The sequence below is a fragment of the Amblyomma americanum genome, chromosome 1 (assembly GCF_052857255.1).
Source record: "Amblyomma americanum isolate KBUSLIRL-KWMA chromosome 1, ASM5285725v1, whole genome shotgun sequence".
Classification (NCBI taxonomy): domain Eukaryota; kingdom Metazoa; phylum Arthropoda; class Arachnida; order Ixodida; family Ixodidae; genus Amblyomma; species Amblyomma americanum.
In genome coordinates, this window is record NC_135497.1 from 102,516,540 (window position 1) to 102,577,487 (window position 60,948).

Consider the following 60,948-nt stretch of genomic DNA (forward strand, 5'->3'; position numbering starts at 1 on the left):
AGTGAATGATTGCACGATAGCCCACAGAAAGAGGCTCACAGATTGCGACACATGTGTTGTGTATCGCGTTCCACTTTCATGTGGTAAGAATTACATCGGCCAGACTGGTCGATGTATCAATGAGCGTCTAGCGGAACACCGCAGATCTCTAAAAGGTGCTGTGTCCTCCAACCTCGCTTTGCACTGCAGGGATTGCAAAGATTGCTTTCCTCACCTTGACAGGATAAGTATCTTGTTCAGGCACAGGGATAGGGTATGCCGGGAGCTGATAGAAGCTTACTTGATTAAGAAAGAGAGAGAAGCGTGTGCCGCATCACAGTCGGTCAGCCTGCAGGATCTGCCACTCTTGCAGGATAAGGAAGTTCCTTTCCTGCGCAGTTTCTTGGGGGCAAGTAGACAGTACGGGGAGTTGGCCTAATGAGATTGAATTTGGCTTTCCTGTTGATGTTGTGTTCCTTATCACGCAGGAATGAAATGTCATTGATTTCTTTGTACATCGGTTGTGGCGGTTCCTTTTGTTTTTTTTTGTGTTTTATCACGCCTATAAAGCTTCCTTTCAGTGAATAAAAGTTCAGTTGATAGTCTGCGCTTGTATTGTGTCTCTTCGTTCGCTTTTGTCCTCGTTTTTTGTGCTGCCAAGTATGAATCCCCCTTGCATGTGGCAAGGTGTACGTTGGCCAGACTGGACGCCGCGTAAACAGCGTGCAGGGGAACGTAAAAGGTCGTTAGGGAACGCATCAGATTCGTCCGAAAGCATACCCGCCCATTGCCGCTCCTGCATTGATAAAAAAAAAACTGTTAACCACGACTTGGCGAGATTAAAATTCTAGCTAGAAGCAAAGATAGATTAGCTTGGGAACTGGCAGAAGCCTTTTTTTATCAAAGAGAGAGGTGGCATGTGCGTCAGCACCACTTCCACCTCCCTACGAGGAAATAAGCATAGATTGCTAAATGATACGCAATGATGAGTAGCTTTTGTGTGAGTGTGCTTTATGTTGTTGGTTTTTTCTCCTTTTTTTCCTTTTTTACCATGTAAGAAATGCGCATGCGTTCACCTTCTTCGGGCTATATATATATGCAACATGTGGCTTTCAATAAACATAGTTGGAGTCAGCGCCCGTCCTGTCTGGTCTTTCTGTGTGGGTTGTGTAAAAATTAGCGCTGTTTTTACTTTTGTTACACACTGCAGACTAGGTCACGCAACTCTAAGCAGCCCTCAGCTGGTTTCACTTGTTTAGGACACTAGTCTTTTTTAAAGGCTTGGTTATATTTCAGTGAGGCGCCCAGACTAGAATGCATTGTTTTGCTTTATATTACACACTCATATGTTCCAATCAGGAGCAGGTCATGTTCTTCGTTCACGTGCAAGACACACATTTAATGTAAATGTGTCGTGTGCGCCACGAAATCTGTATGCATACAAATCCTGTTTTTGGGCCCAGGTTGCCTAGGCACGGGTTACATAGGAATTAAGCATCCGCAGAGTTAAGGGAATTAAACATTATTAAAATTTATAAGATTTGGCAACTTTGCTAGCATTATACTGACAGCAGATGTAGCACACAACCAGCTAGCAGTAATACTAATACCAGTTGCCATCAGAGGTATTGCAGTGAAATCGAGAACAAATTACAGGATGAGACTTGAGTCTCCCCAAGCATGATGTTCTTATGGCCCAGATTATCCAACTGTAAATTTACATAGCTCTCGTAGGTTCTTACACTTAGCAATCAGCGCATAAAAACTGCCTTTTGCACAGAATGCCCACAAAGACCAAAGATCTTTAGAGGAAAACTGTGGTGTTTTCTGTGCAATGCACTTTGTTGTCCGAATTACATAAAGAAAATGGTAAAGGAAGTAATGTGGGCATCTAATGAAATATAAAACAAGCCCTAATCATCATCATCATCATTAGCCTGACTATGCCCACTGCATAAAAATGGCACTTTGAAAATAAGCTAATAGAGTGGTAGATGTGTAGCAGTTTGCTAGGCGATATCTAATAACTATTGCATTGAAATGAAATGTTCTCAAAAAGCTTTAATTAGATAAAAATGATACAAGTAGTATACAGAAGTTATACAGACAATTAGCCATATAAAAACACAAACATATTTGTATTAGCAGCAGAGTTATTGTGTAAAATGAAACTAAATCTCAGCTGCACATTCTTGCCACTTTATCTTGAACTTCTCGAGCTGGTAAAGGACACTGCACACTTTCGGCTCCACCGACAGGATGTTCAGAGACAAATGCTGGCCGCCTCCGGGTTGATGCCACGAGCTGCAGAAAAAGAAGCCATATTTAGAAGCTATACCGTTCCACATGGATAAGCAGAATTCCAGGGCTAGCTGCATGGCTAGTACCCATATAGGAATAAGTTGAATTCTTTGCATTCGAACATTATTGGAGCCAAATTTCCTATGGAAATAAGAGCTTATAACACCATTCACATAATGGTTATACCAAATTTTTATGTAAAACAAAGTGCCTCAAAGCCTTACAAGCACGCACAGCAAGACACATTGTGCAGGTATGACACATTGTGCTTTACCTATAGCCAGCTATCAGAAAGTTGCTTCATAAATTGCAATTACTCGCTGCATTAGGATGTTGGAATGCTTTACATGGCTAATTTGGCATCAGAAATCTGCATGGTACATAACCCGTCATTTTTTACTGCAGCATCACCAATTATTTCTCAACCAGACACATAAACACTTGCTCACAGGACTCGGAATGCATTTATAATGCATCAAACTACTTGAAGGTTGACTGGAGAATCTTTACAATAAAAAAAAAGTTATGTGGATTAGCTCAGCTAATCCAGGATATACAACGCGAAAGACGTCGGCGTTCACTGTGTTCATTGGCGTTGACAATATTCTATAGATGGCGATGGATTTGAGCAAAGGAAGGGTGCATAACTGGCTCCCTGGATATGCGGACGCCTCATTTGTGCTTTGATACATGTGGCGTTGGTGAGAGAGATGTGGCCTGAATGCATTAGCGCTGACAGCGTTCTGGCTGACATGCGGCACTGCAGCAATAGCTAGGCCGCAGCGTTCATTCGGTGATCTATCTCTCGCGATCAACCATTACCTGCATGCCACCTCCCAGGGTGGCAGGGAGGGCGCGCTGTTTATAGAGTGTGCGGAACACAATCAAAGCAGGCTTTTGCAGTTGGGCACGAACGCCACGTACATGAAAGCGAGATTGAGGTATCCACTTACCCGCGGAGCCGATTGTGCGCCTTTCCTTTCGTGAAAATGAACGGCCTTTGCAAAGTTGTCAACGCCGATGAATTCTATGAACGCCGTCGGCTCACTTGTTTGGTTTTTGAGGAAAGGAAATGGCACAGTAACCGTCTCACATGTCTCGGTGGACGCCCGAACCGCCCCGTAAAGGAAGGGATAAAGGAGGGAGGGCAAGAAGAAAGAGAAAACTGATAATTGAAAGCAGGATTTTGAGGAAAGGCGCGGCGCTGCGCAGCGGCGGTACACATGTGGCTCGGTACTACTAGTGGCGCATGCGCGGTAGTAACTAGGAAGCAAGAGAGAGAGAAACGCGGCAGCGGCGAAAGGTCAGGTGACGGAGTCGGCGGCGGCCACCTGCACCGTGCATGACGTCACTCGTGCTCCGACATTAAGCCTGCTCGCGCGAAGCGCGGTGTTGACTAGCGTAGCGAAGCTTTTCGCTTCAAAAATTGTAATTCATTGTTTGATGCCTAGTTACCACTGAAATGTGTAGCCCCACCTAAACATATATATGAAATAATTCTGATGACATCTTTTCGACATCTTTTTAAGACCAGAAATAAAATTTCAGCCCCCTTCAAAATACACATGTTGCAACAAAACATAGTTCAATGCATTTCAGCATCATCATCATCAGCCTGACTACACCCACTGCAGGGCAAAAGCCTCTTCTATGTCTCTCCAATTAACCCTGTCCCTTGTCAACTGTGCCCATCCTATGCCCGCAAACTTCTTAATCGCATCCGCCCACCTTTCTGCCACCCCTGCTACACTTGCCTTTCTTGGAACCCACACTGCTACCCTCAAAGACCAGCAGTTATCTTGCCTTCACATTACAGGCCCTGCCCAAGTTCATTTGTTCCTCTTGATTTCGACTAAGATGTCATTAGCCTGCGTTTGTTCCCTCATCCACTTTGCCAACTTCTGGTCTTAATGTTAAATCTATCATTTTTCTTTCCATACCTAGCTGTGTTGTCCTTAACTTAAGCTGAACTCTTTTCGCTAGCCTTCGAATTTCTGCCCCATAGGCGAGTGCTGGTGAGATATGTGCAACTGTTGTATACTTTTCGTTTGAGGGATATTGGTAAACTGCTACTCAAAATCCAAGACAAATGTCTTGTGGGGAGTGGGATAGTTTGGATGAACGTACCATCCCGTGTGGGTTAGCTTTCTGCATACCGAGAACCGCAAGCCTTTGTCCTGCCTTGTGAGTGGATCTGTCAAGAAAAGACTGCCCTGCTGCCCTGGCAGAGGAAGCTAAGGTACCCACACGGGGCGGTACCTCCATTTCAACTCGAACCATCCCACTCCCCACAAGGCATCTGTCATTACATTTTATTGAAGAGAGCTGACACCATATGTTCCTCACATGAAAAAAAGAAATGAGAAGAACCGAGTCGTCTCCGATCTCCAAAAAATGGGAAACCCAGTTCATTCATCCGATGCATTAGCCAAAAACAAAAGACAAAACAAAAATTGGCGGTGGTTTAGCTTTGGTTAAACTTGGAGTGACGCGATAGCTACAGCTGGCTGAGTGAAACTTGGTTACGTGACCAACCACGGGATAAGCCCCGGCGCCGCGCCGCTGGCAGCTGCTTCGCGCCACGTGACAGCGTGGCGGCGCAGCCACAGGGTGGCGGCGCCGCCACCGGCACGCTGAGGGCTCGAAATGCTACCGTAACGTAGCTATCGCTACAAAACAGCTCCATTCCTTCCCCAAGCACGTGCAAGAAGCAAAAAAGTGTTTGTATCCCATACGTGAAAGGCGTGAGCGAGACGCTGGCTCACATTCTCGGTAAAGAAGGGGTGCTAACAACGCACAAACTGACTGCCACCATTGGACGCCTCCCCCGCTCAAAATACCACCACCCTAAAGAAAGGGCCCAAGGCATTGTATACAAAATCCTATGCTCGGTCTGCCCGGCCTCGTACGTAGGGGAAACGAAGAACTTCGAGGAAAGAATGAGTCAACACAAAGCGGACGTCCGACAAATGAACCGTCAGTGCAGCGTTGTGGCCGAACACTGCGATACATGCGACCACCGAATTGACTTTGACGGTACTATTGTACTGGAAACCGAAGCTAACCCACGCAGGAGGCTTCTACTCAAGTCGTGGCACATCCAACAGACACGGAAGAATGTTAATCGCTCCCTGGGGGCACTTCCTTCTTGTTATATCCATGGTTTCCAGCCACTGACCCGGAAGTCTTCCACACGAGGGCTTAAGAAGCCAAGCTGCGCCTCACCCGTAGTCACACCATGAAGAAGGGACCGAGTCGGTCCCGAAACATCGTGTTTTTTTCCAAAAATTAACTTGTTTGGTGTCAGTCATCTTTCTCCTAAAATGAGATCAGGAAGTTCACGAAAATTAAATGGCAGTAGCTGGCACAGAGCATGACAATTGGAGCAATATGGGAGAGGCCTTTGTCCCACAATGTGACAGTAAGGCTGACACTGATGGTAGCTAAAAATGTGTGTTATGTTGTATGGCACATAGGCAGCTAAGGCCATCATGCGCCAAGCTCAAGGTATAGAATTGGTTTCCTGTAGAATGTTTAGGAATATGAAACATTGTCGATGGTGTAGATGGCCTAAAATGATTGTACTGCTTAGTAATAACAGAGGAGAAGAAATTTCCTAGGAAATGACTAATGGTAAAAGCGTTAAGGAAGGTCAGGCAGCCTTAGCGGCTATCCTTGGCTGGGCAAGGATCCTGAGGCGCCCAACCAATCAAATAAAAAGCCTCAGCCTGGCTACTTCTCAGGAATGAGAGCGGTTGAGGTGTATCATGTAATTAAAGCGAACCAATGGCTCAAAAATTATACTTTCAATTACGCCTGCTTCTTTTAAAAAGCTAAAAACGGAAGGTATGTTAACAATGGCATTATCTTCTAAGAGCAATGTTGAGAGGAAAGGAATGCATTCATGATAAAATTGAGTGAAGTACGTTTCTTTAGTTTTTCTAGTTTCACGCATGTCAATAAAATATGGTTAACCGTAAGTTCATCTCCACATTCTTTGCAAACAGGTTTATTTTATTTTGTTAGCAGGAAGTTGTGCGTAAGGTGCGAGTGGCCTATTTGGAGACGGCATAGAATCACTTCCTTAAAACGTTCCTAGTGCACACATGACTTAAATTCACCTAAAACCGGCTTTATTAAGTGTAGTTTATTATTCACTTCACTGTTCCAAGCCGGCTGCCATTTTTTCTTTAATTTCTGTTGTACTAATTTCATGCAGTCATTAAAGGGTATATTTACCTTTTTTATTTCCTTGCCACGAGCTTGAGCAGTACACAAATCTGCTCTCTCATTGCCTTTTATTCCGACGTGACTCGGGATCCAGCAGAGTTTAATGCTTTGTCCTCGAGCTGTGGCTGTTACTGTGTTGTGTATGATGTCATCAAGTATAGGAGTGATTGCGTTTCTAGAGTGGAGGGCTGTAAGTACACTTAAGAAGTCTGTGTAAATATTAGTGTTTTTGAGGTTCTCGCTTAGTATTTTTTCTATAGCCACACATACTGCGTAACATTCTGTAGTGAAGATGGATGAGCCTTGTGGAAGTCGTATTGTTTTCTTCGAATTCCCTCGTCCCACTGCGCTTCCTACGTAAACACTCGTTTTTGAACTGTCAGTGTAAAAGTCCGTAAAGCTACTGTATTTTTCTTCGAGTGCAAAGAATTACTGTACTATATGTTGTTGTGGAGTTTGTTTTTTTACAGAACTGCATAAGAGTGAAATCGCAGATTGCCGGAAAATTGTGCCATGGAGGCAGTGGACCTCGTCTTCGAGCGATGGCAGGTAATGTGTCCAGTACCCCGAGGTTTTGGCACATCTCTTCGAAACGCAGGAGGAGTGGCCTAATAGCTTGCGCTTTGTTGTTAAACAGTGTTCTTGACGGGCACTTTGTGACTATGGGGTAAAATAGGTGCTTGGGAAGCGAACGGATTTTCAAAATGTACGAGCATGTGAGCATGGTTCTTCGGTCTGTAAGTGATGGTTCGTTGGTTTATACATAAAGACTGTTTATGGGTGATGTCCTGTGTGCACCAGTGGAAAGACGCAAACCTAAGTTATGTAGTGGATCCAGTCGTTTAAGGTATGATGGTCTCGCTGACCCATACACTATACATCCATAGTAAAGGGTAGAGCGTACTACAGAGTAGTAAATTTTTAGGACATGTCCTGTCGGCGCCCCAATGTTTTCGTGACAGTTCTTTGAGTATGTTAAGGGATCGGGATGCTTTCTTTTTCAGCGCATTTATATGAGGCAGGAAAGTGAGTTTTTTGTCAAAGGTTACGCCTAGTAATTTGTGTTCATTTTTACGCTTGTAGGCCTCGTTTGAGCGAGAAAAGACTGGGCACTTTTTTCTGTGTGGAAAACTGGAATCCATTCCCGTCTGCCCATGTCACTAGTTTATTAATTGTTAACTGTATTTGTATCTCGCATGTTACCAGGTATGAAGATGTGTAGGCTATTTGCAGATCGTCAACGTAAACTGAATACATAATCGACTTCGGGAATACTTTGGCTATGTAACTCACTTTTATAACAATGTCGTGCTTAAAATACACCCCTGAGGAACCCCGTTCTCTGAACGAAGCTCCTAGACAGGGTTGATCCTAGGCGTACTTGAAATGAGCGGTCGGAAAGGAAGTCATTCAGGCAGTTCAACATCCTGCCACGGATGCCAAGCTCTGCTAGGTCACGAAGGATGCCGAACCTCCGGGTGGTGTCGTATGCTTTCTCGAGGTCAAAAAAGACGGCAAGACCGTGCTGTTTGTGTATAAGAGCTTCTCGTATTTTCCAGGCGAGCTAAATGGTCTGTTGAGCATGCTTTCTTAAAACCTCACTGATGGATGTCAATAAGTTCGCGAGATTCAAGCAGTAAAGTTAGTCTTATATTGAGCACACTTTCGAACGTATTCGCAAGGCAGCTGGTAAGGGCTATTGGCCTGTAACTACTCGGGGATGTTGGTTGCTTTCCAGGTTTCAGGAATGGTACAATAACTGCTTTCTTCCAGGCTTTCGGTAGTTTTCCGAGTACCCATATTTTGTTAAAAAATTTCAAAAGTGCTTCCACAGACGGTTGGGAAAGATGTGCCAGCATTTTGTAATGTATATTATCAGGGCTAGGTGCTGCCTTTTTTCCGGCAGAGAGAACTTTGCATATTTCTTGGATTGTTATTAAACCATTGTACAGTTCGTTCGTGCAACCAGTTGTTGGAAGTCTATGTTTCTCCGCTGCATGTTTATACTTTAAAAATAATTCTGTGTAGTGTGAACAACTATAAATGTTTGAAAAATGTTCGCCCAAGATGTTTGCCTGTTCTTTCATACTTGTTTGTGTGTCCGGACCTGTTAATTGTGTAAGGATAAAAGCTTCCGTTAAGCTTGCGGACTTGTTCCCGCATTTGTTTGGATGTAACTGAACTATTTATGGACGATACGTGGTATCTCCATGATGTTTTTTCAGCATTACAGCGGATGTACCGTGCTTTTGCTCTCGTGTTTTTTAAGAGTTGGGTATCTTCGGGAAACTCCCCAGGCTTTATTTTGTTTCTTTTTTGCTTCTCGCATTCTTGTGTGTACCAGGCCTTGTTGTTTTGTCGTACTATTCCTGACGATTGAGGAATAGCTTGACGCGCAGCATCAATAATGCAAGTTGTAAAAATTTCATTGAGTTCATCAACATTAAGATTGTTTGAAAATAATTTCTCCAGACTGGCCTTTTCTCTAAACAGTTGCCAGTCTGCTAGGTGTAGCTTCCAGCGGCGTGATTTACTTGGGATGACTGATGGTGGTGATGAAAAGTTAATCACCACAGGAAGGTGATCGCTTCCGCACGGGTTATGAAGAACATCCCACTTTAAATCGGTAAAAACAGATGAAGAGCTAAAAGACAAGTCTATGCCACTCATTTTTCCTGAGGCTGGAGAGCAATATGTGGGTTTGCCTGTATTGAGTAGGCAAACACAGAATAAAATCTTCTATTATACGGCCCCTAGTGTCTGTCTGTTCGCTCCCCCAAAACGGGGAGTGTGCATTAACATCCCCAACTACCAGATACGGCTCTGGCAGCTGATTAAAAAGTGATTCTAGGCAATGGAGTGTTATTGTGAGGTGTGGTTGAAGATATACAGAGCAGTCGGTTATATTTAAACAAAGTAAAACCGGCCTAAATAAGCAAGCAAGCAGAATGACGAACACTAACACTGACGAAGAGAAATCTCGATTACACCCGCAGTACTGCAGACAATGTGCTAGCGCGCTGGCCACGTTTCGATGGAGGCTAAACGCAACAGGTGACCGTAAGCTGAGTGACGTGAGTGCAGCAGGTGGCAGAAATTATTGCGCAGCTTTCCACCACGGCGCCTCTTTCCATCCTTCGTTCATTTCCTTTGTCATTCCTTCACTCACGGAGTGATAATAATAATAATTGGTTTTGGGGGAAAGGAAATGGCGCAGTATCTGTCTCATATATCGTTCGACACCTCAACTGCGTCGTAAGGGAAGGGATAAAGGAGGGAGCGAAAGAAGAGAGGAAGAAAGAGGTGCCGTAGTGGAGGGCTCCGGAATAATTTCGACCACCTGGGGATCTTTAACGTGCACTGACATCGCACAGCACACGGGCGCCTTAGCGTTTTTCCTCCATAAAAACGCAGCCGCCGTGGTCGGGTTCCTCACGGAGTTGTGGAGGCATCAGCTGAGAGGCGAGAAAGATACGGGACTTAAGGATATAAGTCGAAATTAAGAACAAATGGGTGACGCATTTAATGCGAAAGCAAGATAACCGATGTTCCATTGAAGTAACGGAGTGGATTCCAAGACTAGGCGAACGTAGTAGGGGGCGTTAGGGAGTAAGGTGGGTGACAGGTTAGGAAGTTTTTGGTGATAAGGTGGCCGTAGCTGGCACAGGAAAGGGTTAATTCGTTGAATGTGAGGTAGGTATTTGCCCTGAAGTGAACGCATTTAGCCAATGGGGATGAAGGTGATCATGAAAATTGATTTTAAGGAAAGGAAAGGTACAGTATCTTTCCTTTCCTTAAAATCAATTTTCATGATCACCTTCATCTCACTGGGAGGTCCTGCTCATGTCTGCAGAACCGACATAGCAGCTTGCTGCGGTGACTCGGGCTGCCGACGTCATGTCCCGGCATGGCGTACTTGATGCAGTGTGGGACCGCGCAGTGGCCCAGGGACCCAGCTAGGTCTAAAAATCACTTGCTCAATAAAGTCTGTCTGTCCGTCCGTCCGTCCGTCCGTCCGTCCGTCCGTCCGTCCGTCCGTCCGTCCGTCCGTCCGTCCGTCCGTCCGTCCGTCCGTCCGTCCGTCCGTCTGTCTGTCTGTCTGTCTGTCTGTCTGTCTGTCTGTCTGTCTGTCTGTCTGTCTGTCTGTCTGTCTGTCTGTCCCCATGGGCTAAATGCGTTCACTGCAGGGCAAAGACCTACCTCACATTCCACGAATTAACCCTTTCCTGTGCCAGCTACGGCCACCTTATCACCAAAAACTTCCTAACCTCAATCACCCACCTTACTCCCTGACGCCCCTTACTTCGATCGTCTTGTCTTGGAATCCACTCCGTTACTTTAATGGAACATCGGTTATTTTGTTTTCGCATTAAATGCGTCGCCCATTTGTTCTTTATTTCGATTTATATCCTTAAGCCCCGTTTATTCGTTGCCCCTTCTTCTTTCTATCTCAAAGTTACACCTATCATTTTCCTTAAAAGGTCGCTACGCTGTCCTAAATTTAAGTTGGACCCTTTTCGTTCGACACCACTCCAGTTGTAGTCAACATAGTGTTTTGCGCGCGTGTTTTTATTGCTCCATCATGAACTAATCACGCGCACAACCTGGACACATTTCTTAATGTGTCAATAGTTTGTGTATATTACCTCTCCCCCAATCCTCTCTTCCTGTCCCCTAACCTCTTTCATTTCATTTCTCCATTCTGCCTGCTATCCTTTATTTCCGCTACCCCTGCTCAGGTGCTTCAGTATCGATGGGAGATGCCGAGGCTAGCAAAAATCTTTTCCTTCCTTTTTAATATTATTTTAATAAAACCACTTACTACTGATACTTTCATTAACCTTCACGTTGTTCCCGAAGAGGTAAGTACCGGCAAGACACAGCTGTTATATACTTTATTCTTAATAATAATATTAATAATTGGTTTTTGGTGGAAAGGAAATGGCGCAGTATCTGTGATATATCGTTGGACACCTGAACCGCGCCGTAAGGGAAGGGATAAAGGAGGGAGTGAAAGAAGAGAGGAACAAATAGGTCCGTAGTGGAGGGCTCCGGAATAATTTCGACCACCTGGGGATCTTTAACGTGCACTGACATCGCACAGCACACGGGCGCCTTAGCGTTTTTCCTCCATAAAAACGCAGCCGCCGCGGTCGGGTTCGAACCCGGGAACTCCGGATCAGTAGTCGAGCGCCCTAACCACTGAGCCACCGCGGCGGGGCTACTTTATTCTTAGAAAATTGGTTTCTGGGGAAAGGAAATGGCACAATATCTGTCTCACATATCGGCGACACCTGAACCGCGCCTTAAGGGAAGGGATAAAGGAGGGAGTGAAAGCAGAAAGGAAGTGGTGCCGTAGTGGAAGCCTCCGGAATAATTTCGACCACCTGGGGATCTTTAGCGTGCACTGACATCGTACAGCACACGGGCGCCTTAGCGTTTCGCCTCCATCGAAACGCGGCCGCCGCGGTCGGGTTCGAACCCGGGAACTCCGGATCAGTAGCCGAGCGCCCTTACTACTGAACCACCGCGACTTCCTTCTCGAAAAAAAATGTTTTTTTTAGAAAAGGAAATGGCGCAGTAACTGTCTCGCATATCTCGACGGGCACCCGAACCTCGCCGTACGGGAAGGAATAAAGGAGGGAGGGAAATAAGAAAGGAAGAAAGAGGTGCCGTAGTGGACGTCTCCGGAATAATTTCCGCCACCTGGTGATCTTTAACGTGCACAGACATAGCACATCACAAGGACGCCTCTTGCGTTTCGCCTCCATCGAAACGCGGTCACCGCGGTCGGATTCGAACCCGGGTACATTTCCTCCTGAGGGATATTGGTAAACCGCTGTTCAAAAATTAATGTGGAGTAGCTCAGCTAATTCAGAATATACAAAGCGAAAGATGTCGGCGTTCAATGTGTTCATTGGAGTTGGCGTTGAAAATGTCTACACTCAGGATAGCCCCGATACCGAAAAACATGGATCCAAACCTGCATAAAGGACGCAGGGAAGCTAGGGCAAAATACGTTCAACAAATCCTAGCCGAAAAAGAAAACACACTTTACACAGACGCGGCTGCGTACCCGAAAGATTCTCGAGAAATCAGAAACAGAATGGTAGCAACGGCAATAAACTGCACACACGGAAATAGCCAGCGCATCATTCAAGGACTGTGCGGCCGAGGAAGCCGAAGAGGCTGCCATCGCCCTGGCGGCGGCGGAGGGCTACCGTATCCGAAGGTCTCTAACAATATTAACAGACTCGCAAGCAGCATGCCGAAATTACATGAATGGCAAAATAGGACGGAGAGCTCTACATATCCTTAAATCGGCCAAAATGCCGCAAACCAGGGAACAACAACTGCAACACGTAATCATGTGGGTACCAGGACGCACCGGGATCGCCGGGAACGTAGAGGCAGATAGGATTGCTCGAGAGCACACAAACCGAGCCTCCACTCAAACTGACCCCGATAACCCAGCAGCAGACCCGGTACCCCTGAGCTACTCAGACATTCTAAACTATCACAGGGGAACGCGACTCAAATATCCGCCACCCCATAACAGCCTACACCAACAAGATGCAGTAGGCTGGAGGCTGCTGCAAACGGGGACTTTCCCCAATCTAAATACCTTAAGTAAAATCTGCCCCACGCAATACAGCAGCAAATGTCCGTGGTGTGGAGAAAAACCCAAGTTAATGCACATAACTTGGGTGTGTCAGAAAAACAAGGATCTAGCTGCAATAAACAAAAACCCGAGTGCGGAACAGTGGGAGGGGATGCTCTCTAGCGAGGACCCGGCCGTCCAGCGCGGATTGGTGCGGAGAGCCTACCTGGCGGCATACCTCAGTGGAGCCCTGGACCAGGGGCCCCAACCCTGTTAAGACGGGCTGCAATAACTCATCGGAAGGTGAAGAAGACAGCCCGCGACCGCTAATAACACATTTTAATATCAAATATAAATAAAGTTTTTCCTCCTCCTCCTCCTCTTGTTAGAGATGACCCTTAAGATTCAATTAATGTTATCAAATACGCGCTGAAGAAATGAGACGGTTAAGCACTCATGTGAAGGAAATGCAAAAGGATATATTTACAAAAACTTATTTACATGCCAAAATAGTTACTCGCGAATTCGCACCCGCTCGCGCACCCGCACCGTCCAGCATCGCACACATACACTCTCTCTGAGACACACTCGTTCCTTGTCGTCCGTCTCTTCGCTGTGTCTCCTCCCAGCGCCGCAGGCTACCGCGCACTTACAATGCACCGGAAGCGCACACACACGCACACACTCACGCGCACATGTGCACGGGCCCACTTGAAAGCAGACGCCGCGCGGCTCTCCAGTTCGTACTTCGGGTGGCGGGGGCATTCGCAGAACGGTGGGCGGCGCCAAGGACGCTCCCCGTACAGAAAGCACACGTGTGGGCACAAAAGCACGCTCGCTGCACAGAACGACACTTGCGGAAAGAAGAAACATGTGTATAATAAATGGCCCTTTCTTACACTCGGGCATTCTGACAAAACTTAACGGCCTCGTTAATAGAAGTGAACAAAACTGTACAACACACAAACACTTCGCAAACAGTCATGAAACATATACAGACGTATGAATACAACTAGAATAGAACGGATGCAGGCAGTAGACAAGTGGGTAAAATTAGTAGCACGCATCCTTGGATGTGGCCTGAAAAATAGTTCAGCTCGGCACTGCGCGTTTGCGTTCCGAACGCCTGAGTGGCTGCGGGACACTCTCCACTTCTCTCGCAGTGTCTTCCTCTTCGGTGGATGACTCGTCGTCTTCTAAGCGGTCTTGCGGGTGCGTTGACGTCCACCCCTTAAGCTGTGACACGTGAGCTGTAGTCGCAAAACGAGTATTCTTGCACTGATCGAGCTCTGTCACTCGATATGTATCAGAGCGTAGAGCCTGGGTTACTACCAACGGTCCTCTGTACTTACGCTGGGCCTTCGTCGGTTTTCCGGTCTGCTCAGGAGCCTTAGTCATGAACACGATGTCGCCGACATCGTAGAGACGTGCCGGGAAGTGCCTTCGATCATACGCTGCCTTGCTTTTCTCTTGCTCGGCGATGATGCGCTGTCGAACTCGTGTTCGCAATTCCTCGGGGTTTTCCCATTGGGCTTCGTCGCTGCCGACAATTCTTCTCAAGGCGGTGCTGTGGAACTCCGGCTGGTACCCGTACAGCATTTCGAAGGGTATCTTGCCTGATGTCTTGTTTACGGCATTTTTGATGTCACGTTCTGCCTTTGAAAGTTTTTCGTCCCAATCGCGCTGCTTTGGGTCGCTCATTGAAGTTGCGATGACGGGCAGAACTGTCCGGTTTACTCTCTCCACAAGGCCGTTTGCTTGCGGGTGGCGCGTCGAGTTAAGCACGTGACGTTATCATCGTGCAGTGCAGAATTCCGCAAAGGCGCGCGACGTGAAGCAACTGCCTCTATCGCTAATAACTGTCCTTGGCAGACCTCTTTCGAGAACGAACTCCTCTAGCGCACGGAGCACATGCTTGGTTGATGTGTCGCGTGTAGCGATCAGTCTCACAAATCTGGTGAGGTTGTCGATGAACACAAGGAGGTACTGGTTGCGCTTCTTCCTTGGGACGAATGGCCCCATGTGGTCCATATGTATCACCTCGAACGGTCGTTTGCCCGGCAGAATTGGGTGTAAAAGACCTTCTCGTCTGCCAGCAGGTACTTCGTTGTAAATGCATTCGATACACTGCGAAATGTGCTTCCGGACGTAGTTCCTCATTCGTGGGAACCAAAAGCTCTCTTGGATTTCGGAAACTGTCTTTTCCAGTGCGAAGTGTCCCATCAAATCATGCGATTGCACCACAACTGCCTTTCGCATGCATTTTGGCGGTACGAATTTGAACTTCACGTTTGCGTCCTCTTCTATCTCTCTCACGAGTCTTCCCTCCCTCACGTTGTAACCCCTCGCTCTTGCCTTCTCTTCCTTCGTACGATCGCTCTCCGGTTTCTCCAGAATGGTTAGAAGCTCTCGCAGCTCTTCATCGCCTCTCTGAAGAACCATTACTTGTTCGGCAAGGTCACACGCCACGCACACCTCGAACCTTTCTTCTAGCAGGGAGTTCATCGTGTCTTGAGGAGCTTCCACGGGACCACGGCTGAGAGAGTCGACGTGGAGCATTCGCGTTCCCGTGCGGTGCTTGATTGTGAACTCGAACTCCTGGATCAAATCATACCACCTTGCGATTTGCGGCTTTTGGGTTCGCTGCGCGTTGAGGTAAACCAAAGCCTGGCAGTCGGTAACAATTGTAAAGTGTATTCCCAGCAGCAGCGGTCTGAGGCGATCCACTGCCCAAACAACTGCCATTAACTCGAGCTTAGACGAGTGGTAATTCTTTTCCGCGTCCGTCGTCTTTTTACTAACACAATAGACGAGATGCCATTTGTCGCCCTTCTTTTGGAGCAGCATTGCTGCTAGTCCTTTCGCACATGCATCGGTATGTAACTCAGTCTCCGCTTTCGGGTCATACAGCTGGAGTACAGGTTCACACATGAGCCGTGATTTGAGCTCCTGGAAACTTTCCCCTTGTTCAGAGCCCCATACAAATTTTTCTTCTTTCTTGGTGAGCCTGGTGAGATGTTCGGCAATCAGAGCATATTTCGCGATGAAACGCCGAAAGAAGCTCGTCAGCCCCTAGAACCGCCTGACGTCATGAGCGTTTTTCGGTACAGGGAAAAGCTCTATTGCCTGCACCTTAGCTTCTCCGGGCTGCACCGTTCCCTCCTTGAGGCGAAAACCCAGAAATTCAACGCTGTCCTTAGCGAAGGCGCACTTGCTAAGTCTCAGGGTTAGATTCGCCCTTTTGAAAGCTTCGAGAACCTGGCGCAGCCGCACGAGTAACTCGTTCCAGTTCCGTGCCGGAATGAGCACGTCATCCAAATAGCACATTGCAATCGTGCCCCTCAAAGGCCCCAAGACTCGATTCATCAGGCGCTGGAACACCGATGGAGCGTTTGTGAGCCCAAACGTCATCCTTTCGAACTGCCCTGTCTCATCAGGTGTTATGAAAGCTGTTTTGCTATTTGCTTCGTCGCTGAGTGGCACCTGCAGATAGCCATGAGCAAGGTCCAGCACAGTGTACAGCTTCGCCCCAGACAGTTTCTCAAGCTGTTCGTCCATGCTAGGGAGCGGGTACTTCTCCTTCAATCTCTGCGCGTTCAGGCGGCGGTAATCGACGACTAAACGCTTCTCGCCGTTCTTTTTTTGCACTAGGATCACTGGGCTCGCGTAAGGCGACGAGGTCTCGCTTACGATATCCTCTCTTTTCCACTCTCCAACAATCTCACGAATTGTCTCTCTCTCCGCGGCATTTGTTCGGCACGGCCTAACCGCGACAGGCGAACTTCCAGGTGTCTCCGTGATGTCCATCTTAAGCACAGGAGTGCATCCCAGCTCGCTAATGTTGTTGGCGAAGCAGTCGCGATATTTATTTAGAAGGCCAAGAAGTTCAGCCTTTTGCTGCTTCGTTACTGAGGGCCCCACTTCAAGCTGCTGATCCTCGATTGGTCTGCGCTCTGTCGCAACGCAGAAAACCTTGGGCTCAGTTGCATCGCTCTCGCTCACGCGGGCAGGTTGCTTTTGGCTGTCAGGTATCTCCACAACGTCAACCTCCATGACGCGCCCGAGTCGCCGTCCCCTTTTCACAAGCAAGTCTTTGTCTCCGCTCGTGAAAATCGGCACACTAATCTCCCCTTCTCTCATGTCGACAAGAATTTCGCTTCCAAGTGTACAGAACAAAACAGGGCCTGACAAATCGGAATCTGATGATAAAGTTATCCAATTAATGGAGTTAGAGTGAATGACGGTCTCTCTAGTCGCTTTCACACGCAGTCTGGGCTCATTCAACGGCTCCAGGTGAGAGAACGGACATACACTTTTGTGCCAGAAGCGCAAACAACCACCCAGCCTGGCGTAGGCCACGTAAGGTAGTTCTGTGTACGTTCTCCCGACAAGCAAGTCAACTGTCAAAGTATCGTCTGGCACTACAAGAAAAGGACCGTTCTCGCCTTTGACACCGTCGATCTCGAGGTCTGTGTAGCACTTGCCGATCGCCCTGGCTGAAGGAGTGCCTTGGCTGCCGAAACCGTAGAGGGCCGTGGCATCCTTCGTCAGCCTCGCACCGCAACGTGCAGCCGCAGAGGCACGCAGGAGGCATCCAGAGCTGCCGTTGTCGATCATGCCGACGAGGGTCGTCGTCCCGTTCAGCATGACCTGCTTCAGTAGCGCTCCAGGGGCGATTTTCCGTTCGGTGTCGGTCACTGTGTTGGTCTCGTTGCTTTGGCTCATCGAACAATGACGCTGCGTGTGGCCGCTCTTCCCACAGCGTAAGCATTTCATCTCATGCCTTTCTTCTGGGCAATCGCAGGAGATGTGTCCGAATCGCCCACAGTTGTAGCATTTGAACTGGCCTCTTTCGTTGGTCAGGGGTGGTCTCCTGTCCTTGCCAAATCGATCGTACGTAGTCTTCCGCGCAGGTGGTGTTTCTGCAACCCTTTCGGTGGCCGCCGTGAATTGCCTCTTCTCACGCATGCCGCCAAACCTTTGCTCCCGCTCTCGGTCGATACGCTCAAATTCCATAATATCGTGGAGAAGATCGTCGTCGTCCTCGTGGGTGCGTCCAAGTAGCATAGTACAGAGCTGCCTTGAGCGGAGACCGGTCAACACCTGCTCCCGGGTGTCACAAAAATCGAGGTTGGCCTCTCGACAAAGACGCACCTTTGAATGGAAGTAGGCTGTTGTGCTTTCGTTGCGCTGCTGTACTCGCTCCTGCATCTTCCTCCATCGTTCTGCCGCTCGTGTCTGGCCGCAGAAGGTGCGGCGGAAGTGGTAGTCAAAATTTTCCCACGACGTACTCACTTCTTTGCGAGAACGCAGCCAGTCCTTGGCAGGTCCCACAAGGTGGCACTTAGCAGTCTCCAACTTGAATGGTTCAGGCCATCGGTGCAGTGTAGCGGTGGTCTGCAGGTTTCCCAGCCACTCTTTCGCCGACACCGCATCGCCGCTGCCATCGAAGTCAGAAATGTTCTTGCTGAGGTCAGGCATCACCTGATAGGTTGTTGTTGCTGCTGCCACGCCTGGCGCTCCTGATGACGCTGGTAGAGCGAGCCTTTCCAGCAGACTGGCCAACAGACGGTCTTTTTCCCGCATCGCGCTCAGGAAGTCGCTCACTGAAATGCTGTCGCTCACTTTTCCTCCATCTTGACCGTCGGTGGTGCCCGCTGTCGCTCCTGAAGGTGTCTTGCTCATGGTCGTGATTAACTACAGTTCGCTCTCTGGAATTCGCAGTCTCCAGTCCGGTTCGCGCATTTACAATCCCACTTCTTATTAATGTTAGAGATAACCCTTAAGATTCAATTAATGTTATCAAATACGCGCTGAAGAAATGAGACGATTAAGCACTCATGTGAAGGAAATGCAAAAGGATATATTTACAAAAACTTATTTACATGCCAAAATAGTTACTCGCGAATTCGCACCCGCTCGCGCACCCGCACCGTCCAGCATCGCACACACACACTCTCTCTTAGACACACTCGTTCCTTGTCGTCCGAGTTACGAAACCAGATAGCAGCCCTAAAAGCGCAGATCGCGGTGCTAACGAGCAAACTAGAAAGTGCGCTAGCTAAACCCCCCAGCCACCTCAGCAAGAGGAGGCGATGGAAAGCGACACAGAACCTAGTCTTGAAAATAAACTAGACGCTATGATGAGAAGGGTCCAGGAATCCATTCCCACCATAGTCTCACAACAGATAGCGAAAGCGATGACGGTTCGCAAATACGCTAACACGAGGAGACTCCAGAATCCCCGAGCCTACAGGATGCGTAGGGTGCTGAGCGAGGACGAGGAGGAAGACCACCAGGAGCAATTTCCCCTCCAGAATAACAACAATCTCCAGATACAACATGGCGAGACAAACTAAAGAGAGTCCCATAACATTAACGCAGTGGAATAGTCGAGGCTTGAAATCGAGGACTAAGAGAGCGGATCTTAGGATGCACCTGTCTACGTACGAGCATACTCCGGCAGTAGTGGCCGTACAGGAACCTGGCGGGAACGTGAGCCTCACAAACTACAAAACGTTCCAACTCGACCCCCTAACGTGCATCTTTGTGCACAAAAATTTCACTGCAAATTTAGTAGATCTGGAATTACAAACCAGCTTTTCGCACGTGATGGTGACTCTTCTGCCACTGAAAAGGAGGATTCGCCGCTACACATCCTGAACGTGTACTGCCCACCTAAAGCAAAAAACGTAACCTTCTCCACACTCCTGAGCAGAGCTATCAGGGAAGCAGGACGAGACCCGCTACTAGTAATGGGAGATTTCAACGCGCAGAGTCCCTCATGGGGCTATCATCGAGAAGACATACGAGGACGGAAGCTAGCGGAGGCGGCGTCCGCGTTAGGTCTAACCCTACACACTGACCCGGCGTGCCCCACGCGGATAGGGAACTCGGTGCAGAAGGACACGTGTCCCGACTTAACCTTCACGAAAAACGCGAGGCGAGTGTAGTGGACGAATACGGAGGAAACTCTCGGTAGTGACCACTGCCTGATCACCATAACGATCCGTACGAAACCCCTTACCAGGCCTACGGGGCACACTATGCTGCCGAACTGGACGAAATTTAGAAAGGAATACGAGGTAAGCTCCATCCAGGAGCAGGGTTATCAAGCCTGGACAAAACAGCTGCTGATCAACCTGCGTTCGACGGAGACGCAGGTAAAGCTCTCAGAGGCGGTGACGGACGTGGACATCCACCTCCTCCACCTCTGGGCAGCCAGACGCAGCATGGTCAAAAGATGGCGTAGACAGAAGCATAACCGAAAGCTAAGAGCTCGGATCGCGGCAATCACTAAAGAAGCGGCGGAGTACGCGGCGCAACTCGCGGACGCGAACTGGGTAGATAGGTGCAACGCGGCCGCTAGGCAGATGTCTAGCAAAAACACGTGGCGCCTCTTCCGGGCGCTCATAGATCCCAACCAGACGCGCACCGAGACGCAGAAGCACCTGCAGAGAGCGGTACATGTATTTCAAGGAAATACGGCCCAGCTCGCACTGAAGCTTCGGGACCAGTACCTGAGCACGACCCAAGATCCAAGGGGAGAAGCTTACAGATACAGTGGAGCCCAAAATGCTGAGCTGGACGAACCTTTCAAAATATACGAACTCAAGGCCGCTCTAGCGAGGATGAAACGCGGGACCGCGCATACGAATCCCTCCTAAAACACTTTAATTCGGTTTGGGTGGGCGAAGCTCCACTTCCCACGGAGTGGAAGACGGCGCTGATAACTTTCATCCCCAAGGCGGGCAAGGCCATAGATACGGATAACCTAAGACCTATTTCTCTCACCTCGTGCGTGGGCAAACTGATGGAAGCTATGGTCAGAGATAGACTATCTGAGTACCTAGAAAACAAGCGAGTCTTCGCCGACTCGATGTACGGCTTCAGGCCAAATAAATCGGCTCAGGACATCCTGCTGCAGCTCAGCAGGGAGGTACTAAACCCGATCGAACATCCGAACGGGGATAAGATAGTGCTGGCCCTAGATCTGAAGGGAGCCTTCGATAATGTGACACACGAGGCGATCCTCACACACCTATCAGAGACGGGATGCGGCAGGAACGCTTTCGAGTACATAAAACGCTTCCTCACGGACAGACAGGCCTACGTGAGGATCCAGAACGCGGAACACGGCCCCTTTCTATTAGGCACGAGAAGGACGCCACAGGGAGTGGTGCTATCCCTCTTGCTTTTCAACTTGGCAATGAAGAACCTGCCGGTCCACCTGGAGAAAGTCCCGGGTGTGCAGCACGCGCTGTACGCGGACGACATCTCCATTTGGGCCACGCAGGGCTCTCTCGGTGAAATGGAGGCCAGCCTGCCGGAGGCGGCCACCGCGGTGAACGAGTACGCGAAAAGATGTGGCCTTCATTGCTCCCCTCAAAAATCCGAATTCGTGCACATTCGCCCCAACAAAAAATGCACAAACAAGATAGAATTGAGACTTGGATCGGAACCGATACCCGAAAGAAAAGAAATTAGAGCCCTAGGTCTTTTCATCCACCAGCGTCGGCTGGCGACGACCACGCTCGACAAACTAAAGAAGGTGGGAGATCAGGTGGGCCGAATGGTCCGCAGAGTCTCGAACAAGAAAGGGGGATTGCGAAGCAAAGACGCCTTGCGGATGGCCAATGCCTTTGTAACAAGCAGAATCCTGTACTCGACCCCCTATCTCCGCCTCAACAAACACGACCAGAACATCATCGAGGTGATAATACGCAAAAGGGCGAAGAAGGCCCTCGACCTCCCGATAACTACGTCTAACCTGAGACTCCAAGGTCTGGGTATGACGAACTCCTTCGATGAACTTAGAGAAGCCCACCTCACAGGTCAATACACGCGATTATCGCAGACGCCGTCAGGACGCCGCCTTTTAGCCCGTCTGCACATAGAACACACGACTCTAACCGAGGAGAGAGTAAGACTCTCTCAGGAGTGGCGTTACGCCCTGCACGTAAGACCACTCCCAATTAATATGTCCAGGGACGACCACGAGGGTAGACGCAGGGCCAGGGCAGAGGCCTTAGCTCACCACTACGGAAGGAAACCCGGGGTATACTACGTGGACGCATCCGGCCCGCACCAAGGCGGGTGGTACACGGCGGCAGTGATCCACGAGTCCAACACGGTGAACGGGCTCACCTTCAAAGCCCGAAGCGTCACTCAAGCAGAGGAAGTCGCCATCGCATTAGCGGCAACACACTCCGATTCCAAGACAATCATAACCGACTCGCGAGGGGCGTGTCGGAACGTCCAACAGGGCTGGGTCCCGTACCTGGCCTACCGGCTGCTGCAAAACAGCTCGTACGTAGGGGGTCCATCCCACCGCTTCATAGTCTGGGCTCCGGCCCACTCGGGGCTAGGAGGAAACGAGGCAGCAGATGCAGCCGCCCGCGCGCTCTCTAACCGGGCAACCTCGTCCCCCGCCTCCTCTGAAGAAGTAGCGGAAGCCACGCCGACCTACACTTACAAGGAAATAACGCAATTATACAAAGATAGACATAAACTGTACCCCCACCCGTGTAAAGGATTAACGAGAGCGGAGGAACGCCTGTTCCTCCGCCTTGTCACGAACACCATGATGTGCCCGGCCTCGCTAAAGCACTTTGACCCTGCCTTCTCCGGGGAGTGCCCGCACTGTGGGGAGAGGTCCTCGAACCTCTACCACATAGTGTGGGCGTGCCCCTCCAACCCTGCTTTTACTCCAAGCCCAAACCCCACCCGGGAGGACTGGGAGGCGACCCTACTCGCCTGTTGCGACCTGAAAGCCCAAAAGGCGATGGTCGAACGAGCTATGGCGGCAGCGGAAGCCACTGGGGTCCCGTACTAGGGACTCCACCTAGTGATTGTGAGGGGAAGGGCACTAAGCCTGACTCCTGAGCACCCTCCATGTAACTCCCTCTTTTCAGAGGAAATAAACGTTTTTACCACCACCACCACCGTCTCTTCGCTGTGTCTCCTCCCAGCGCCGCAGGCTACCGCGCACTTACAATGCACCGGAAGCGCACACACACGCACACACTCACGCGCACATGTGCACGGGCCCACTTGAAAGCAGACGCCGCGCGGCTCTCCAGTTCGTACTTCGGGTGGCGGGGGCATTCGCAGAACGGTGGGCGGCGCCAAGGACGCTCCCCGTACAGAAAGCACACGTGTGGGCACAAAAGCACGCTCGCTGCACAGAACGACACTTGCGGAAAGAAGAAACATGTGTATAATAAATGGCCCTTACACTCTAGACGCGATGGCTTTGAGCAAAGGAACGGCGTATGACTGGCTCCCTGGATATGCGGACGCCTCATTCGTGCTTTTATACATGTGGCGGTGGTGAGAGAGAGAGATGTCCTGAATGCATTTGCGCTGACAGCGTTGTGGCTGACATGCGGCACTGCGGCAATAGGAGGCCGAAGCGTTCATTTGGTGATCAATCTCTCGCGATCAACCATTACCTGCATGCCACCTCCCAGGGTGGCAGGGAGGGCGCGCTGTTTATAGTGTGCGGAACGCAATCAGAGGTGGCTTTTGCAGTTCGACACCAACGCCACGTACATGAAAGCGAGATTGAGATCTCCACTGACATACCCGCCGCGGTGGCTCAGTGGTTAGGGCGCTCGACTACTGATCCGGAGTTCCCGGGTTCGAACCCGACCGCGGCGGCTGCGTTTTTATGGAGGAAAAACGCTAAGGCGCCCGTGCGCTGTGCGATGTCAGTGCACGTTAAAGATCCCCAGGTGGTCGAAATTATTCCGGAGCCCTCCACTACGGCACCTCTCTCTTCCTTTCTTATTTCATTCCCCCCTTTATCCCTTCCCTTACGGCGCGGTTCAGGTGTCCAACGATATATGAGACAGATACTGCGCCATTTCCTTTCCCAAAAACCAGTTATTATTATTATTATTATTATTACTCCACTGACCCACAGAGCCGGTTGTGCACCTTTCCTTTCGTGAAAATGAACGGCCTTTGCAAAGTTGTCAACGCCAATGAACTCTATGAACGCCGTCGGCTCACTCTTTTTGTATGGTTTTTGAGGAAAGGAAATGGCGAAGTAACCGTCTCACATATCTCGGTGGACACCCTAACCGTGCCGTAAAGGAAGGGATAAAGGAGGGAGGAAAATAATAATAATAATTGGTTTTTGGAGAAAGTAAATGCCGCAGTATCTGTCTCATATATCGTTGGACACCTGAACCGCGCCGTAAAGGAAGGGATAAAGGAGGGAGTGAAAGAAGAAAGGGAGGGAAAGAAATAGAAAACTGAAAATTGAAAGTTGGATTTTGAGGAAAGGCGCCGCGCTGCGCCGCGGCGGTACACCTGTGGCTCGGTGCTACTAGTGGCGCATGCGCAGTAGTGACTAGGGAGCGAGAGAGAGAGAGAAATATCAGCGGCGAGGCGCGCGTTGTGACGTCATGTGCCTCCTAGGAGCACCGCCGCGGCGAAATCGCAAGTTCGCGGCCAGTAAAGCTTTCGCTTTAAAATCTGAGAGTGCCTTCCCAATGCGCTCCACGCCATTCTTATTCTTCTAGCTGTTTCACTCTCGTGGTCCGAATCTGTACTACTACCTGCCTGAAATGAACGTAATCCCGTACCACTTCCAAAGGTCCGCTGCCTATCATAAACTGTTGCCGTCCGAAAGTGTTGAACATTACTTTAGATTTCTTCGTATTAATTTTATACCCACCATTCTGCTTTGCCTATCTGTCTTCGATCATGCTCTGCAATATGGCCCTATGAGTTACTTAGCAAGGCTGTCATCAGAAAAAAGGATATTGCATGCTTGCGTATTCTCCATTACGCTTTCTTCCCATCTTCTCTTAGTACAGTTCTATAGAATACCGCATCGTGACCGCATCGTGAGCCAGGCGAAAGGGTTCGCGGAGACCAGACCGCTCCTGATCCTCGGCGACTTTAATGCCCCTCACACAACGTGGGGTTATCAGTTCCAGTCCAAGAGAGGAAAAGCACTGGCCAAAGCAATTGAGTGTAAGAAAGGGCCATTTCTCATATACTTGTTTTTCTCCGCCAGTGTCGTTCCGTGCAGCGAGCGTTCTTTTGTGTCCACATGTGTGCTTTCGGTGCGGGGGCGACCTTGGCGCCACCCTCCGTTCTGCGAAAAGACCGATGAGCGCCCGCTTCGTTAGCTTATTGGTGTAGTCGTTAGGGCCGCGGGCAATGCCCCGCTACCCGAGGTGCGAACTGGAGGGTCTTGCGGCGTCTCCTTTCAAGTGGGCCCGTGCACGTGTACCCGTGGGTGTGTGTGTGTGTGTGTGTGTGTGTGTGTGTGTGTGTGTGTGTGTGTGTGTGTGTGTGTGTGTGTGCGCTCCCGGTGCAGTGCAAGTGCGCGGTAGCCTGCGGCGCTGTGAGGCGACTCAGCCAAGTGACGGACGAGAAGGGACCACAGTGTTTGTGCGATGCTCGACGGTGCTTGTGCTCGAGCGGTGTGCGAATTTGCGAGTATGTATTTTGGCGTGTAAATAAGTTTTTGTAAATATATCCTTTTGTATTCCCTTCACAAGGGTGTTTGATCGTTTCATTTCTTCAGCGCGTATTTTGTAACATTAATTTAATCTTAAGCGTCGTTTCTAACAGGAGGATCACGAGATGGCCCTCCTGAACGAGCCGGACGGCACCACCAGAAGTGGCAACAGTGTCGCGAGGGACACCACGCCAGACTTGTCGTGGTTATCGGGCACGCTAGACGTCTCCTGGAAAAGCGAAGAAGTGGACCTGGGGTCTGACCACAGCGTGATCGGCATCACGATCCGAGGCTCCCCATATCGGGCTGTGCTGGGGACGGCACGGATCGCGGATTGGGACAAGATGAGAAAGTTTACCCAAGAACAAGAAGAGGCATCCGAGAAAGAATCGTGACAAGCTGAAACACAACAGACCTACACCGAATGGGTGAAGGACCAGAAGAAGGCCCTCCAAAAATTTACCCAAGAAATCGCAACGACGTCGCAGACACCGTACGTGGACGCCAGACTGCAGTGGGCGGCCCGGCACTCGTTAACGCGGCGGTGTAAACGTTAGAGACACAACAGAAATCTAGCCAAGCGTATCGTAGTCTTGACCAAACAGATCGCCGAGTATGCGGCCAAACTATGCAGGGAAAATTGGCTCAAGACCTGCGATGGCCTGCAGGGCAAGCTCTCGACGGGGAAGACGTGGTCTCTTGAGGCATCTGATCGACCCGCTGACAAGCAAAACTGCGACCAATCGCAACCTCACCAAAGTATTGAACACGCACAAGGGAGACGGACGCAGGCTCTTGGAAGACCTGAAGGCGAAGCACCTAAAGACAAAGAAAGGCCAGTACCCGGTGCCCGAGAGGTACGAAGGACCCGGCAACGAAGAGCTGGACTGGCCGTTTACCAGGACGGAACTGTGGACAGCGATAGATGACAGTAACAAGAGAAGTGCACCCGGCAGGGACGCCATAACTTACAAACTACTCGGTAACATGAGCAGTACAGCGGCCCGCGGCCTCCTAGAGCACATCAGCGAAGCCTGGGAGAGCTCACAGTTGCTGAAGGAATGGAAGGACGCCGAGGTCCGCTTCATTCCAAAGCCCGGCAAGGCCCTCACGATAGACAACATGCGGCCCATCTCTCTCACGTCCTGCGTGGGGAAGGTGATGGAGCGCATGGTCCTTCGCCGGCTGCAGAAGCACCTCGAAGAAACGGATCAGATGCCGGAGACGATGTACGGCTTCAGAAAACATCTCAGCACCCAAGACGTGTTGACCCAACTCCACGAACTGGTCGTCAAGCCCGCAGTGAGGCGCGCGCCGCGCGGGATACTCGCCCTCGACCTGAAGGGAGCGTTTGACAACGTGTCCCACGAGCGTGTTGCAGAGTCTGAACAAGATCAGGTGTGGCCGAAAGACATTCGGCTACATAAAAGATTTTCTGTCAAACCGAACGGCGACCATCAGGGTAGGGGAGAAGTCAGACCCTGTCGAGCTCGGCGATAGGGTACCCCTCAGGGATCGGTCTTGTCGCCCCTGATTTTCAATCTGGCCCTCCTGCCCCTGCCCAATCTACTCAAGCAACTCGAAGGCGTGTGCCACGCGTTCAACGCTGACGATATTACGGTGTGGACGACCCGAGCCCTCTCCGATGCCTTGACGGAGGAAGCCTTACAGCGGGCGCCAACGACCGTGCACGAGTACGCAAAGTCGTGCGGACTGAGCTGCGCTCCCCAGAAATCAGAGCTGCTCATGATCCAACCGGGAAAATCCAAGAAGGAGCTGCCGCCTAACGTGACCATCCCCATCGACGTTCGGAACGGCCATCAAGCCAACACAGCAGATTAGGATTCTCGGCCTACTACTTCAGAGCGACGAGAAGGCACATGCCGCCGTCAAAAAGATCAAGACTACAGCCGAACAGATACTAAGTATGCTTCGGAGGGCATCTAACAGAAACCGAGGCCTTAAAGAGGGCGATGCCATGCGCCTGGTACGCGCGTTCGTCGTGTCGCGGGTTGCCTACTCCGCCCCGTATCTCCAGCTGACGAAGGCGAATAGGGACACCCTAAACACGATGCTTCGTAAGGCAACGAAGCAAGCACTGGGCGTGCCCATATGCTCGTCCACGCAAAGACTGCTAGACATGGGCGCCCACAACACGGTGGAGGAGCTCATCGAAGCCCACCTCTCTAATCAGAGAATCCGGCTCAGTCACACGGAACACGAACGAGCCGTCCTTGGCAAGATAGGATGGCAGATCGAGCCAGTCCCCATCAAGGCGGCCCTTCCGGAGGACTGGAAGACGACCATTCAGACCAAACCCCTTCCCCTGATCATGACGCCGGGCAAGGACGACGAGAGGCGCACCGCGCGGGCCAAAGCCATAGCCCGGAAGCTGCAAGAGAACACCAGGGTCCTCTACGCGGACGCCTCGCTCTGAAAACACAGTTACCGTGCAGCGGTGGTGGTTACCCCGCAGTTGCCCCGCGTGATGGTTACCCCGCAGTTGCCGAAGAAGCGGCCGTGGCCCTAGCACAACCGAGCGTGGACACCGTAGTCACAGACTCAAAAACAGCCTACGGAAGCTTCCGCAGGGGGTAATCTCCTTCGCGGCCCGACCGATTCTATCCAAGTTTAAGCCTCTGGGAAGAGCCATAGAGCTCGTGTGGGTCCCGGCTCATTCGCAGGTAGCAGGCAACATCATCGCCGACTACCATGCCCGAGAAATGTCAATCTGTGCCGAGCACGAGCCGGAAAAGCTACCGCACCCGGTCACCGGCTTTCGGGACATTACCCGGATGTACCGCGAGGATGGGCTGGTGTCCTTTCACGACATTACTAACATTTACAAACTTGAGCGGAGAATTTACCCGCCCCCGGACAAGCAATTGGTAAAGGCGCAGGAATGCTTCTGGTGAAGAATGCAGACGAGATCGTTCTTCAACCCATATGTGTTAAGCAAAACCTACCCGGACATTCAGCCGGAATGCAGACGGTGTCAGGAAGTGGCAACCTATGACCACATATTATGGAACTGTAGCAAATAGCGCCGCCACCGGCGGATATTATGCGTGATGCTTCTCTCGAGCAGTGGGAGACCGTGTTGGCCAGCTCAGACCCAGTCGTCCAGACCAGGGCCGTAGAGTGGGCCACCCAGGCCGCCGTCAGCCATGCGTTGATTTCCATCTAGCACGGAATCGTCCGCACATGCGTTCTGCCGAAAAATAAATTTTTTCCATCCATCCATCGAACCCAACCAGCGTTCCGCTGAACGCATTAAAGTGCAGCTGCGTTCTATGCAGAACCCACTTTCATGTCCTGCGCATACGACGCGGGCAGACGCTTTCCCGCTCCTCTCGGATGATAATGATACCAACTTTATTTTCCACCAGATAAGGAGGCCCCCTACTACCTGTCCACAACACACAGGCCTGGGTGACGGGGGCCGAGACCTCCACGATTAGAAGCAGGCAAAGAGGTCTTGACTCCTCGCGGCTTCTTCCGCCAGGCGGATGGCTTGTTGCTGTGGAGCAGGGACCTCGCTCCGCAGCAGGGCTTCCCAGGTTTCTCTACAATTTATATTTGCTCTAGACCCTGGGGAGCTAGCGCATTCCCAGATTATGTGGTTGAGGGTCCCTCTCGCCCCACAGTGTTTGCATTTCTCGTTTTTTCCCTCATCTTTCTGAATATGACATGCCCAGACCGGGTTTACGAAGTTCCCAGCTTGGAGGCGCCGCCATGCGATTGCCTCCTTATTGTTTAGACTTTTATCCGGTGGTGGCACCAGTCTCCTCTGTAACCTATATTTTTCGACAATCTCCATATAATTTTGCAGACGCTCGTCCATGTTCCGGAAGTCGGGCGGCTCCACAGTTACCCGGAAGTAGAGAGCTGGGCTAACCTGGGGATCTTTAACGTGCACTGACATCGCACAGCACACGGGCGCCTTGGAGCAAAAACGCTAAGGCGCCCGTGTGCTGTGCGATGTCAGTGCACGTTAAAGATCCCCAGGTGGTCCAAATTATTCCGGAGCCCTCCACTACGGCACCTCTCCTTCCTTTCTTCTTTCACTCCCTCCTTTATCCCTTCCCTTACGGCGCGGTTCAGGTGTCCAACGATATATGAGACAGATACTGCGCCATTTCCTTTCCCCCAGAACCAATTATTATTATTATTATTAACTCGTGGGCTCCGTCGTTGCAGGAACGGACGCGTGTGGAGTCCAAGTAGGTTAATTTTTACGTTTAGCCGTCTACTGGCCAGAATCCTTGCCGCTTCCGGCGAGATCCTACCCTTTCCAAAATTATAGATGGCCGTTTTGCTATCGCTATCTATAAAATTGGCTTCAGTTCCAACGCAAGCGAGCGCTACCGTAAGGGCCTCACGAAGTCGGAGGAACGCTTACTCCTTCGCCTTTATACTAAAAATGGCAGTGGCTTAGCTCGGCTATGCCAGGATATATGTAGCGAAAGCAAGTGTGAAACTCCCCGGTTGGCCCTGTTCACATATTCTACAACGTATGAAGGACAGGCATAAACGTCCATATTGACCTGTAGGTCCATGTTTGATTTCAGCACCGAGGCTATCCAAGGATTGAAGGGGCCGCGTCACTCTTACGCCTATTCTCTAGGCTCAGCGGCACGTTGTTCTTCGGTTTCTTGAGCCCGCCGCTGAGGTCTCTTGGTCGCATTCCACCGTTCATCACGGGCCGTCTTCAGTGAAGCAGGACTCAGGTCTCTCCTCCGGCTGCTGTCGCTGTTGCTAGCGGTCGAGACACCGGACGTTAAACGTGCCTGTCTCGCGGCGGCATATTCACGGCGGCGTTTAGCCTGTCGTTCGGCGCGCTGTTCGTCTGTTTCCTGGGCGATTCGTTTCCTCTTCATATCGTTCTGCTGTCGATTCCAGGCCTCCTCCAGCTTATCAGAATTGTCGCCGTCCATACTGTCGCCTCAACTGCGGTTGCGGCGCACGCCAGCTCTCTTTTTCAATCCTGTGACATCTTACCACGCATGCGACGCAGCTGTCGAAGCGAGCGGAGGCGAGCGCAACGACGAGGAACGCGGTGTCACGTCCTACCAAATGGACAATAAAGTTTTTCTCTCTCTCTCTCTCTCCTACCAAATGGCGGCGGCGGCGGCGAGAGGCGCGGTGTGATGTCATGCCAGATGGCGCGGCGAGCGCGAGAAGCACAGTAACCTTCCGCGGCAAGGCGCGTTGTGACGTCACGTGCCTCGATGGAGTACCACCACAGCGAAATCGCGAGTTTGCGGCCAATAACGAGCCAACAGCGAGCAAAGAAAAAAATCAATGCAAGAAAAAGCACCTGAAAAAACATGTGGAATGTGTGAAAAGCGGGGTTTAGGAAATACCTCTGTCATGCGGACGCACCTACATCGGTCAAATAGGGTACTGTTTGAATGAATGGCTTCGAGAGCACAAAATATCCCTAAAGGGTGCCATCAGCAGTGAATTAACAAAACATTGCAGATAGCATGAATTCGCTCCGCAGCTTATCAACACAATGGTCATCCCGTCGTATTTTAATCAGCGGACCAGCAGGGAGATTGAAGAAGCCTTCAACATCGGGCAAAGGAGGGACGTATATGCGTCAGCATACTTTCGATAGCGTTTCGTGACAGCGAAATTGATTCTCTGCGTGCGTTGTCCTAATCTTTTACCACGTGTACATCTTATGCATTTTAATGCTTCTGTCCTGTCCTTATTTCACGAGCGGGATGTATATATTCGATCGAACATGGATTAAAAATCTGGTTGTTAGTAAGCGTTGATTCCCGCCTCTCTCTTCTGTTTCGTGCTGCGCTGCTCCCGCCACACGAACATGAAATGTGCTAGAATTTTACACACAAAGGAAATATGAATTCAAAAGTCGCCCGATCCCGCCCATATAACAGGAAATCGCAGCGCAATACAGATGTAATCTCAGTTTATTAGATGTGATCTTTGCATTTAAATGAATACAAACAGAATACGCATATGTATGCACCATTTAACCCACAATGTACGGAGCACTACGACACCAGCATACAATAATGTCTAAAATTTTCTCTGCCTCTGAGAAATCTAAAAAAAATGGAGCAATAAAAACATAATACAGGTTGAAAGTTGATGCACCTTAAGCAAACATTCTAAAGGGTACAAAAGCATATATGCACACGCAAAACCAAACGCATGTAAAGAGCAAACTGGGTGCCAAGAGAAAAGACGATATGGGCGTACGATACAGATACGCGGTTTCAGGTTACGGATATTCTGCAAGGTGAAACCTCAATTTCGCTTTGCCTCTCACACGAGCCTCGGAGTAATCTTGAGCCTGTTATCAAAACAGGAAAAAAAATTAATTCTACGAGGCGAAAATAAAAAAACGAGCATAAACCACATACCTTGACGACGTTGCCAATAGAAACCCGGGTATGAAATAAAATGCTGCAACTATATATATGAGTTCAACGTAGCCTTCTGTCCTGCGCCTTCTCACGGCACTGCGAACGCTCAAACGTACGCGTTACATCCTCGTTACACCACAGTTTTATTTTTGTGACTAAGTGTGGAGATAAGAGTGCTTGGAGCCGAATGGAAAGGGGGGACGTCTTGAGGTAGGAGCCCTGGCTCGCCGCACCCATGGTACAGCAGACCACGCGTGCTGCACAATACGGCGTGGGAGGCGAGACCACGCGTGCTGCATCAATACGGCGTGGGAGGCGAGATCAGGGTGATCAATGCACAAGTAATCCGGTGGGGGTGGGATGGGAGTCAGCGACGCAAACACAACACAAACTATACCGCTGCGACAGGACGGCAATGCAGGTAGAGCAGGTTAATTCATGGGCACTCGCAGCAAGAGTCTAGTGGGCTTCCGAAGATCTCTCCCGCCTATGACCGCAGTGGACGGCTACGCTGCTACCAACAACACGCGACAGTCGTCGGAGGCGCTGAGGGATGCAGAGTGCGCGCTAGGAGTCGCCCATTGCCTTGAAATCCGCTGCCGCGAACGACGCCTGTAAGAGCGCCATTATGGTGTAGGGCCGTGAAGCTGCGCAAAACATTTGCGATGCGCCGCGCGCCGCTGCACCAGTTCCAAAAGGAATTATGTGGGCACGCCGAGGTGCGCGGGAAAGCTGCCATGAATCCGCAGCTACGAAGTTCACGACAGCCTAGTGATGAGAGCAAGAGCTGCTGCGCGCTGGGGCTTGCGCGCGAGCGGCTAGGGGCTGCGCAAGATGGCTTCCGTCCAGCGAGGAAGCCGGGCGAGCGACGGGAGGCCCATTACTGTGCCTCTGCTAGACAGCGGCGCAACGAGGACTGCTGGCAGTTGGAGATGCCTGCAGGGAACGCCGCACCGTGCAGAAGTTGGAAACACTATTGAAGACGGGCACGTTGGTGACCGCCGCTCCCGGCGATGCGATGAAAAGGCAGACCGCCGTCGCCTGCCTGCCCGCAGCATGGAGCCGACGGCCCACGAGAGAGATGCGGGGTGAACTGCGCTTCCTTCGGCTGTTCGAACAAAACTGTCTGATCTCTCAAAACGGCGAGTGCAAGCGCAAAACCTTCTCTCCCCGTAGCTTTTGGCGCGAGGGAGAGAAAAAAGGGAGGGAGGAGTCAATTTGTATTTTTTGTTGAAAAGCATTGGTCCCAAAAACGTTCTCCCAGTTACGTTTCTGGGACCAAAATGCTATTTTTTTTTATTTCTGCTTAACACCATCAAAAAAAACATTTCTAGGACATTAGTGGGCGCACTTCCCTTTTGCTTGTGTTTCTATGTCCTGCCTCTACGGCCTGGAAATGTTCGATACATGTTGTACTGGGACAGGGACATTCCATCCTTTCTGGGCGCTCCTGGGGAGGTACTTTGTTTGCTGGGGAGGTTGATGCCATCTGCACACATACTGAAATTCAGCCCCTCTATGCTCCTCAGAGCTACGGGGAGGCTTCATAAAGAAATATAATTACGCAAGTATGTTTCTCTATGGAGGCTCCTCATCGCCACGTTGAAGAGGAATGGGGAGAGAACCGAGCCCTGCGGCGTGCCCCTGCTCCCTAACTTCAGTGTGTGGGAGATTCAATGTCTTGGAACTTCATGCCGGCAGTTCTGTCTGACAGAAAATCCTCGCTGTAATCGTATGTTCACGCGCCTACCTCAATTTAATAATAATAATAATAATAATAAATGGTTTTTGGGGAAAGGAAAAGATTTCATGGAGACCGCGGAGGATTTCTTCGTGTCTGACATTATCAAAAGCCTTTGTCAAGTCTAGGCCGAGAATTACTTTGGCGTTTCTAGAACACGAGTCGATTATGTCATGTTTCAGTCGGAGCATCACGTCCTGCGTGCACAGGCCCGCTCCTATCGGTCAAGATGTGTGACGTCACGGAGGGAGTAGGCCGCACACCTGGGATACCCCCTTTCCTCCTCTCCGCAACAGAGCGCATATCTGCCGGAGCTCTCTACGGCGGGCGTTGCATCGAACACAACCAGCGTTCCGTTTAACGCATTAAAGTGCACCTGCGTTCTATGCAGAACCCACTTTCATGTCTGCCCGCCGCGGTGGCTAAGTGGCTAGGGCGCTCGGCTATTCATCCGGAGTTCCCGGGTTCGAACCAGACCGCGGCGGTTGCGTTTCGATGGAGGCGAAACGCTAAGGCGCCCGTGTGCTGCGCGATGTCAGTGCACCTTACAGATCCCCAGGTGGACGAAATTATTATGGAGCACTCCACCACGGCACCTCTTTCTTCCTTCACTCCCCTTTATCCCTTCTCTTACGGTGCGGTTCAGGTGTCCGCCGATATGTGAGACAGACACTGCGCCATTTCCTTTAAAAAAATGCTGATGCATGGCCAAGCTCTGTTAGGCCAGGATATACGTAGCGAAAGCGCGGCGACTTCTGCATCGGAAGAGTGCATTCACTAGAGGTGCCTTTATTCATGGTTAAAGCTTGAGCCGTCGTGGCAGCGTCTCCGCCTCAAACGCCAAAGGCCCTGGTTCGATTCCGAGCCTCGACACAGGTTTATTTTTTATTCAGTAAGTGTGTGTGTGGGGGGGGGGGGGGGCTCAGTGGCTCCCATAGATGCCGCCGCCGAATGCGTTGGTTAGCTGCTAAGCGCAGGATCTGTTAAGGCGCGTTTAAACTCCGGTGTAACGCGCGCGCTGCACAGCGACGTCACGTCGGCCAATGCGAGACCCTCCATACTCCAACTGCGCTTGACAGCCGACGCGTTCGACGTACGGCTTCGGCACACTCTGAACGCAGTGGCAGAGACTCAATGGAGCATCTCTAGTTCGCGCCGAGTGTTCGAGCCGCCGCCGGCCCGGCGAGACCGGTTCGGATCCGTGGCGAGGCGCGCGTTGTGAAGTCATGTGCCTCCTCGGAGCACCGCCACGGCGAAATCGCAAGTTCGCGGCCAGAAAAGTTTTCGCTTAAAAAAAAAATATGCCCTGCGCATGCGACGCGAGCAGACGTTTTCCCGCTCCACTCGGTCAAGATGAGTGACGTCATGGAGGGAGTAGGCAGCACACCTGGGATGCCTCCTTTTCTCCTCTCCGCACAACGCACATCTGCCGGAGCTCTACACGGCGGGCGTACAACCAGGGTGCCATTAAAACGCATTAAAGTGCACCTGCGTTCTACAGAGAACCGACTTTCATGCACTGCCGCGTCTGTAAGACAAAACGATCAGGATTAAAACAAAATAAGACCCCCGCAGGGGGGCGTCTGCAGCTTGCAGGCGTCGGTGAGTGGCGACACCGCGGGTTCCCGAGCATCCGCAGGGACATCCCCACAAGGAATGATGGTGAACAGTGCATCACCACGGACCCGAGCACCCGCGTCTAGCCGCACGTGGCATCGCCGTGTCCGGGGAAAAGGGGATCCTGGTGGTTGAGCCGATGCTGAGCGTTTGGACCTTTAAGGCCCCTCGGCGGAGGCAACACACCACTTTGGCCCCAGCTTCCTGTAGACGGCACCTCCGGCCTGACCCGACCGGGGGAAATCAGCAGTCGCCTTTTCCTATCCTCCCCTCTATCTTTCACTTTTCCTACCCCTTTCTCACAACTCTCCTGTCTCCTACTCACTTCTAGTTTCTTCCCTTTTTCCTGGCGGCGAGGGTTAACCTTGTGTGGCCAACCACCCTGAGTTGCGTCATATTGGGTTATAGTTGGGGTGTACAGCTGGCGAGGGTAGGACTTGTTTGCAAGTTCCTGTCCCGTCCCCAAGTTGGGCTCCATGGTGGGTGGCTGGCACCGTAGCCGAAAAACACACTTATCATATGGCAAACCTTCTCTCAGCAACTGATCGCCCTCACAAGAGAGGGTGGACCGAGGTAACTCAAAATTTCATGACAAAAAAGAAACAAAGTTTTCCTAAGTTTCATGTGATTCATAGTGAGCAAAGTGAGAAATCTGTTAGAATAATCTCCCCATTCATCGTAGAAAAATGTTTGACGAGTGCCTTGGGCTTTGGCTACAAAGTTACAGAAATGGCCAGTGGAGATAGCTTACTGGAACTCCGAGATAGCATCCAACACTCAAAACTTTCCAACATTGTGTTCATGGGTGACATCCCTGTATCCATATCTGACCACCGATTCCTCAATACAGTCTTGGGTGTAATTTCAGAGAATGATTTTCTGGACCTCACTGAACAAGAAATCAAAGAAGGGCTTGCTGAACAAAACGTTGTTGATGTCCACAGGATAAAAATAAGAAAAGAAGGCAAAGAAATACCAACAAAGCACATAGTCTTGACATTTGCACATAGTACTCTCCCAGACTCAATTGAAGTGGGTTATCTAAAAATAAATCTGAGGCCATACATTCCTAACGCTCGACGATGGTTTAACTGTCAAAGGTTCGGCCACGGCTCAGGGAGTTGCCGCGGTCGTAAAACTTGCGCAAAATGTGCTTCAAAAGATCACTCTTCTGATGACTGCGACGGCGCCCCACGCTGCGCAAACTGTGAGGGAGACCATGCTGCATACTCCAGGGCGTGTCCGTCCTTGAAGAAAGAAAAGGCAATAATTACACTCAAAACTACTGAAAACATTTCGTTCAAATAAGCAAGAAGGCGATGCACACAAACAAGCACATTCTCCTTCACAGCCAAAACCAACTTTGCCGATGTGGTGCGTGGGCGCGGCGCACCACAACAGGCTTCGGCACCTGCCCAGGCCACTCGCAGTGAGCCTGTGGTGGGGCCATCCGCGCCCCCAGGTGGAGTAGGTAACACTACCCCGCCAACCCAAAAAGAGGCCTCGATCGCAGACCCCCGTGTCCGTGGCCCCCAAGACCTCCTCCCACAGGTCGAGGTCCAACTCTAATGTCCACGTGCCCTCCGCACGGTCGTCCAGCGCCTCTGCAGAGGCGATGGACACGACCCAGGGCAGCCCCGTGCCATCCACGTCGGGTGGTCGGCAGAGCTCTCTGGATCGGTCAAAAAAAGACAGACCCCGAATCAAAGGGCCACAAATAACTTGATCTAGTTTTAACTACATAGGAAAACAAAATTAAGATGGCTTTCATAATGCAATGAAACTGTAGAGGACTTATGAATAACTACAGTGACATAAAAGATCTTCTAGGAGCACATGCTCCTGTTGCGTTATGTCTACAAGAGACAAATTTAGGGCCTCAAAACAATAATTTTCTTAAGAATTATGCTGTTTTTCGCCGCGACCGAGAACAGGCGAGCAGGCTGTCAGGAGGTGTGGCAATTATAATCAAAAACGGTGTCCCGGCTAGTGAGCTTAAACTAAAAACAATACTTGAGGCAGTAGCAGCCACTCTGCTTGCACATAAAACGATTACAGTGTGCTCTGCATATATTGAGCCACAGTTGAAATTAACACTCCTTGACTTAGAGGGCCTTTTAAATCAGCTACCAGAGCCATACCTGGTAGTTGGCGATTTTAATGCACATTCTCGTTTTTGGGGAAGCGAGAAAACGGACGCTAGAGGGCAGCTCATCGAGGATTTTATTCTATCCACTAATGTCTGTTTGCTGAACTCGGGTAAACCCACATACTGTTCCCGATCCTCAGGAAGAATGAGTGTTTTAGATTTGTCTTTTTGTTCACCGTCTGTTTTTAGCGATTTTAACTGGAGTGTTTTAGACAATCCATATGGAAGCGATCATCTCCCTGTTTTAATAGGTCTCTCATCCTCGCCAATAATTATTCCAACAAAACCGCAGCGCTGGACACTACATTTAGCTGATTGGGCATTGTTTGAAGAAAAAGCAAGTTTACAGGATATAATTTTAGAAAACCACAGCATAGATGACATAAATGAAATGTTCGCAACATGCATTCCTGCTGCACATGTATCAATTCCTAAATCCACAGGAGTGGTGTGCCAAAACCACAAAATTTGGTACACACGAGAATGCAAGGAGGCAAAAAAACTACAGAATAAAGCCTGGGGAGTCTTTCGCAGATACCCAACTCATGAGAACCTTATCTTTTTCAAAAAGGCGAGAGCACATGCGAGGCGTATCCGGCGCAAGGCCGAGAAAACATCATGGCAAACTTACGTCTCTTCTATAAACAGCTCAACCACATCAAAAAAAATGTGGGAGCAAGTTCGAAAATAAATGGCCGCTACTCACCTTTCACAATTTCTCTTCTCACAACACCCGGCACGCAAACGAGTTTAGAGGAACAGGCAGACATACTGGGGGAGCACTTCGCTGTAGGTACTAATGCAAAATATAATACTCTTATTACACTCCAAGAAATCAGCACTGTACTGTCTGCCGGTAAGAAAACTGCTCTAGGACCCGACCAAATACATTATAAAATGCTTGCCCATCTTTCCAAGCCTGCTGTAGAGACACTTTTAAGATTCTTTAACAAAGTATGGGTATCAGGGAAAATACCCGAAGCCTGGAAAAAAGCTATTATTGTACCGTTCCTTAAACCTGAAAAACCCCCAACCTCCCCTAGTAGTTACAGACCCATAGCCCTGACTCGTTGCCTCTCAAAAACTTTTGAAAGTGTCCTTAATATAAGATTAACGTTTTTTCTTGAATCCTGTGAACTTCTTGATGCCCATCAGTGTGGTTTTAAAAAGGGATGCTGCACAACAGATCACCTGGTCCGTCTTGAAAATACTGTTCGAGAAGCTTTCATTCATAATTAAGCAACACTGTCTCGCTGTATTTTTCGATTTAGAAAGGGCATTCGAGACGGCCTGGTGGTTCGGGATTCTTCAAGACCTTGCCGAGCTTGGCATCCGAGGAAGAGTGTTGAACTGCCTAAAAGACTTCGTATCTAATCGTTCATTTCATGTCCGCCTGGGTACAACCCTTTCGAGAAATTTCATTCAGGAAAACGGAGTACCTCAGGGCTGCATTTTAAGCACAACTCTCTTTGTTGTGAAAATGAACTTTCTTACGAAAATAATCCCAAGGTCCGTTATGCACTCGGTCTATGTAGACGACCTTCAAATAGCTTGCACATCCTCCAGTGTATCGACATGTGAAAGACAACTACAATTGACAATAAATAAACTAGCAGCATGGCCAGATAAAAATGGTTTCCGGTTTTCCCCACAAAAATCAGTGGCAATTCTGTTCTGATTAAAACGAGGATTACAGGCGGATCCGACCCTACATCTGAACGACACCGAGTTGCCCGTAAAAAATGAGCCCAAATTTTTAGGTATAACATTTGACAAAAAACTCACTTTCCTGCCTCATATTAATGCATTAAAAAAGAAAACTTCCCAATCACTGAATATACTCAAAGTCCTTTCATATAAACACTTGGGTTCTGACACGGCAAGCCTCCTAAAAATTTACCGCTCTGTGGTACGATCCTGCTTAGACTATGGCAGTATAGTATATGGTTCAGCAAGACCATCTTATTTGAAACGACTCGACCCAGTGCACAATTCAGGTTTACGCCTTTCAACTGGTGCTTACAGGACGTCACCTATAAGCAGTCTTTATGTTGAAACCAACGAGCCGTCACTTACAGACAGAAGAGCCATGCTCACATGCTCGTACATTCTAAAAATTTGTTCACTACACAAACATATCTGTTACCCCATCGCTACAGAGTGCCCATCCAGAGTACTCTTTAACAATAAACCGCAAGCTACCCGTCCACTGCTCTTACGTTTCGAAGACATGTCAGAACCTTGGCGTACTAGACATATTGCCAAGCATTTCTCGAAGACGAGGTTCACTTCCGCCATGGTACAACTTTCCGGAGATCTGTGATCTCACTCTTACAGGCTTCCGTAAAAAACAAATCCCGCAAGAACATATCATACAAGAATTCCTCACACTTGAAGAAAAATACAGTAATTACGCAGCCTTTTTACCGACGGTTCCAAAACAGACACTTACGTTGGAAGTGCAGCGGTACACGGGAATTGGTACAAAATAGTAAGACTTCCAAGTGTGCTTCAATTTTCACTGCGGAATGTTACGCTATCTGTGTAGCCATAGAAAAAATAGTAAATGAGAACCTCACCAACAGTATTATTTACTCAGACTCGCTAAGTGTGCTTACAGCCATTCATTCCAGAAATGCAATAACTCCGCTGCTTGGAGACCTTATACACAACATTACAACAGCCATAGCAAAAGGACAAAACATTAGACTCTGTTGGGTACCAAGTCATGTCGGCATAAAGGGCAATGAAAGAGCAGATTTGTGTGCTGCTCAAGCTTGTGGCAAGCTAATAAAGAATGCAAATGTGCCCTATAAAGATTGTATGAAATTACTACAATGTAAGGCAAGGAAAATTTGGCAGTCCTCCTGGGACAGCGAATTAAATAACAAGCTACACTTAATAAAACCAGTGCTCGGTGAATGGAAGTCATGTGTGCATCAGAAACGTTTCAACGAAGTCATTAGCTGTCACCTCCTTATAGGCCACACACACATTACTCACAACTTCCTGCTAACAAAAGAAGACAAACCAGTTTGTACATGTGGAGACGAACTTACAGTCAGTCACATTTTAATTTCATGTTCTAAACTAGAAAAGCTACGGAAAAAGTGCTTCTCTCCGTTTTGTAACCAACGCATCCCTTTTCATCCATCACTAATTTTAGGTGAAAATGCAATTGTGGACATGTCCTGTGTTTTTAGATTTTTAACAGAAGCTGGTGTTCTTAAAGATATGTAAAACATGACCCAGTACTTTGCCTGATGCACCTCAGCCACTTTTGCATTCTGAGAAAAGGGCTGAGGTTTTTATCTTGATTGGTTGGGGGCCTCCAGTCCTTGCCCAGCCAAGGACGGCTGATGAGGGTAACCAGCCTCCTTTGAAACCTTTAATATCCTGTTTTGCTCTCAATACTGGGCAGAAGGGTATTACCTTTTAGGCATTCTACACCCATATATTTTTTATACCTTTGTAAAATTATACAGAAAACAATTTCTTATACCTTGAGCTTGGCGCATGATAGCCTTAGTCGCTTATGCGCCATTAAACTCAACTCAACTCAAAACAAAATAAGATGCTAAACAATGCAAAATGAGTTCGTCTTTATGAGCCTAGCCTGGGTTAAACTACAGCACCCAAACCCTTTCGCTTGCATAACCATGCTTAGCTGAGCGAAACTGAACAATTTTTTTTCATAGAGTCGCGGGACAAGGCTGTTTGATCTGCAATCAGACTGTCTGCCAAAGAAATACAATGTTGCGACTTCATGTTCCATCTCATTACAAATACAATGAAATACCTGGAAAGAAGTCACTCAGAAAACAGGAATTCCAAAAGCCTACCAAAACAGTGGAAGAAACTGAGAGGAAGCTTCATAATTTCCCATCTAACTGCAAAACCTTACACTGAAGGATTATTTGTGAAAAACTGCATGCTTGAAGCCACAGGTGCTATCTGTCCCAGCATGAATTAGGAACTAAAAAAAGATAAGCCTGTCATCAAATATGGTTATGGAGAGAATTACTGAAACAGACCACAACATTGAAAATAATGCCTTAATGAACCAATGTCATGGCTTCCAAGCCATTGACGAAAGCACCAATATTACGGATAATGCCCAGTGTGACATGTTCATTAGGCATGTAGGCAAAGATCTCACCGAGACAGAACTACAGGGCATTGTCCTGATGGAAGGCACCATCACAGGGGCAGACATCATTTCGGTGCTTGAAGGAGTTGGATGGACCGGCTTGCGTTAGAAGCAAACGGTGTGTGGCAACCGCAGTGCTCCATCAATGCTCGAAGCAGGAGCGGTCTTGTAAGACGTTTGCGAACAAAGCTTGAAGGGCTCGGAATCTCTCAAAGTTCGTGGTGCATCTTGCAGAAAGAAGCACAATGTAGCTAGACATTGAACATAAAATCTATCATGAACATTGTGTACGACATAATGAATGTCATTCCTTCAATAGCGCTCGACTACAGTCTGTTTGCCTCTCTGTTACAAGAGGAAGAAAGCAACGATAAGATCCCACACCACACAGATGTGTGCTGGTTGAGGTGTGGAAAATTACTAGATTTTTGGACCTCAAGGAAGAAATCGTCAGCTTCCTGAAGGAGAAAACTGAGCCAATTGCTGACCTGTCAATTGAGAAGTGGCTTCGTTCCCTTCCATTTCTCAGACATATGTGATCACCTGAACATCTGGAACGTAAAATGTCATAGGAAACAAATATAATGAAAATAAGCGAGGGTGTTTGCATTTCAGGCCAAATTACAACTCTGCCAACACCACATTAAAGCAAATAAGCTGGATGACTTTCAACCTCTCAAGACACTAGGACACAATGCCCAAGAATCTTCCGATGTTTTTGCATATTTGCTTCGCAATATTGAGGAAGAATTCAAAATTTGGCTTCAAGACATCTACAGCCTCTCCAGACTGTGAGAGCAGACAATGTTGAGCCCAAGTTGTAAATGGAGCTTACTGAACTCCAAACAAGCACCACATTAGATGCATGTGCCCGAGAGTTCCGCTTTTTATATACAAGACAATTTTAATTTTCCCAACTCTATGGCACCAAGCGAAAAGGATCTTGCCATGTTCGGGAGCACATGCTTGTACGAGCCCTTCCTCTTTATTGAAAATGAACAAATATACTCTATTCCAATGATGATGGATGACCACCTCGAAGCCACCACGCGAATTAACTCCGCACAAGATCTAATGCCAGATATTACATCCCTTATCGCTGCCGAGCGCACCTGAAGCCAGCAGCACACTTAGAGCTGAAAAGGCGATTCCCGCAATTAAAAACGAAAGCCTCTTCTTGACAAGGTCTTGGCAATTTATTTTACACACAGCAAAATGCAAGTTCTTCACACAACCCCCCCCCTCCAAAAACCCATTGTGAATGACCCCCCACCTCTTTATTTTCCAGCTTATGGCCAGTGGGAAACAATTTTCTCAACAAGAGTTTCAGGCCCCTGGTCTAATCGATGTTGAGCTGTCAGGGCGAACATCTTCCCAATACAAGTGTATTTGTGGAATCTCATGCATGCCTTGACTGGACCATGGCAGTTCCGATGGGGGCATCGATATCGGTCACAATGGCTAATTTAACCATTGAAGACATCGAAAGCCGGTCGCTTGCCACCTTCAATCCCAAGCCAAAGTTGTTCCTTCGATATGTAAACAACTGCTTTTGTGTGGTGAAAACGTCAGAAGTAGAAAACCTCCTAATCCATCTAAATTCAACTGAACCGGCCATACAATTTACAGTTGAACGTGAGCAGCAGGGCAGTCTGCCTTTTCTCGACGTTCTAGTCACAAGGCACGACAATGGATTGCGGTTCTCGGTATACAGAAAACCAACCCACACGGGACGGTACCTCCATTTCAATTCGAATCATCCCACTCCCCAAAAGGCATCTGCGATTACATCTTTATTGAAGAGAGCCGATACCATATGTTCTTCACATGAAGAAAAAAGAACCGAGAACCGAGTAGTCTCCGATCTCCAGAAAAATGGGTACCCCAGTTCATTCATCCGAAGCGTCAGCAAAAAGCAAAAAAGAAAAAACAAAAACAGCTCTATTCCTTCTGCAAGCAGATGCCAGAACCGGAAACGTGCTTGCATACCATACGTGAAAGGCGTGAGCGAGACGCTGGCTCGAATTCTCGGCAAAGAAGGGGTGCTAACAACGCACAAACCGGCTACCACAATCGGATGCTTACTCCCCAGCCCGAAAGACTGTCACCCAAAAGAAAGGGCCCAAGGGGTTGTATACAAGATTCCCTGCTCAGTCTGCCGGGCCTCGTACGTGGGAGAAACGAAGAATTTCGCCGAAAGAATGAGGCAACACAAAGCGGACGTCCGACAAATGAACCGTCAGCGCAGCGCAGTGGCCGAACACTGCGAGGAATGTGACCACCGAATTGACTTTGACAGCACTATTCTACTGGAGACCGAAGCTAACCAGCGCAGGAGGCTTCTGCTGGAGTCGTGGCACATACAACAGACACGAAGGAATATTATTCACCCCCTGGGGACACTTCCTTCGTCTTACATCCATGGTTTGCGGCCATTGACCTGGAGGTATTCAACACAAGGGCTTAAAAAGCCAAGCTGCGCCTCGCCTATAGTCACACCTTGAAGAAGGGACCGAGCCGGTCCCGAAACGGCGCGTTTTTCGAAAATTAACCTGGTTGGCGTCAGTCGTCTTTCTACTAAATGCACAGGTAAGCATTGCTTTTCTGTTTGCAAGAGATGGTTGATTTGTTTCGACATATAGACTGTTTATGGGGGATGTTCTGTATGCACCAGTTGATAAACTGGTGATCCAGGTTTTGTATAGGATCCAGTTTTTTTAGTTATGATGGTCTTGCAGACCCATACACAATGCATCCATAGTCCAAAGTGGACCGTGCTACGGAGCGGTAGATCTGTAAAAAGCATAACCTATCGGACCCCGAGTGTTTCCGTGAGAGTATCTTCAGTATATTCAGCGATCGGGAAGCTTTCTTTTTGAGGGTGTTTATGTGGAGTAGGAATGTGAGCTTTATGTCAAAAGTTATACCTAGGAATTTATGCTCGTTTTACTTGTAGAACAGTTTCATTCAAGTGCAGGGTGGGATCAATCTGCAAGCCTCTTTTAACTGAGAAAAGGACGGCAACTGTTTTTTGTGGAGAGAAAAATCCATTTTGGTCTGCCCAAGTCGCTAGTTTGTTCAGTGTAAGTTGTACCTGTCTTTCACATGTTCATAAACTGGAAGATGTGCATGAAATTTGAAGGTCCTCAACATGTACAGAATACATGGACTTATTTGCCATAGTGAGTTCATATATCAAGACTTTTGCGCTATTCAAGGATGAACATTAACCTAATATTTAGCACACTTTAAAAACATTTAGCAAGACAACTCTAAAGTGCTATTGGCCTGTAACTACCAGCCGAAGTTGGTGGTTTTTCATATTTCAGAAAAGGCACAACTATGGCGTTTTTCCACGCCTTTGGCATTTTTCCAGACTGCCATATTTTATTGAAGAATCGCAGAAGAGCTTCTACAGCATCTGTGGAGAGGTGTGCAAGCATTTCATAATGAATTTCATCTGGGCCTGGTGCTGTCAGTTCGCCGGCCGAAAGTACAGAACGGATTTCTTGTAGTGTAATTAATTTATTGTAATGTTCATTTGCACTGCCACTGGTCGGCAGTCGTTTTTCAGTTGTGTTCTTGTACTTTAAAAATAATTGTGTGTAGTGTAAGGAGCTCGAAACTTTGGAGAAGTGTTAGCCTAGTTTGTTGGCCTGTTCGCTAAAGTTTGTCTATCCAGAGATATTAGAAAAAGAATTGTGAAAGGAGAAAAGCTGCCATTAAGTTTGCGGCCTTGTTCCCACATTTGTTTTGGTGTAACTGAACTATTTATGGATGATACGTAGTTTTTCCACGAAGTTTTTTCAGCATTGCGATAGATATGTCGTGCTTCTGCTCTTGCCTTTTTTAAATTTATGAGGTCGTTGTGTGTGGGGTATCTTCAGAAAGTTCCCCAGGCTTTGTTTTGATTCTTTTTTGCTTCTCTGCAATCTTGGTTATACCAAACCTTGTGGTTTTGGAGTACTAGTCCTGATGACTGCGGAATAGCCAGACGTGCAGCCGCAATGATACATGTTGTAAAAATTTCATTTATTTCGTCAATGCTAAGATAAACCAAAAATATTTTCTCCAGACAGGCCTTTTCTTGAAATAGTGGCCAGTCCACTAAGTGCAGTTTCCAACGGCATGGTTTTGTTCGAATGATGGGTGGGTTATCAAGAACATCCCACTTAAAATCGGTAAAAACGGATGGAGAGCTAAAAGAGAAGTCTATGCAACTCATCTTTCCTGAGGACGGAGTGCAGTATGTGGGTTTGCCCGTATTAAGCAGGCAAACGTCGTCGCATAGAATAAAATCTTCTAAAACCCAGCCTCTAGTGTCCGTCTGTCTGCTCCCCCAAAATGAGGAGTGCGCATTAAAATCTCCAACTACCAGATATGGCTCTGGTCGCCGACTAAAAAGTGCTTCTAGGTCATGGAGTGTTACTGTGAGGTGTGGTTGAAAATACACTTCATATGGTAATTGTTTTAAAGCTAATGACAGTGACTACAACGGCTTCATAATTCGTCTGGAGCTTGATTTCATGCGTTGCAACACTGCTCTGAACTACAAAAGCAATGCCTCCAGAGAGCCAATTTGCCTGCTCACGGTCATGACGAAACACTTTATACTTTTTAAAAATATTTTTGAGTAAAGGTCCCAAATTGGTCTCCAGAAGGCATTATAAATTTTTAAGGGGATGTACTCAGAACATCAGGTCCCTCCTTGTTGAGGGCCTGTTATCGTGATTTTTTCTTTTTTCCAGTCATGGGAGCCCCGCTGCCGTTGCGAGCTTTGAGTTGTATCCATCGCCTCGGTGGAGGCGCTGGAGTTCTGCGGGGAACCCACGGGCAGGGGGGTAGTGGACTTCTCCCGAACGGGGGAAGCCTTGCGGGCCCGTTTGTGGGGGTGGCATAGCAGCTTTCGCTGCATCTGCCAGGAGTGCGAATTATGCCTCCAACTCACTTATTGTGAGCTGGGCATGTGCCGAAGGCCGCTGTGGTGCGCCGCGCACCACATCCGCGAAGTTTGTGTGGCGTGTGAAGGAGAAAGTGCCATGTGACATTGCATAACGCCTTCTTGCCTCTATAAATGTGGCATTGTCTTTTGTCTCTATTGTAATTATTTCCTTTTCTTTCTTCCAGGCAGGACAAGACCTTGAATAAGCAGCGTGGTCGCCTTTGCAGTTTGCACAGCGTGGCTCGTCATCGCAGTCGTCTGATTGGTGGTCATTTGAGGCTCATTTAGCACAGGTGTTACGGCCGCAGCAGCTTTGTGAGCAGTGACCGAACTTCTGGCATTTGAAACAGCGTCTAGGGTTGGGTATATATGGGCGAACGCAGATTTTTGCATAGCCTACCTCGATTGACTCGGGTAGAGTGCAAGAGGCAAACGTCAGGACCAGGTGTTTTGTTGGAATTTCTTTGCTGTCTTTGCGGATTGTAATTCTATAGACGTTGGTTACATTTTGCGGAGAAAATCCTTCAAGCATCTCTTCCTCTGTTAGGTGTAGAAAGTCATTGTCTGAGATGACACCATGTACTGTATTCAATGATCTGTGTGTTGTGACAGAGACAGGAATATCTCCAAAAGTTTCAAGGTTTCCAAGCTTTGATATTTGAGTAACGTCGAGCAGGTCACCACAAGCCAACTTTGCGATTTTGTACTGAGGGCCCAAGGAATCGAAGAACTGTTGAAACAAGGAACGGGGATATTTGTCTGGCTGGCTTTTCTGTTTTTTTACTGTGGACGATGCGGTACTTCGGAAAAGTTGTCTTCTTTTTGTTGAAAAACTGATGCGACATCGGTCCGCCCCGTCTTCAGAGGGCGATCATTAGTAAGCAGGGAGGAAGCTTTGTTCTTCAGCCGGGACAGGAACTTTAGAACAAGTTCTGCCCACGCCAGCTGTACACCACTGCTATAACCAAATATGAGGCAATTCAGCGTGGTTGGCCACACAAGGTTAACTCTCGCCGCCTATGAAAATTGAAAAAACCGAGAAGGGAGGAAGAGACAGGAAAGTTCTAAGAAAGATGATAGGAAAGCGAAAGACGGAGGGGAGGATAGGAAAAGGCGACTGCAGATTTCCCCCGGTCGGGTCAGGCTGGAGGTGCCGTCTACAGGAAGCTGGGACCAAAGTGGTGTGTTGCCTCCGCCGAGGTCCAAATGCTCGGCATCGGCTCAGCCACCAGAATCCCCTTTTCCCTGGACATGGCGATGCCACGCACGGCGAAGCACGGGTGCTCGGGTCCATGGTGATGCACTGTTCCCCATCATCCCCGTGCGGGGATGTCCCTGCGGATGCTCGGGAACCCGTGGTGTCACCACTCACCAACGCCTGCAAGCTCCAGACGCCCCCTGAGGGGATAATGTGTGCTCAAATGGAAGGGAACCACCAAAGACAAATTAAGTAGGAACATACAACCGCAGCAACACACTGCACCTGTGTGTTACTTCTTTATTCGCTCTGTACATTCCACCTTTTGTTGCACACAGTTTTAAAGCGAGAGCTTTACTGGCCTAGTGGCACTGATTTCGCCGTGGGCTGCAGTTCGACTTTGAAAGTCCTTGCTGCGCCGCAGAAATACTAACGCATCACGTGACTTCCCCGTCGCTGTGCTGGGGCTCCACAGCCACAGAGCGGCTGCTGCCCGATCAAGTGATCTAGCTGAACAAACGCGGCATGGAATTTAGTGCATTCTCCATACTGGATGGGCAGTGCGCCCACCCTGCCACCCTGGCAGTTAATGGTTGATCGCGAGAGGTTGGTCACCCAATGAACGCTGTGGCCTATTGCTGCAGTGCCGCGCGTCTGCCAGTTGTCAGCCCTAATGCATGCAGCCCACATCTCTCACCACAGCCACATATCTCAAAGCGCAATTAAGGCGTCCACTGACCCAGAGAGCCAGTTATGCGCCCTTCCTTTCCTCAAAACCATCCGCATCTAGAGCGTTGTCAACGCCCATGCCAATGAACACAATGAATGCCGACAGCTTTCGCTTTGTATATCCTGGATTAACTGACGGAATCCACATTCATTTTTTTCGCCATGTATAAAAGGATAGTTGCTCTGGGTGAATGTATGTGTTTTGTACGTACACGATGTGAGAGTAAACATTGTACTGCTGCCTGCATACCATTGACAGCTATAGATATCCATATTAACTTTTCATGAAAGGTGTGTTTAAATTAGCCACTATTTTTCACTTACATATGATGACTGCAACCTTGCTGCTCGTCCACATCAACAAGTACAAGATGGCAATTAATGTGTCATATAGGCAGTCGTCTGACCACCTGCACATCTCCAAGATGTGGAACCACAAAAAGACAAAGAAGCACAACTGAAATATGGCAAAGATCAAGCACGTACTGATTCAAATGTTTATTATGATACAAAGAAAAGCTGCAGAGACTTCTCCTTGACTTCAGCACCGGGGCCTTAGATGCACAACAAAAGCCAAAGTCAATGTCCCAAATAAGTCCGAACTCAACGACTTCATTCGATTAGAAAACTAGGAAAAAAACCCTCAAAACTGAGGCCTAAGCCACTGTCATACTTGACAACAACAACAACAAAAAAAGAAGCACAGCTATAGTCAATATCATGAAGTCACAACTTTGGGACTTCATTATAAACACGCAAAAAATCCCTACACACAAAACTACAGCCTAAGCCTTTTCGTATCAGTCCGACCTGCCAACTAAATGTTGATCCACACACTCTAAAAAGAAAAAAAAAGAAATGAAAGGCAACATGGTATAACAGCTGGTCAAGCTAAAGGCTTCAAACACATCCGGCACATAGCTGCATCAAAGGCAAAAACAGACTTGCACCGCTGGCAGATTCAAAAGGCACCTCTTCCAACCCCTGAAAAAAATAAAATGCCCAATTTTCATGTCTCACTGCTTCATACACAAAACAAACAAAATTTGGACTTCACACCACAGAAAGTCCACAGCTTTCTCTTAACCAGTACGATAATATTCCAAAATTACACTGTTTCCAAGGTATCATCCACTCCCTGCAATAAAATACTTTTACACATCCCAGAATAAAAAAGTAACAAGCAAACAAGTGGTAAGAGTGAGCATGAAAGATGAAGCTACTTAGTATGTCAACTCCTGCTCCATAAAACAAAATTACAGTAAAACCTCGTTGATATGTTCCCAGTTCATACATTTCTCAGTTAGTACGCTCAAAATTGCGGACATTAGAAATGTTCCATAGCATTACGCCATATTTTTCCTGGTTAATACGTTCCCAGAAAACACGATTTCCCAACTACTACGTTTAAACTTTCGGAAAACTGTGCTCGTGTAATAAATTTACTGACCAATTTACTGACCCCCGTCTTGTGCATTCACATTCCACGGCTAGCGTGCACACAAAGGAAAGACTCACCCTTGGCAGACTTGCCGTCGCCCGGCTTCCCGAGTCGAATATAGGCAGGCGGCACTGCGTGTGGGTCCCACCGCGGAGCCACCTGGCACCATGCCGCGAAGCCATCACATACTTCGGCCTGGCACCTCTGTTCTGGATGGCTTCTGCACAAAAAGTGGGACAGTCTAACTCGCAAGCGGCATGAGAAAGCTACAGCTAATGGCTAATTCTGCATGCCTTCCTCGTTTATCTGGCCATAAAAGACCAAAATTTAGCTCTGCTACACTTCAATAGGACCGCATTAATTCTAACTAACCTCCAGCCCCCTTCAACTAAGATTTACATCCAGGACTGACTGTACTAATCCACGTGGTGGAAAACTAGTGAGTGCGAGACATAACCTCTCCATAGCAGTGAGGCAAAGTTTATAAACACAGGGCAAAAGAAATGTTGCTTGGGGTTTACCCATTGGAATAGTCCTCTTGCACTAAGGAAAAGAAAGTCTGCCTCCAAACAATGACAGCGAAAAACAACTTGTGCATCGACCTGAAGGAGTGGCAGCATTCATGCAGTAAACCTCACGCATTAGCAGCAGATGCGAGTGAATTTTAGAACCAAGCAGATGAGCGTGAACATTTTGGCAATTGTTAGCATCACCACAATGTGTCAGGCCTAACGTCACTAAAGAAGCAGCGAACATTAAATCAACATGCTGGATGGTAAGCTGTAATACCATGAAGGAGTTCTTTAGTTCTACACCAAATATATGTGGCACTGACGTCCCCAGTTCAGCGCTGTTAAAATTTCAGATGAGAAAGTCAGTTTATTTTTGTTGTTTGCAAAGCACCAAAATTAAGAAAAGATGCCTTACCCAACCCAATCCTCCTGCTCTCTCCGAGGGCACAGTGCCTGTTGTCGATGTCAGCCTGCTAGATGCACCTAAACAAGTAAAGTAGGGAGAGGGCCAGGGCAGTGAGCATGGCAGCAAATCTCAAACATGGTTTGCTACAATTCTATCATGTCAAGACAAAGCTAAAGCCTTTACGCGAACACTCTTGAGTGACTCATTGTTGCCCTCGATGCTGACCAAAGCATTAGCTTAGAAGAACTAGAAGCTCAAATTATCAAAATCCACATGTTAATTTTTGAAAGCCCATGTTTAGCGCATGTGGCACAGTGACCGCACACTGGCTGAAGCAGGACTGGTGCCTTACCAACATTGGTGCCTGACCAACACTGCTCAGCATCCTCCAGCGCTTCACACTTAGCGGCATACAACACTCGCAATCTTTTCCACACACATTGTTTGGCTACATTGCCTGGCTGATATAATTTTCCTTGTGGCGCCATGAAAAACAGCGTAGTTCTACTGTATCATTTCACAACTTCCTAACTGAAAGAGCTCCTATGAGCCGGGTGAGAGGGCTGTTAAAGTAAAAAAAAAAGTCCCTACAGGCCTTGTGCCTCTGCCAACACAGCCTTCTTCCAATGCCCTCCACAAGCATCTTGTTTCACGAATGTAGCAAAAACTGCATGAAGCCATTAAACAGTTGCATGGCAAAGCAGCAGAACAACAAGCAGGCAGATTTTTGGACCCAATCACCAATATCCCGTGCTGCCACTGAGCTCCAAAAGTGCAAGCATTCATACAGAGTAGCCATAAGCATATGGAATAACCACTTCTTGACAACTGAGAGCAAATACATCCTATTAAAGGGACAGTGAAAGAACTCTCGCAATTTTTTTTTTTGGTTAGCAAAATCATTGATAGTTCAGCATTTCATGGCTTGTTTGCCGCTCGTCTGGGAGCGAAAGATGCATTTATTTCAAAGAAGCTTTTCCCGCCCTCCGATTCAAACTGCACACTCATATGGCATCACAGGACCTAGCGACGTGAAACGAGCAACGTGAAACGTCACGTAAACGCAGACTCCGTCCAGGGAGCCAGGGCTATCCAGGGAGCCAGTTATGCGCCCTTCTTTTCCTCAAAACTAGAACGTTGTCAACACCAATGTCAATGAACATAACGAATCATTGATATGTTCCCAGTTCATACGATCTCATTGTTAATACGCTCAAAATTGCGGACATTAAAAATGTCCCATAGCATTACGCCATATTTTTCCAGGTTAATACGTTTCCAGAAAACACAATTTCCCAAATACTACGTTTCAACTTTCGGAAAACTGTGCTCGTGTAATAAATTTACTGACCAACCGCACATGTGCAAACATACAAGTGGGCAGAATGAGGGCATGCAACATGGTGGGGGGCGCAGAAGAGTGGCACACGGCCAAATTTCGCACTGCCGATGGAGTGCAAAGTGGACCCCGCAACAAAAGTTAAAGGCTGAAAAAAAAAGTATATTCTGGCAGATGAAAGTGGAGGGCGGGTTCATTATGACAGTGGGATCATTACGCGGGTATACACGGCACATGCTAGACTATATCCAATGACCGTCTAAGAAGCTGCCTAAGCAATTATATGCTTTTGGCTTCGGACTCTTCGAAACACAGCTTCTCCAAATTTTAATATGTAGCGCCCCAAAGGCACCAGTCGGCTACGATTGACGCTTAGTGGATGGCTCGGGACTAGTTTCTACCAGTGCGAATTCTTCCAATGAGTGCCGACGTCACCCAGCCCAGGAACGTTTTTAATATCAGTTATATTCAAATTTATCCAACCTAGCTGCGATTCGGCCCCTCAATCACAGCAGCTATGCAAAGCATCAACATAGTGAGACAAAATTATGCCCCTTTGCTGCGAGGTACTTGTCCAGTAATTTCTTGCGTACGAAAATTTATACTACTCAGCGGATACGAAGTACTTGAAGAGTAGTTTTAGTGCACAAGCAATGTGCCATACATGTAACCCGGCCCACTCGCTAAAAGGCCGAGACGTTGATATCAGCCGGCAACAGTGGCAGGCAAGATTAGACAGCATAGGCACAGCATACATTAACTTCAAGTCAGCTTTGTTCACTTTTGCCATTTTGACGCCAGCATTGCGTTGCAAATCATTCTGATTGCAGCTGCATGTCAGCCTTGCTGCTGTGTGCACATTTTCTTTCAGCTCCTATGCTAGAAACAGTTGCAAGGCAAGGCTAATGACAAACAAAAAATTTGTTGCTTGTTCTACGTTACGCTTGCTTGCATCCTCGATGATATATGCACGGTGTATCTACATTTGTGCATCAACTCAGTGCACATTCATATATTCAGAGGATTTGAGTAGAATTTTTTCTCATGTTTCATGGAGCTCACTCAAGCAGTAGTTCACAGTATCATCGCACCACCTACAGTCACCACTTGACTTTTACATGACGCACTGCGCTTGCACCCCCGTCTTGTACATTCACATTCCACGGCTAGCGTGCACACAAAGGAAAGACTCACCCTTGGCAGACTTGCCGTCGCCCGGCTTCCCGAGTCGAATATAGGCAGGCGGCACTACGTATGGGTCCCACCGCGGAGCCACCTGGCACCATGCCGCGAAGCCATCACATACTTAGGCCTGGCACCTCTGTTCTGGATGGGTTCTGCACAAAAAGTGGGACAGTCTAACTCGCAAGCGGCATGAGAAAGCTACAGCTAATGGCTAATTCTGCATGCCTTCCTCGTTTATCTGGCCATAAAAGACCAAAATTTAGCTCTGCTACACTTCAATAGGACCGCATTAATTCTAACTAACCTCCAGCCCCCTTCAACTAAGATTTACATCCAGGACTGACTGTACTAATCCACGTGGTGGAAAACTAGTGAGTGCGAGACATAACCTCTCCATAGCAGTGAGGCAAAGTTTATAAACACAGGGCAAAAGAAATGTTGCTTGGGGTTTACCCATTGGAATAGTCCTCTTGCACTAAGGAAAAGAAAGTCTGCCTCCAAACAATGACAGCGAAAAACAACTTGTGCATCGACCTGAAGGAGTGGCAGCATTCATGCAGTAAACCTCACGCATTAGCAGCAGATGCGAGTGAATTTTAGAACCAAGCAGATGAGAGTGAACATTTTGGCAATTGTTAGCATCACCACAATGTGTCAGGCCTAACGTCACTAAAGAAGCAGCGAACAATAAATCAACATGCATACTGCCATTGCTGGATGGTAAGCTGTAATACCATGAAGGAGTTCTTTAGTTCTACACCAAATATATGTGGCACTGACGTCCCCAGTTCAGCGCTGTTAAAATTTCAGATGAGAAAGTCAGTTTATTTTTGTTTTGAAGCACCAAAATTAAGAAAAGATGCCTTACCCAACCCAATCCTCCTGCTCTCCCCGAGGGCACAGTGCCTGTTGTCGATGTCAACGTGCTAGATGCACCTAAACAAGTAAAGTAGGGAGAGGGCCAGGGCAGTGAGCATGGCAGCAAATCTCAAACATGGTTTGCTACAATTCTATCATGTCAAGACAAAGCTAAAGCCCTTACGCGAACACTCTTGAGTGACTCATTGTTGCCCTCGATGCTGACCAAAGCATTAGCTTAGAAGAACTAGAAGCTCAAATTATCAAAATCCGCATGTTAATTTTTGAAAGCCCATGTTTAGCGCATGTGGCACAGTGACCGCACACTGGCTGAAGCAGGACTGGTGCCTGACCAACATTGGTGCCTGACCAACACTGCTCAGCATCCTCCAGCGCTTCACACTTAGCGGCATACAACACTCGCAATCTTTTCCACACACATTGTTTGGCTACATTGCCTGGCTGATATAATTTTCCTTGTGGCGCCTGAAAAACAGCGTAGTTCTACTGTATCATTTCACAACTTCCTAACTGAAAGAGCTCCTATGAGCCGGGTGAGTGGGCTGTTAAAGTAAAAAAAAAAGTCCCTACAGGCCTTGTGCCTCTGCCAACACAGCCTTCTTCCAATGCCCTCCACAAGCATCTTGTTTCACGAATGTAGCAAAAACTGCATGAAGCCATTAAACAGTTGCATGGCAAAGCAGCAGAACAACAAGCAGGCAGATTTTTGGACCCAATCACCAATATCCCGTGCTGCCACTGAGCTCCAAAAGTGCAAGCATTCATACAGAGTAGCCATAAGCATATGGAATAACCACTTCTTGACAACTGAGAGCAAATACATCCTATTAAAGGGACAGTGAAAGAACTCTCGCAATTTTTTTTTTTTTGGTTAGCAAAATCATTGATAGTTCAGCATTTCATGGCTTGTTTGCCGCTCGTCTGGGAGCGAAAGATGCAGTTATTTCAAAGAAGCTTTTCCCGCCCTCCGATTCAAACTGCACACTCATATGGCATCACAGGACCGAGCGACGTGAAACGTCACGTAAACGCAGACTCCGTCCAGGGAGCCAGGGCTATCCAGGGAGCCAGTTATGCGCCCTTCTTTTCCTCAAAACCATCCGCATCTAGAACGTTGTCAACGCCAATGTCAATGAAAACAATGAATCGTTGATATGTTCCCAGTTCATACGATATCACTGTTAATACGCTCAAAATCGCGGACACTAAAAATGTCCCATAGCATTACGCCATATTTTTCCAGGTTAATACGTTTCCAGAAAACATGATTTCCCAACTACTACGTTTAAACTTTCGGAAAACTGTGCTCGTGTAATAAATTTACTGACCAACCGCACATGTGCAAACATACAAGTGGGCAGAATGAGGGCATGCAACATGGTGGGGGGCGCACAATAGTGGCACGCTGCCAAGGTTCGCACTGCCGATGGAGTGCAAAGTGGACCCCGCAACAAAAGCTAAAGGTTGAAAAAAAAAGTAGATTCTGGCCGATGAAAGTGGAGGGCGGGTTCATTATGACAGTGGGATCATTACGCGGGTATACACGGCACATGCTAGACTATATCCAATGACCGTCTAAGAAGCTGCCTAAGCAATTATATGCTTTTGGCTTCGGACTGTTCGGAACACAGCTTCTCCAAATTTTAATATGTAGCGCCCCAAAGGCACCAGTCGGCTACGATTGACGCTTAGTGGATGGCTCGGGACTAGTTTCTACCAGTGGGAATTCTTCCAATGAGTGCCGACGTCACCCAGCCCAGGAACGTTTTTAATATCAGTTATATTCAAATTTAGCCGACCTAGCTGCGATTCGGCCCCTCAATCACAGCAGCTATGCAAAGCATCAACATAGTGAGACAAAATTATGCCCCTTTGCTGCGAGGTACTTGTCCAGTAATTTCTTGCATACGAAAATTTATACTACTCAGCGGATACGAAGTACTTGAAGAGTAGTTTTAGTGCACAAGCAATGTGCCATACATGTAACCCGGCCCACTCGCTAAAAGGCCGAGACGTTGATATCAGCCGGCAACAGTGGCAGGCAAGATTAGACAGCATAGGCACAGCATACATTATCTTCAAGTCAGCTTTGTTCACTTTTGCCATTTTGACGCCAGCATTGCGTTGCAAATCATTCTGATTGCAGCTGCATGTCAGCCTTGCTGCTGTGTGCACATTTTCTTTCAGCTCCTATGCTAGAAACAGTTGCAAGGCAAGGCTAATGACAAACAAAAAATTTGTTGCTTGTTCTACGTTACGCTTGCTTGCATCCTCGATGATATATGCACGGTGTATCTACATTTGTGCATCAGCTCAGTGCACATTCATATATTCAGAAGAGTTGAGTAGAATTTTTTCTCATGTTTCGTGGAGCTCACTCAAGCAGTAGTTCACAGTAACATCACACCACCTACAGTCACCACTTGCCTTTTACATGACACACTGCGCTTGCACCCCCGTCTTGTGCATTCACATTCCACGGCTAGCGTGCACACAAAGGAAAGACTCACCCTTGGCAGACTTGCCGTCGCCCGGCTTCCCGAGTTGAATATAGGCAGGCGGCACTGCGTGTGGGTCCCACCGCGGAGCCACCTGGCACCATGCCGCGGCCACTGCCTTACACTTCAGGCAAGGCAGAGGACTGCTCCGGAAATTAAGCAGTCAGCCGAGAAGACATCCCATAATTCAGCCTGGTACCTCTGTTCTGGCTGGGTTCTGCACAAAAAGTGGGACAGTCTAGCTCGCATGCGGCATGAGAAAGCTACAGCTAACGGCTAATGCAGCATGCCTTCCTCGTTTATCCGGCCATAAAAGACCAAAATTTATGCTCCGCCACACTTAAATAGGCCCGCATTAATTCTAACAAACCTCCAGCCCCCTTCAACTCAGATTTGCATCCAGGACTGACTGTACTAATCCACGTGGCCGAAACCTAACGAGTGCGAGACATAACCTCTCCATAGCAGTGAGGCCAAGTTTATAAACACAGGACAAAAGAAATGTTGCTTGGGGTTTACTCATTGGAATAGTGCTCTTGCACTAGAGAAAAAAACTCTGCCTCCAAACAATGACAGCGAAAAACAACTTGAGCATCGACCTGAAGGAGTGGCAGCATTCATGCAGTAAACCTCGTCCATTAGCAGCAGATGAGAGTGAACATTTTGGCAATTGTTAGCATCACCACCATGTGTCAGGCCTAACATCACTACACAAGCAGCGAACATTAAATCGACATGCGTAAAAAAATATATGTGGCACTGACGTCCCCAGTTCAGCGCTGTTAAAATTTTAGATTAGAAAGTCGGTTTATTTTCGTAGTCTGCCAAGCACCAAAATTAAGAAAAGATGCCAAGCCAATCCTCCTGCTCTCTCCAAGGGCACAGTGCCTGTTGTCGATCACGGCATGGTAGAAGCATCTAAACAAGTAAAGTTGGGAGAGGGCCAGCGCAATGAGCACAGCATCAAACCTCAAACATGGTCTGCTACATTTCTATCATGTCAAGACAAAGCTAAAGCCCTTACGCGAACACTCTTGAGTGACTCATTGTTGCCCTCGATGCTGACCAAAGCATTAGCTTAGAAGAACTAGAAGCTCAAATTAGCAAAATCCGCATGTTAATTTTTGAAAGCCCATGTATAGCGCATGTGGCACAGTGACCGCACACTGGCTGAAGCAGGACTGGTGCCTGACCAACATTGGTGTCTGACCAACACTGCTCAGCATCCTCCAGCGCTTCACACTTAGCGGCATACAACACTCGCAATCTTTTCCACACACATTGTTTGGCTACATTGCCTGGCTGATATAATTTTCCTTGTGGCGCCACGAAAAACAGCGTAGTTCTACTGTATCATTTCACAACTTCCTAACTGAAAGAGCTCCTATGAGCCGGGTGAGTGGGCTGTTAAAGTAAAAAAAAAAGTCCCTACAGGCCTTGTGCCTCTGCCAACACAGATTTCATCCAATGCCCTCCAAAAGCATCTTGTTTCACGAATGTAGCAAAAACTGCAAGAAGCCATTAAACAGTTGCATGGCAAAGCATCAGAGCAAAAAGCAGGCAGATTTATGGACACAGTCACCAATATCCCGTGCTGCCACTGAGCTCCAAAAGTGGAAGCATTCATACAGAGTAGCCATAAGCATATGGAATAACCAGTTCTTGACAACTGAGAGCAAATACATACTATTAGAGGGACAGTGAAAAAAGTCTATCAATGTTTTTTTTGGTTAGCAAAATCATTGATAGTTCAGCATTTGATGGCTTGTTTGCCGCTCGTCTGGGAGCGAAAGATGTATTTATTTCAAAGAAGCTTTTGCCGCCCTCCGATTCAAACTGCACACTCATATGGCATCACAGGACGGAGCGACGTGAAACGTCACGTAAACGCAGACTCCGTCCAGGGAGCCAGTTATGCGCCCTTCCTTTCCTCAAAACCATCCGCATCTAGAACGTTGTCAACGCCAATGTCAATGAAAACAATGAATCGTTGATATGTTCCCAGTTCATACGATATCACTGTTAATACGCTCAAAATCGCGGACACTAAAAATGTCCCATAGCATTACGCCATATTTTTCCAGGTTAATACGTTTCCAGAAAACACGATTTCCCAACTACTACGTTTAAACTTTCGGAAAACTGTGCTCGTGTAATAAATTTACTGACCAACCGCACATGTGCAAACATACAAGTGGGCAGAATGAGGGCATGCAACATGGTGGGGGGCGCACAATAGTGGCACGCTGCCAAGGTTCGCACTGCCGATGGAGTGCAAAGTGGACCCCGCAACAAAAGCTAAAGGTTGAAAAAAAAAGTAGATTCTGGCCGATGAAAGTGGAGGGCGGGTTCATTATGACAGTGGGATCATTACGCGGGTATACACGGCACATGCTAGACTATATCCAATGACCGTCTAAGAAGCTGCCTAAGCAATTATATGCTTTTGACTTCGGACTCTTCGGAACACAGCTTCTCCAAATTTTAATATGTAGCGCCCCAAAGGCACCAGTCGGCTACGATTGACGCTTAGTGGATTGCTCGGGACTAGTTTCTACCAGTGGGAATTCTTCCAATGAGTGCCGACGTCACCCAGCCCAGGAACGTTTTTAATATCAGTTATATTCAAATTTAGCCGACCTAGCTGCGATTCGGCCCCTCAATCACAGCAGCTATGCAAAGCATCAACATAGTGAGACAAAATTATGCCCCTTTGCTGCGAGGTACTTGTCCAGTAATTTTTTGCATACGAAAATTTATACTACTCAGCGGATACGAAGTACTTGAAGAGTAGTTTTAGTGCACAAGCAATGTGCCATACATGTAACCCGGCCCACTCGCTAAAAGGCCGAGACATTGATATCAGCCGGCAACAGTGGCAGGGAAGATTAGACAGCATAGGCACAGCATACATTAACTTCAAGTCAGCTTTGTTCACTTTTGCCATTTTGACGCCAGCATTGCGTTGCAAATCATTCTGATTGCAGCTGCATGTCAGCCTTGCTGCTGTGTGCACATTTTCTTTCAGCTCCTATGCTAGAAACAGTTGCAAGGCAAGGCTAATGACAAACAAAAAATTTGTTGCTTGTTCTACGTTACGCTTGCTTGCATCCTCGATGATATATGCACGGTGTATCTACATTTGTGCATCAGCTCAGTGCACATTCATATATTCAGAAGAGTTGAGTAGAATTTTTTCTCATGTTTCATGGAGCTCACTCAAGCAGTAGTTCACAGTAACATCACACCACCTACAGTCACCACTTGCCTTTTACATGACACACTGCGCTTGCACCCCCGTCTTGTGCATTCACATTCCACGGCTAGCGTGCACACAAAAGAAAGACTCACCCTTGGCAGACTTGCCGTCGCCCGGCTTCCCGAGTTGAATATAGGCAGGCGGCACTGCGTGTGGGTCCCACCGCGGAGCCACCTGGCACCATGCCGCGGCCACTGCCTTACACTTCAGGCAAGGCAGAGGACTGCTCCGGAAATTAAGCAGTCAGCCGAGAAGACATCCCATAATTCAGCCTGGTACCTCTGTTCTGGCTGGGTTCTGCACAAAAAGTGGGACAGTCTAGCTCGCATGCGGCATGAGAAAGCTACAGCTAACGGCTAATGCTGCATGCCTTCCTCGTTTATCCGGCCATAAAAGACCAAAATTTATGCTCCGCCACACTTAAATAGGCCCGCATTAATTCTAACAAACCTCCAGCCCCCTTCAACTCAGATTTGCATCCAGGACTGACTGTACTAATCCACGTGGCCGAAACCTAACGAGTGCGAGACATAACCTCTCCATAGCAGTGAGGCCAAGTTTATAAACACAGGACAAAAGAAATGTTGCTTGGGGTTTACTCATTGGAATAGTGCTCTTGCACTAGAGAAAAAAACTCTGCCTCCAAACAATGACAGCGAAAAACAACTTGTGCATCGACCTGAAGGAGTGGCAGCATTCATGCAGTAAACATCGTCCATCAGCAGCAGATGAGAGAACATTTTGGCAATTGTTAGCATCACCACCATGTGTCAGGCCTAACATCACTACACAAGCAGCGAACATTAAATCGACATGCGTAAAAAATATATGTGGCACTGACGTCCCCAGTTCAGCGCTGTTAAAATTTTAGATTAGAAAGTCGGTTTATTTTCGCAGTCTGCCAAGCACC

At 48.3% G+C, this 60,948-nt stretch overlaps 3 protein-coding genes and 1 long non-coding RNA gene across 4 annotated transcripts; 2 read left to right on the forward strand and 2 right to left on the reverse strand.

The window, feature by feature from the left end:
* Positions 1-16,183: 16,183 nt before the first annotated feature.
* LOC144112953 (uncharacterized) lies at positions 16,184-18,796 on the reverse strand. The gene has a single exon (XM_077645801.1). The coding sequence runs from the start codon at positions 18,794-18,796 to the stop codon at positions 16,184-16,186; it is 2,613 nt and encodes an 870-aa protein (XP_077501927.1).
* A 2,524-nt stretch (positions 18,797-21,320) lies between these two features.
* LOC144134629 (uncharacterized) lies at positions 21,321-23,036 on the forward strand. The gene has a single exon (XM_077667504.1). It carries the CDS (start codon positions 21,321-21,323, stop codon positions 22,944-22,946), a length of 1,626 nt encoding a protein of 541 aa, XP_077523630.1. The 3' UTR covers positions 22,947-23,036.
* A 20,047-nt stretch (positions 23,037-43,083) lies between these two features.
* Positions 43,084-46,431, forward strand: LOC144112963 (uncharacterized). The gene is made up of 2 exons (XM_077645810.1): positions 43,084-43,554; positions 46,399-46,431. Exons 1-2 carry the CDS (start codon positions 43,084-43,086, stop codon positions 46,429-46,431), a joined length of 504 nt encoding a protein of 167 aa, XP_077501936.1.
* A 2,571-nt stretch (positions 46,432-49,002) lies between these two features.
* Positions 49,003-50,175, reverse strand: LOC144134641 (uncharacterized). The gene is made up of 2 exons (XR_013315190.1): positions 50,038-50,175; positions 49,003-49,503 (listed from the first exon to the last, which is right to left on the reverse strand). It is a non-coding gene; the product is annotated as an uncharacterized LOC144134641 (long non-coding RNA).
* Positions 50,176-60,948: the final 10,773 nt, after the last annotated feature.

What these genes read in the sequence shown, in the direction of transcription:
- LOC144112953 (XM_077645801.1), bottom strand. Translation starts at nt 18,796, where the DNA reads ATGAGCAAGACACCTTCAGGAGCGACAGCGGGCACCACCGACGGTCAA.
- LOC144134629 (XM_077667504.1), top strand. Translation starts at nt 21,321, where the DNA reads ATGAAGAACCTGCCGGTCCACCTGGAGAAAGTCCCGGGTGTGCAGCAC.
- LOC144112963 (XM_077645810.1), top strand. Translation starts at nt 43,084, where the DNA reads ATGGGGGCATCGATATCGGTCACAATGGCTAATTTAACCATTGAAGAC. An exon ending in CCAGTTCATTCATCCGAAGC is followed by an intron (nt 43,555 to 46,398) that starts GTCAGCAAAAAG and finishes TCTTTTTTCCAG; the next exon opens with TCATGGGAGCCCCGCTGCCG.